Consider the following 72,089-nt stretch of genomic DNA (forward strand, 5'->3'; position numbering starts at 1 on the left):
TGCTGTACTTTGAACCTGAGGCTAGAGGGGGGTCCTCTGAGCTCTTTAAGTTTGATTACCCTGTAAAGTTATTTTCCATCCTGATTTTACAGAGATGATTTTTACCTTTTTCTTTAATTAAAAGCCTTCTTTTTAAGAACCTGATTGATTTTTCCTTGTTTTTAGATCCAAGGGGGTTGGATCTGTATTCACCAGGAGTTGGTGGGAGGAAGGAGGGGGGATGGTTAATTTCTCCTTGTTTTAAGATCCAAGGGGTTTGGATCTGTATTCACCAGGGAATTGGTGAAGGTCTCTCAAGGCTACCCAGGGACGGGAATTAGCTTTGGGATGGTGGCAGCGGACCAGATCTAAGCTGGTAGTTAAGCTTAGAAGTTTTCATGCAGGCCCCCACATTTGTACCCTAAAGTTCAAAGTGGGGAAGCAGCCTTGACAAACTGAAATACCTTTGAGGAGCCAGGCCTAAGTGCCATGCTGGATCAAGTCCTAAGGGAGGAGCAGAAATGCTAATGAGCTTTAACCTTCTGCATTTCCCCTTCTCAAATAAGATGTGGCCAAGCCACTTCTGTTCATCACACTCCAGAGGAGGAGATGAAATATCAGCCGCAGTTAGCTCAGGACAAGAACCCAGGGGCTGTTTGGATCTGTAGTTGTTTGCCATGGGTTACAGTTAGAGCTCACCATGTGCTGTGCTAGAGCCCAGGGGATTTCAATAGATTGGAGTTAAAAGTGAGCTGATGTTTATCTCAATCTTTCTCTATATTTATATTGTTCAGACTTCTTGTGCCCCCAAATCATTATCAGAATTATGGGTTAGATCCTCCCTCCCACTCCAGCCCCTTTACACTTGGTAAAAGGGCCAGAGCAGGATAAAGGGGCTTTAAAAGCACTGGATCCAGCCAGGGGAGGATGTTCCCAGCCAGTGGAGGAACTGTGGAACAGTTCTGGCATCAGAGGTGGGAGGGTGGGTCCACAGCATGTGGTGCTGCAGAGATGCTGGAAGTGCTAGGACCAGGCTGCCATAATTTAAGATGTCTCTTGGGGTCTCTCTATTCAGTGGCTGCAGAGCAGAGCAGAATCAGAAGGATGCAAAGGTCACTTGAAGCCACCTTAGCACTGCTCCAGGTGCTGCACCACCAAGATATGCCATGCAGAATCTCACCCAAAAGCATAGACTTCAAAACAAACTAGCTACCTCGCTGTAACACTGCACCTGGTCACCGGCAGGGGGGAATGAACTTAGCACCTCTGGTTTCAAACCTCTGCTGTCTGCGCTAAACACTCAACTCTGTGAGCCAACCTGCAGCAGGCTCATGAGTCTCTGTATGCAGCCCAGCCACCACTAGAGGGGAAGAGCCCATCACGCTGAGTAGATGTACGCGCGTGCTCTCTATCTGTGTACATCACTTCTAGCTCGCTCGTCTCGCTCTTGATTTTGCTTGCGTCCACTCATGTGCTCTTGTAATGCCGACAGACCCCGCTCGTCAGCGGGTGGGGTCAAACCTGGGACCTCTGGAGCTTAGTGAATGAGCTAAAACCAACTGGCTGTTAGCTAAGGCTGTAGAGCAAACTCATTAATCTCTCACTCTCTAAGTGGTCTTGGTGCCACTAGATGGGAGAGAACACCACACCCAGGAGTTGTGTGGGTTACTGTTACTAGATTTGCCAGTTACTTTGAGGTACACTTATTTATTAGGGTTACTCTTCTGTGGGAGGGTGTTCTATAATTCTATCAATGTACTGCTTGTGTCACTTGTGTTCTCATACGGAGCTCTACTTCTCCCTTCTGCAAATTCCCTCCCAATGGAGCTATCCTGCAGGACCTAGGTTCCCCAGGGCTGGGTTCTTCCAACCCAGAATCAGACGAACACACACACACCTGAGAGGACTGGGTTAATCAGCACTCCCAAGCTGACCACATATATGTCCCTGGACTCAGTAGGCTGGGTCAAGCAGCACCTCCAAACTGTCACCCTCATATGCCATGGGCACCGCACCGGAATAGAGTAAGCCTGAGCAGGCTGGGTCGAGCAACACTTTCAATCTGCCACCCTCATATGCCCCTGGACTCAGCAGACTGGGTCGAGGAGCACTTCCAAGATGCCACCTTCATATGTCCCAGGTTCAGCATGTCCCTATCCCCACTTTCAAGTTACAATTGTTCTGGTAGTAACCCACTGGATGAGCAAACCCCACAGGATTTTTGGGTGCTGCAGGGAGCTTTAGCCTAGGTACGAGGAGCGTTGCTGCAGAGCGGATGAGGAAGCCAAAAAACACCCACGATGGGGGGAGAGAGAGAACCAACCAGCTTAACCATGAAAGTTATTTATTGTCAGGTAATAACCATACAAGGGGAGCCAAACAAACAAAACAGTTATAATATTAAATCTAACTTAAATTTGATGATAAAAGTCAGGTTTAGAAAACTATAATTGATCACACAAGTCACGGTCAGAAGGCTATACCTAGAGAGAGAGAGAGAGATGAGTACTCACCACTCCATGAAGCTTGACTCGATCAGGAGTCCCAGGTGGTGGTGGTAGTAGCTAAGGGTATGTCTACACTACAGGATTAATTCGAATTTATATAATTCGAATTTAGGAAACCGATTTTGTAAATTCGAATGTATTCGGCCACACTAGGCACCATTAATTCGGTGGTTTGCGTCCAAGCTACCATAGTAGCATCGATTTCCAGAGCGTTGCATTGTGGGTAGCTTTTACATAGCTATCCCATAGTTCCCGCAGTCTCCACCCCCCTTGGAATTCTGGGTTGAGACCCCAGTGCATGATGGGGCAAAAAACATTGTCGCAGGTAGTTCTGGGTACAGCCTCCCCCTCCCTCCCTGAAAGCAACGGCAGACAACCATTTCGCGCCTTTTTTCCTGAGTGAACTCTGCAGACTCCATTCTGCATCAAGCATGGATCCCGTTGTGCTCCAGAACGCAGTCTTGAACATTATAAACACCTCGCGCTTTCTCGTGGAGTTTATGCTTACACAGGACCAGAAACAAGAGGCGAGGAGGAGGAGGAGGCGGCGATTGCAGCGCAGCGACCAGCGTGATGAGGACATGGACACGGACACAGAATTCTCTGAGACCGCGGGCCCCGGTGCTTTGGAGATTATGATGTTAATGGGCCAGGTTATAGGCTTTGAACGCCGATTCTGGGCCCGGGAAACAAGCACAGACTGGTGGGACCGCATAGTGTTGCAGGTGTGGGACGATTCCCAGTGGCTGAGAAACTTTCGCATGCGTAAGGGCACTTTCATGGAACTTTGTGACTTGCTTTCCCCTGCCCTGAAGCGCCAGAATACCAAGATGAGAGCAGCCCTCACAGTTGAGAAGCGAGTGGCGATAGCCCTGTGGAAGCTTGCAACGCCAGACAGCTACCGGTCAGTCGGGAATCAATTTGGAGTGGGCAAATCTACTGTGGGGGCTGCTGTGATGCAAGTAGCCAAAGCAATCACGGAGGTGCTGCTACGAAAGGTAGTGACTCTGGGAAATGTGCAGGTCATAGTGGATGGCTTTGCTGCAATGGGATTCCCTAACTGTGGTGGGGCAATAGATGGAACCCATATTCCTATCTTGGCACCGGAGCACCAGGGTACCCAGTACATAAACCGCAAGGGGTACTTCTCAATGGTGCTGCAAGCACTTGTGGATCACAAGGGACGTTTCACCAACATCCATGTGGGCTGGCCGGGAAGGGTTCATGACGCTCGCGTCTTCAGGAACACCAATCTGTTTAAACGGCTGCAGCAAGGGACTTACTTTCCGGACCAGAAAATAACCGTGGGGGATGTTGAAATGCCAATTGTTATTCTTGGGGACCCAGCCTACCCCTTAATGCCATGGCTCATGAAGCCATACACAGGCAGCCTGGACAGGAGTCAGGAGTTGTTCAACTACAGGCTGAGCAAGTGCAGAATGGTGGTAGAATGTGCATTTGGCCGTTTAAAAGGTCGCTGGCGATCCTTATTGACTCGCTCAGACCTCAGCCAAACCAATATCCCCATTGTTATTACTGCTTGCTGTGTGCTTCACAATCTCTGTGAGAGCAAGGGGGAGACCTTTATGGCAGGGTGGGAGGCTGAGGCAAATCGCCTGGCTGCTGATTACTCGCAGCCAGACACCAGGGCGATTAGAAGAGCACACGATGAAGCGCTGCGCATTAGGGAAGCTTTGAAAACCAGTTTCATGACTGGCCAGGCTACAGTGTGAAATTTATGTTTGTTTATCCTTCCTGAAAACCCGCCCCCTTTATTGACTCATTCTCTGTAAGGAACCCACCCTCCCCCTTCCCCCAGCTTGCTTTCAAAGGAAATAAAGTCACCATTGTTTAAAAATCATTTATTCTTTATGAATTGATTATAAAAAGAGGGAGAGAACCTGAGTGGGGTTTGGGAGGAGGATCAGCGGGAAGGAAAAGCCCAGTAAAAAAAGGTTAAGAAAATGGCAGCCTTTTGCTTGGGCTGTCCACTGGGGTGGAATGGGAGGGTGTACGGAGCCTCCCCCCCCCCGTGTTCTTACACATCTGGGTGTGGAGGCTATGGAAAATGGTGAGGAGGTAGGGGGGTTATACAGGGGCTGTAGCGGCACAGAACCTGAGTGGGGTTTGGGAGGAGGATCAGCGGGAAGGAAAAGCCCAGTAAAAAAAGGTTAAAAAAATGGCAGCCTTTTGCTTGGGCTGTCCACTGGGGTGGAATGGGAGGGTGTATGGAGCCTCCCCCCCCCCGTGTTCTTACACGTCTGGGTGTGGAGGCTATGGAACATGGTGAGGAGGTAGGGGGGTTATACAGGGGCTGTAGCGGCACTCGGTTCTCCAGCAGCCGTTCCTGAAGCTCCACCAGACGCCGGAGCATGTCTGTTTGCTCACGCAGCAGCCCCAGCGTTGCTTCCCGACTCCTCTGATCTTCCTGCCGCCACCTCTCATCTCGAGCGTCTCTCCTCTCCTCACGTTGGTCCCTCCTGTCCTCACGTTGGTCCCTCATGTCCTCACGTTGGTCCCTCCTGTCCTCACGGTCACTGGCTTCTTTCCTATACTTGCAAACCGTCTCCTTCCACTCATTCAGATGAGCTCTTTCATTCCTGGTGGATTGCATGATTTCGGAAAACATCTCTTCTCTCGTTTTTTTTTTACGACGCCTTATCTGGGATAGCCTTCGGGAAGGAGGAGGGAGGCTTGAAACATTTGCACCTGCTGGAGGGAGTGAAAAAAGGAGAGAATTTTTTTAAAAGATACATTTTTCAGAACAATGCTTATACTCTTTCACGGTGTATACTATTCACATTACATAGCACATGTGATTTCTGTGCAAGGTCGCATTTTGCCTCTTAATATTGAGTGCCTGTGGCTTTGCTGCTAGAGATCACAGACGCAGGTCGGGGAAACAGAATTCACCTTGCATGCTGCCATGGTAAGCCACTGTCTTTAGGCTTCTGCGCCCTGCTTTCCCACATACCAAGCAAAGCCCGTTGTGCTGCAGTTTTCCTGTTAGCTTGTTTTCTGCTGCTGAAGGTTAACACCCCCCCCCCATCCAATTCTCTGGGATGAGTGCTTTATCCCTCCCCCCACCGCGTGGCTGGTATCAGGGAAGATCCCTGCAGGAACCAAACTAACACCACCACCCCACCCGCCATGAATTCTCTGGGATGAGTGCTTTATCCCTCCCCCCACCGCGTGGCTGGTATCAGGGAAGATCCCTGCAGGAACCAAACTAACACCCCCCCCCCACCCGCCATGAATTCTCTGGGATGAGTGCTTTATCCCTCCCCCCACCGCGTGGCTGGTATCAGGGAAGATCCCTGCAGGAACCAAACTAACACCCCCCCCCCACCCGCCATGAATTCTCTGGGATGAGTGCTTTATCCCTCCCCCCACCGCGTGGCTGGTATCAGGGAAGATCCCTGCAGGAACCAAACTAACACCACCACCCCACCCGCCATGAATTCTCTGGGATGAGTGCTTTATCCCTCCCCCCACCGCGTGGCTGGTATCAGGGAAGATCCCTGCAGGAACCAAACTAACACCCCCCCCCCCACCCGCCATGAATTCTCTGGGATGAGTGCTTTATCCCTCCCCCCACCGCCTGGCTGGTATCAGGGAAGATCCCTGCTAGCAAAACGCGAAAAGCTCTGGGCCAATCCTCCCCCCCCCCTTGCACTTGGCTAAATGCAGGGAAGGATTTCTTTTCAGCCACAGGCAAACAGCCCAGTAGGAACGGCCACCTCAGTCCCCTTAATTAAATTCCCTTATTTCAACCAGGTTACCCTAAGCGATATCACTCTCCTGAGGATTACACAGCAAGATAAAGAACGGATGTTGCTTGAATGCCAGCAAACACCGGGACCATACGCTGCCAGGCTCTGTCAGGCAATGATACCAGATTACTTGCTACTAGCATGGCGTGGTCAAGTGTCCTACCATGGAGGACGGAATAAGGCTGCACTGCCCAGAAACCTTGTGGCAAGGCTTTTGGAGTACCTCCAGGAGAGCTTCATGGAGATGTCCCTGGAGGATTTCCGCTCCATCCCCAGACATGTTAACAGACTTTTCCAGTAGCTGTACTGGCTGCGAATGCATCCCAAGTGCTCAGGGCAAATTAATCATTAAAAATGCTTGCTTTTAAACCATGTTTTATATTTTAAAAGGTAAACTCACCTGAGGTCCCTTCCATGGGGTCATGGTCTTGGGTGCTGGCTTGGGAGGCTTGGGAGGGTACTTCAGTCAGGGTGAGAAACAGTTCCTGGCTGTTGGGGAGAACGGAGAGCTGGGTGCTCTCTGCCAGCTCGTCCTCCTCCTCCTCCTCCTCTTCCCCTTCCGCGGAATCATCAGGTGTCCCTGATGAGATTATCCCCAGCTCGGAATCCACAGTCAGAGGTGGGGTAGTGGTGGCGGCCCCCCCTAGAAATGCATTTAGCTCAGCGTAGAAGCGGCATGTCCGCGGCTCTGACCCGGAGCGACCGTTTGCCTCCTTTGCTTTTTGATAGGCTTGTCTGAGCTCCTTGACTTTCACGCGGCACTGATCTGTGTCCCTATTGTGGCCTCTCTCCATCATGCCCTTGGAAATTTTTTCATAAGTTTTGGCATTTCGTCTTTTCGAACGCAGTTCAGCTAGCACTGAATCCTCTCCCCATATAGAGATCAAATCCAGTACCTCCTGTACGGTCCATGCTGGTGCTCTTTTTCGATTATCAGCCTGCATGGTTACCTGTGCTGATGAGCTCTCTGTGGTCACCTGTGCTCTCCACGCTGTGCAAACAGGAAATGAAATTCAAATGTTCCCGGGGCTTTTCCTGTCCACCTGGCCAGTGCATGCGAGTTCAGATTGCTGGCCAGAGCGGTCACAATGGTGCACTGTGGGATAGCTCCTGGAGGCCAATAACATCGAATTGCGGCCACACTAACGCTAATTCGAATTGACAAATTCGATTTTGGCGCTACTCCGCTCGTCGGGGTGGAGTACAGAAATCGAATTAAAGGGCCCTTTAATTCGAATTAAATGGCTTCGTTGTGTGGACGGTTCCAGAGTTAATTCGAATTAAAGCCACTAAATCCGAATTAAAGGTGTAGTGTAGACCAGGGTTAAGGGTCTGGAGTGCTGCAGACTGGCAGAGCCCCCAGCACGATCAGTCAGGAGAAGATTAAGTCCCAATGGAAATGATGCAGATGTTGGATCCAGGTAGCAGAACACTTACTTGAGCATGGGTAGAGGTTTTTGTAGGGAAAGAACAATGGTTCAAGGGAGAACACTAGATTTGTTTTATGTGTAAACTGATGGCTCAAAGGAGTATACCAAAGTTGTTTTGTTCAGGCTAGACAAAAGGAACTGATCATTCCTGGTTATGGGCGGTGTTCCTTCAAGGGAGCTCACAATGCAATTAGGCAGCTGCAGTATTTTGGATACCAATAAAGGATTTATTACTAGAATTGGTCTGATAACTACTGAGCTGGGTGTGTGCAGGCGTGGGTTCATTAACATCTGAAGCAGAGATCCCCCATCATGCAGTGCTTCCCTGCTTTTCTGGTCCCAGAGTTCCGTGCAGTTCTTGCCTTGGAATCTCTGTTCTCCATTCTGTATGCTAATGGAGATGCCTTCCTGTCCCATCTTCTATGCAAATGAGGCTAGGGAAGTTTCCTGAATTCTGTCACCCTTGTCCAGAGGGGTTTAGGTGTGTCTCCCACAGCCTTTTCATTGCTTTTTGTAAGTCTTTTTTCTGAACGGCTTTGGTTCAAGAAGAGGCTTGGGGAGGAGTGTCCTTCATGAATCAGACAGGTTGGATACTGCACCCTGGTTCCCCAAGAACACAGAGCTGACTGGTAACAGTTACATACTTCTCCTAGCTGAGGAAGCACATCCCAAGCTTCAGAGACTTCCCAGTTGAAATCCCGGATGAGCCCCTACTTGTAACCCCGACAGACCCCGCTCATCAGCGGGCGGGATCGAACCTGGGACCTCTGGAGCTTAATGCATAAGCCAAAAGCCAACTGGCTGTTAGCTAAGCCTGTAGAGCAAACTCATTAATCTCTCTCTCTAAGTGGTTCCAGCGCCACTAGATGGGGCAGAACACCACACCCAGGTGTGTGGGTTACATACTTCCCCTAGTTGAGAAAGCACATCCTGAGCTTCAGAGACTTCCCAGTTGAAATCCCAGATGAGCCCCCACTTGTAACACCGACAGACCCTGGTCATCGTCGGGTGGGATCGAACCTGGGATCTCTGGAGCTTAGTGTATGAGCCTCTACCGCATGAGCTAAAAGCCAACTGGCTATTAGTTAAGGCTGTAGAGCAAACTCATTAATCTCTCTCACTCGCCAAGTGGTCTCTGTGCTACTAGATGGGACAGAACACCACACCCAAGAGTTGTGTGGGTTACACTCTCTCTCTATCTCTCTCTCAAGAGTTTAAGGGTCTGTCTAACACTGCAGTCCAAGGGGTGATTGAATCACAGGTAGATAGACCTATGCTAGCTTAACCCATGTTAGCATGGCCAAAACTAGCAGGGGGCATGGGTTTCAGCATGGGTTTCAGCATGGGCTAGCAAGATGAGTACATACCCAGTCTCCGTCATACTTGTACAGCCTGCACTGAAGCCTGTGCCACCCCGTCTACACGGCTATATTTTAGCAATGCTAGCACGGGTGGAGTTAGTGTGAGTATGTCTACCTGGGCTGCAATCACATCTCAGACATACCCACAGTGGGTTTAAATGAGTCTTTCTAGATGCCAGGCTTTGTGCTGTCCCTCTACACAAGTGATGACGTCATTAGGCCTATATATATGAACCAGAGTTCTTCCATGTTTAAACTCTGTCCTTCCATGTTTAATTCTAATCGACCTTAAGAGCCAAGGACAGGAATTGGAATGTGTAAATAACCAGTTACCTATTACAGCCTTGCTTATAACCAGGTCCTAAGCAATAATGATGAGGTTTGCATGTTTCTAGCTGGAGGAGAAGTGGTAAACTAGAGTAAATAGAACCAAATGATTGTTTAGAGGAATGTTACTAACAAGCTAGATTTATAGCCCTAGAATGACTTAACGGCTTAAATGTATAAACATGTCTTCGGTAGAGAAGGGAGGGGGAGTGGGGGTGGTGGTGCAGGGGGAAAGAGGTGGGGGCTTAATTGTGAAAAGTATAAGAAGAGAGAAACTGTTTTTGCTGGTGTGTTCGATTTGAGATTTGCCTGTCTCCTTGCACCACTTTGAGATCTCAAATAAACCTTTGATTGTTTCTCCACCCCGGTGTGTTTATTGGCGCGAAGCACGCCGGGCAACAAACCTTCGCTGTTGCTTTGCCTCGGGCACCTCTGTGCCAGCAACAGTCTTGGCGTCCCTGGGTGGGCTCGAGGCTGAAATTTAGCCTTGCCCGGACCCCTCTCGGAGGTCGACGGATTGCGGCGACGACCGACGCCCAGCGCGCACCGGTGATTTCATTGGGGGCCTCGGCGGAGACGTGGTTTGGTCGACCCCGGAGGGTACAATGGTGCAACGCGCTTGAGTAGTGGAGAAGCAGCTGCGGGCGACGGTGGGGAACCGGTCCTGTGGATAAGGTAGGAACAGTCCAGTGGGGACTTTATCTGTCTTGACCTGGGGACGCCCAGTGTCTACCTGTTTTGACTTGGGGATGCCCAGAGTCTCCCTAATATGGGGCAGGGGCAGAGTACTGCAGGCAGGGCAAGGTGTACGCCCTTAGAATGCATTCTGGTGAACTGGAAATTGTTTGGATCGGATCCGTTGATTAAAAGTAAACTGAAAAGATTCTGTACAGTAGACTGGCCTCAATATCAGCTAGAGGACCAGGAAAGGTGGCCACCGGAGGGATCACTTAATTATAATACGATCCTTCAATTGCTTCTGTTTTGTCAGCGATAGGGTAAATGGAATGAACATATGTATGTACAGTTGTTTATGTTGTTAAGAAATAGGTCAGATCTTTTGCAAAGGTGTAATTTGACTCCGACAGGTTCGGTAGTAACTACTGTTAGTCCCCAGAACCCTCCCCCGGTTGTGATGGCAGAGTCGGTGTCCCCTTCGGCTCCAACACCCCCACCATATAAAGACAGGGTGCCTCAGGTCCCAGAGATTGCCCCCTCGGTGGGATTCTATCCATTGATTACTGAGGCAATTATAAAGGGTATCTTTACCAGCCGTGCTGCCCCTGATATTAAAAGGAAACTGCAGAAAAAGGAGGATTTGATGGGCATGACAATGGCACAGATTCTGGAAACTGCAAACAGGGCTTACAGCCTTAGGGAGGGAGAAAAGGAAAAGAGGCAAGTGAAAATGATGGTTGCAGCAGTACAGGCTGGTGGCAGGGGAAGATTTCAGGAAGGTGGAAGGGGCCGGGGAATGAGAGGACGTAGGCGTGGGCGCCCTGGCTTACAGGAAAGGCGTCTGGGTCGCAATCAGTGTGCCATATGCCGAAAGGAGGGACATTGGAAAAATGAGTGCCCTGAAAGGGAAGGTACCCCTATGATGGCAGCAGAGGATCAAGAATAGGGGTGTCAGGGGAGACGGACTATCCTGCCCCCAGAACCCTGAGTAAAAATGCGGGTGGGAGATTCAGACATAGACTTTTTAATAGACTCTGGAGCTGCACGAACTGCTGTAAACCAACCCCTTCAGCTGCCTGTGGCAGATTCCCTCACTGTGGTGGGAGCCACAGGGAAAGGAACTAAGTGCCCAGTATATGCCCCAGTGGAATGTGCTTTGGGGAACAGAACTCTATCTCACAGACTGGTTTACCTCCCCGATTGTCCAACGCCACTATTAGGACGGGACCTGCTTTGTCGCTTAGGTGCCACCCTGCATTTCACTCAAGATGAAATAAGCCTCACCTTACCCCCAGAGAATGCCTGGATAATGACACTTGCAATTGAGCCCTCAGCTATGCAAGCCCCAGAGTGGAGTCAGTGGGAGAAGCGGGTTTTTCCTCTGGTATGGGCATCAGGGATCCCAGGAAAGGCAGCCCATCATACTCCTATTACTGTTCAGCTCTTGCCAGGAAAAGGTCCAGTGCGAATCAAGCAGTATCCGATCAAAAAGGAGGCCAGAGAGGGACTGCAGGAAACTATAGACCAGTTCTTAAAGTGCGGGGTACTTCGAGAATGCCAGTCAGCTTGGAACACTCCTATCTTGCCTGTACAAAAGCCCAATGGCACATACCGGCTGGTCCAGGATCTGAGAGCAGTTAATGAGCGGGTTAAGACTCTACACCCCCTTGTTCCAAATCCGTATACATTGTTGGCTTCTATAGGGGGGCAGTATACCCATTTTTCAGTCCTGGATTTAAAGGATGCTTTCTTCACGATTCCGGTTGACCCCCAGTCACAGGAGATTTTCTCCTTCGAGTGGGAGGACAGAAGGAGGGTTAGAAAGCAGTTTTGCTGGACAGTGCTGGCCCAGGGATTTAAAAATTCCCCCACCCTTTTCAGCCAGGCCCTGGCTAGAGACTTGGAGGAGTGGGACAACGAGGACAAAGTCCTCCTCCTGCAATATGTGGATGACTTGTTAATTGCTGCTGTGGGTCTAACCTCTTGCCTTAAAGCCACTGTGAGCCTCCTGAACTTTGTTGGACTCCGAGGATATCGAGTGGCACAGAGTAAGGCTCAGTTTGCTCCCCCCGTGGATGGAATCTGATAATGGAACACACTTCACATCCCAAGTCGTTCAGAAGATATCGGATGCCCTACAGATCCCCTGGAAGCTTCACACGCCATGGCGACCGCAGGCCAGTGGGGTAGTGGAGCGTACAAATCAGACTCTTAAGTGGCACCTCTCAAAGGTTTGCCAAGAGGCTTCCCTTAAGTGGCCTGATGCTTTGCCCCTTGTTTTGCTCCGCATTCGCGCTCTCCCTAAGGGCAGGTTAGGGCTCAGTCCCTTCGAGATTATGTTTGGAAGGGCATGGCCTATGAATGGTACACTGGTTCTGGCAGGGGAGTGGGAAATGGGGTGTGGCTTCTTATCTCAGTACATGTGCTCTCTGTCTGCTGTTCTTTGTTCTCTCCACAGGTATACCAAAGATTTGCAGCCTCTCCCGCTGGATGCCCCGATCCACTCCTTGCAGCCAGGTGACTCCGTACTCGTTCGGACCTGGAAGGACGAGCCTCTCCAAGAGAAGTGGAAGGGACCTCACACCGTCCTGCTGGTCTCCCATACAGCGGCAAAGGTTGAGGGACACAAGAACTGGATTCATCACTCTCGCCTGAAAGCAGTGCCTGCTCCTGAACGGTGGACCGTCCAGCCTGCAGAGAAGACTGCCAGCGACGATCTGGGACTTAAGCTGTTATTCAGGCGACAATAGTGTCTGCTGGGAATGCCCTGTGCTCTCTTTGGACAGTCACAGCGCACTCCCCACGAGACCTCTGAGCGTTGGTTGTGTTTATTTTCACAGGGCCGGCCTAACCTGGTGGCCTGGTCCCTGTTGTTTTTAATCTGCTTGCTATTGGTAATTGTTATTTTGTGGGTATTTGGGGAATTGTGATTGTTAGGCCCTAGGATCACCTGCCCAATATGAGTTCAGGTCTAGGGTCTGCCACAGTGGTGCTCTTTGCCATAGAGACACTCCTCTTGTTAACTCCCGTTTTCCCCCCAGGCACATGCGGGATGGAGAGGAATCCCTACTAACTTAGAGACAAACACATATGAGTCCCTGAAGGTTTGCTTTGCCCAAGAGTTTAACATCTCTAACTGCTGGGTATGCTCCCAAATCCCGCACCATGCTGCAGGGTTACCCTGGAGGGTAGTTCCCTAGAATTGGTCAGATATCTGTTGGGGATGGTTCAGTAGGGGGAAAAATGTCTCGGGTACCCCGTTGTCACAGAACTGTACCATTGAGTCCCAGTATGCGTTAAGGGACGACCCCTGGAAGCCGCAGGCCAACTCAACGTATATCCCTTCCCCTATTAGGTTGCGGCCAGTGGCCCCTGGTTTGGTGTGCTATCGACAGTTTAAGTCCAGCAATCACACCTGGTTTGCTGGGAATAGCACCTGTCAGTATTATTTATCCCCTGACAGTGACACTTCCATCCCTGTCTATGTTAAAGGCAAATCCAACTCTACCGCCTGGCTCGGATCGTTGAATGCCAGACAAGCAAATAAGTGGAGTAGCGGTTATAATGGCTTGGTAGGGAATGGCCACTCCTTTTATATTTGCAGTACCTCTGCCTATAAGTGGCTGCCGCATCGGTGGTATGGAAGCTGCTACCTAGGATATCTTGCCCCTCCCCTTCGTGTTTTCCCTAAACTGCCCCCTGGCCGCCCTAGGCAGCATAGATCTTTGTATGCCACCCCAGAGCCCATTACAGAAGGAGACAGATTGGGTATGATCTTTCTCCCATCCTATGGGGTGGGACGACTGGCTCAATTTTATCGTAGGCTCTCTGTGTTTCTCACCAAGTATGCCAATGAGACCTTGGCCATAGAGAAAAGCCTTAATTCAGAGCTTTACCAGCTCCGGTTGCTGTCCCTGCAAAACAGACAGGCCTTAGATTATGTTTTAGCCTCCCAGGACGGGGTGTGTGTCCTTATTGGGAGTGAATGTTGTACTTATGTCCCAGAAAACTCACAGGACATTAACAAGCACGTCCTGTCAGCTGAACAGGCTTTTGAGCAGTGGAAGGCTCAGGAAAGGGAACCCACAGTTTTTGATTCCCTTCGGGGTTGGTTGCCCAACCTAGGAGGACTGGGAAATAGCCTTGTGCGTCTCCTCCTCACAGGTGTGGTACTGTGCCTGGTCACCCTCCTCCTGATTGCTTGTTTTAAATTGCTCCTCTGTAAGCTTTGTGCCCCCCGTTCCCCAGAAATCCCAGCATACCCTCTCATTGAGAACCCTAGCTCTATGGCACTCAATCATATCTTGTCTACAGAATATGAGAAAACTCAGCCAAAAGTTTGTTGAGTATTCTCAAAGGAGGGAACTGATGACGTCATTAGGCCTATATATATGAACCAGAGTTCTTCCATGTTTAAACTCTGTCCTTCCATGTTTAATTCTAATCGACCTTAAGAGCCAAGGACAGGAATTGGAATGTGTAAATAACCAGTTACCTATTACAATCTTGCTTATAACCTGGTCCTAAGCAATAATGATGAGGTTTGCATGTTTCTAGCTGGAGGAGAAGTGGTAAACTAGAGTAAATAGAACCAAATGATTGTTTAGAGGAATGTTACTAACAAGCTAGATTTATAGCCCTAGAATGACTTAACGGCTTAAATGTATAAACATGTCTTCGGTAGAGAAGGGAGGGGGAGTGGGGGTGGTGGTGCAGGGGGAAAGAGGTGGGGGCTTAATTGTGAAAAGTATAAGAAGAGAGAAACTGTTTTTGCTGGTGTGCTCGATTTGAGATTTGCCTGTCTCCTTGCACCACTTTGAGATCTCAAATAAACCTTTGATTGTTTCTCCACCCCGGTGTGTTTATTGGCGCGAAGCACGCCGGGCAACGAACCTTCGCTGTTGCTTTGCCTCGGGCACCTCTGTGCTAGCAACACAAGGATGAATTTACTCTCAACCCAGATCTTCAGAAGACAATTGGCCAAGGACAGGGTACATGCTCTAAATGCTGTGGCTAAATGACCAGTGGCTTGTTTAGCTTTCATAGCAATTTGCTGCATATTTTTCCAGAAAGTGCGAATCCATTTTTGCTCAAAATTGATGCGCCCAGTTGAAAAATGTAAATCAGTTGAGAAAAAATGCAAATTGGCCTTTCATAGCTTGATGTCTGGTGCCTCCTCTGAAGGAATTGCTTGCTAGCTCTAATTGTTTTGCCCAAGAGTTTAATGATGCCATTAATAATTAATTGTTCCTCACTCTTGCTTATATATTACATTGCATTTTAGCTATTTTCAGCATCTCCTGTATTACCCTCCCTTTCCCCCGCTCCTTCAGCTTTTACCTGGCTGGAATTTGTAAGAAAAGCAAAATGCAGAAAGCTGTTAACTGCCCTGCCTTGCTAGACTTTTGGTCTCATTTTGTTGTCTTGAAAAATGTCACATCGCTTCCAAATGCAGATCAATGAGTGGCAGTTTTCACAGGGAAGAGGTGATCATGATGAGTTTAATAATGCATCAGCTTCCTCAGTTCTTTCCCAATGGTCTTATGCAACAGGACAAAAGATGCAAGGAAACTCCTGGATATAAGAAAAGGGAGGAAGCATTACACTATGAAGTTATGGGCTAAGCATTGATGCTGTTAATCGTTTATATGCCAATAAGCTTTTAAATATATAAAATATTTCCACGTCATTCGTGTATTCCACAATGTCATTGTTCAGAAAGGCCCTTATCCTGCAAAGCACTTTAGCATGTGCTTGAGTAGTCCCATACTTTCTCTTGTGTGTAATTCCATTGACTTCAATAGGGCTACTCACGTGATCAATGTTACCCACATACTTAAGTGCTTTGCAAGATCTGGAGCTAAAAGCAAGTTGTGTTTAACTATGTTCTGAATTATTGCTCAGCTGTCATGCTCCACTACAGTAGGATAAGGCAGATGGGTCTTGTCTTGCTGTTATGTGTGGGGAAACAGTCATTGATGGGGGGGCAAGGTCCCTAATAGTCTGCCCCACACACCTCTGCCCTGCTTGGCCTCCTGTTGGAAAGTTGCAATGAAAGAAGCTGCTTTTGACTTTTCAAAGGCGGCCTTGTAAAATCTCCCTTGCTGCAAATGCTACAGCCTGGTGCATTGGTAACTTGGGATCTCCTGCAGGGGGAAAGCAGCTCTGTGGTGTGGGAGCAGAAGTAATGCTTTTGGGGGGGACAGATTCCAAAGTGGTCATGGAAGCCCTCTGTTGCTTCTGGAGCATTTCAGGTTGGGGTTAAGCTCTCAGCATGGGAGGATGATGTGATTGGAGTCAGTGCATTGTAACAGGATGCCATGATCTCTGCTCCAGAGCCTCCACACCCAAAGAATATCATCTACGCTAACTGAAACACTTAGTGAAAAACAGATCTTGACAAATTAGAGAACTGGTCTGAAATCAATACAATGAAATTCAATAGAGACAAGTGCAAAATAATACATTTAAGAAGGAAAAATCAAATGCACCACTACAAAATAAGTGGCTAAGTGGTAATCTGCTGAAAAGGATCTTGGGGTTATAGCAGATCACAGACTGAACATGAGTCAACAGTGTGATGCAGCTGCAAAAAAGGTGAATATCACTCTGGGGAGTATTAACAGAAATGTCAAGTGTAAGACACGGGAGGTAAATGCCCTGCTCTACTCGGCACTAGCGAGGCCTCAGCTGGAGTACTGCAGCCAGGTCTGGATGCCGCACTTTAGGAAAGATGTGGACAAATTGAAGAGAGTCCAGAGGAGAACAACAAAAATGATCAAAAGTTTAGAAAACCTGACCTATGAGGAAAGGTTAAAAAAACTGGGCATGTTTAGTCTCAAGAAAAGAGACTCGGAGGGGGGGGGCAGGGGAAGGGGGGCTGATAATAGTTTTCAAACATGTTAAGGACTGTTGAGGATGGTAATCAATTGTTCTCCATGTCCACTGAAGGTAGGACAAGAAGCAATGGGTTTAATCTGCAGAAAGGGAGATTTACATATTAGGAAAAACTTTCTAGCCCTAAGGGCAGTTAAGCTCTGGAACAGGCTTCCAAGGGAGGTTGTGGAAACCCTATCACTGGAGCTTTTAAAGAACAGGTTGGACAAATACCTGTCAGGTCTGGTCTAGGTTTACTTGGTCCAGCCTCAGCACAGGGGGCTGGACTTGATGACCAGCCCTACATTGCCTTCATTCTGTGATTTTACCTAAATGAACAGAAATCATTCAAGATAAAGACCTGAGCATCACTGGGGAAAGTTTCACAAGAAGTTGTGCTCAGCCTGACATGTCTAGCCACCCTTATTCAGCATGCAAGAACAAGGGGCATTCAACAGCACTGAAAGGCAACACATTTCAAATTTGAGACAAGGGATTTTTTTTTACACATGCATAAGTGACCTGGAAACTCCCTGCCACTTGATATCATTGAATCAAAGTGCTAAGTAGGACTTTTAAAAGGCTTAGGCAGGTACACGGATAATGAGAACATCCCATTACAATAAATGGGATAGAAGTAAATTATAAGGTATTTAAACCCGCCTGCTTCAGGACATCACCCAACGGGGGTGAGGAAGCCACTTCACCCCATAGGAAGATTATACCATAATTATCTACTAGGGGGGTTTCTTGCAGCTTCTTCTGTAGCAGCTGGTGCTGTCCATTTTTGGAGACGGGGGCTGAACTAGATGCACTTGGTCTGATCCCCTCTGGCAATTCCTATGCTCTTGTGCCTGGGTCTGGCTCCTCCCTGCAGCTGAACAGCCTGCACTGGGATTCAGGGTGGCATGATTTCCCCTGCACTGAGGCTTTTGCTGTCTTCCAGCTCCACTACAACGAGCCCATAGCCACAGGCTCGTCCTGCATTTCTCTGGCCGCCTGGGTTCTTGTAAACACGCTCCTCCCACCCAAGGCGGCTGCTTATAAAAGGAAGAAGAATGCAGCTAAACACACACCCCCGCCACAGTTTCCTGACAAGCCAAGAAATTCCTCACTCCCAACAATGCCTCAGCAAAGCCAAGAGTTGGGTTGTCTTTTTAAAATTTAAAAAGGGAACCACTATTTCTCTGTGCATGTCAGCCAGGCCAGGGAGCAGCTCTGGGGTGGACATGCTTGATCCTTTAGACTGAAGAGTGCAGCCTGGGTAAATTGTTTGGAATGAGGCTGGAACTGCTGGCAAAATTTGGGGCAATTCCTTTCTGGCTTGCTGTGATCTCCCCACCCCCTGCTTCCCCACAAGGAGTTGCAAGCACAAGCTGTTGGGGGCGGGGGGGGGAGGGAGCAAAACTGTGCTTTCCATGTGGGAAGCATGCAAGCAGGGCCGGCTTTAGCAACAGCGGGGCCCGATTCCTGAGGGCGGACTTGCGGCAAGCCCTGCCTCCAGGAATCGAGCCGCGCTCCGGCCGGGGTCGCCGGGCTTGGGTCCGGCCGAGCCGACCGGTGGCCAGCGCCGCGCCGCGGGGGCCGGGCCGGACCCAAGCCGCGCCGCGGGGGCCGGGCCGCGGGGGCCGGGCCGGAGCCGAGCCGCACCGCGGGGGCCGGGCCGGGCCGGAGCCAAGCCGCGCCGCGCCACGGGGGCCAGGCCGGAGCCAAGCCGCGCCGCGCCACGGGGGCCAGGCCGGAGCCAAGCCGCGCCGCGCCACGGGGGCCAGGCCGGAGCCAAGCCGCGCCGCGCCACGGGGGCCAGGCCGGAGCTGAGCCGCGGGGGCTGGGCCGGGTCAGGCCCGAGCCACGCCACGCCGCTGGGGCCGGGCCGGAGCCGAGCCGCGCTGCGCCACGGGGGCCAGGCCAGAGCCAAGCCGCGCCCCGCTGCGGAGGCCGGGCCGGAGCCGCGCCGCGCCGCGGGGGCCGGGCCGGGCCCGAGCCGCGTCGCGGGGGCCGGGCCGGAGCCGAGCCGCGCCGCGGGGGCCGGGCCGGGCCCGAGCCGCGCCGCGGGGGCCGGGCCGGAGCCGAGCCGCGCCGCGGGGGCCGGGCCGGAGCCGAGCCGCGCCGCGCCGCGGGGGCTGGGCCGGGCCCGAGCCGCGGGGGCTAGGCCCGAGCCGAGCCGGACCCGAGCCGCGGGAGCCGGGCCGGACCCGAGCCATGCTGCGGGGGCTGGGCTGGAGCTGAGCTGGGCTGGAGCCGCTGGGGCCGGCGCGCTCAGCCGGAACCGGGGCCGGAGGGAGCTGCTCGGCCGGGGCTGGACTGGGCCATGCCTCCCCGGAGCCCTTCTCGCGCCCCCCGCCACCCCAGCTTACCTGGTGCTGCCTGCCCGCCCCTGCTTCTTTTCAGACTTCCCGCGACCCTCTGATTCGCGGGAAGCAGGGGAGGGGGAGGAGCGGGGGCGGAGCGTTCAGTGGAGGGGAGGAGGGGGAAGTGAGCTGGGGGCGGGGTGGAGAGCTGTGGCGCGGGGCCCTCTTAGCGCGGGGCCCAATTCAGCCAAATCAGCTCCATCGGCCTAAAGCCGGCCCTGCATGCAAGGCACAGCATGACTGCAAGGGGGCACAGATGAGATGTGTGTTATTTCAGAGACCTCTCCGATGGGGAGAAGTAGGTATTTATTTTCTACCTCCCCCACACTCTGCTTTATTTGTCAGATAACCCCCCTCCCCAAAAAAGTTTCAGACATGACACAGACCCTGCAAATACACCACCCTCCCTTATATATGCTATGACCCTCACTTGATCAAAAGGGATTTTAAATATGTAAGCAATAAAATTCATGGCAAGGTGTAAGGTCATCAGTATTGTCGGCCCCAAGAATTTGTAAATCCTGAATCAGGCCATGAAAAATCCTGAGATTGGCTTCAAAATCCTGAGATTTTTTTTTTAATGAAATTTTTTTCCCCTTTACCTTCTGGTTTCTGCACCTTTAGGCTGAACCTGAACCAGATTTCTAAGCTCTTCTCCATAACCATCAGGCCTAGAAACATACTTTGATAAAGTCAATGAAAACAGTCTCAACTAACTTGGTCCTGCCATGCGGGCAGGGGACTGGACTTGATGACCTCTCGAGGTCCCTTCCAGTCCTAGAATCTATGAATCTATGAATAATCATGTGACTTCATGAGCTGGGGCTTGAACAATAACTATTGCAAGAGCTGGCAGCACTGGGTTGTAGCTGTTCATCAAATAACTTTGCTGAGTTACAAGGCGAGAGGCAAAGCTGCCTCCAGCTGCATGGAGTTCCAGTGCAGCTGCTCCCATTATCACAATCCCCACTCCGATCCACTTCCTTTCTTTCAGTCTCTCATCAGCATTTTCCTTAGATTGCCCCTGGGTCACTATGCAATGCTTGGTGATAGTACCATTGAACTGCAGGGTATGACACGACAGGCGGACAATGCCAGCCTGTTGGTATACCAGACAGGAGATGCTACACAGGCCTTCTCTTGATCCTGTAAGAACTTAGATGTGCATCAGGGAAATTAGATGATAAAACTCTCCTAGATGGAATGCTGAAACTTCTACATTAAAATGAGAAACACTCTCAAGTCATTGCCAAGAGGCTGGAATGTGTTTGATAGTTTATACCTGGTGTTATTCTTGGCTCTTCTCAGATTATAACCAGAGACTGTCTAACACCCCAGTTCCCAACCCCAACCCACCCCTGTCTGAAATCCTGTGGAGAACACCATGTTTCCTCAGACACCTCATATTCTTGGAGGAAAATGGGGTCTCACTTTCATGATCTACTGAGGGTATATTTCTGACTATAAAAGTTCTTCAGCTGAAGTAGCATCTGTGATGCTGTGTACCCAGGTGCCAGCTCAGCATAGGGCTGCAGGCTAATTCACTCATATGCTAATAGAAATCAAAGGAGTGTCAAGAGATAGTATAGTGTCTGGCCAATTCAATCGTGTGTTAGTTTAGTTCAAAGGAAATGTTAAGAGTATTCTCTACAGTTATCTATAACCTGTTGATTGCGGTCACATTACATTATGTATACCCCTGTAACTAGTTAACCCTAGATCAAAAGTGTGTGCTAGTGTTACAATGAGAATGTGTGTGATGTGTAAACTTCATGAAAACTAATGAAGGATTGTTGTTTGCTATTACCTTTTACATTGTGTCTACCCCTGTAATTAACTTACCCATCAAATGTGATTAGAGCCTTGGAAACGTAAAGAAAGAAGAGTGCTAACTTCAAAGCAAGGGCCATTGTGTTTGACAATGGAAATTCACCGGCCCACATGTGTGAAGACTGTCAGATTGTTTTAGAATCATAGAATATCAGGGTTGGAAGGGACCTCAGCAGGTCATCTAGTCCAACCCCCTGCTCAAAGCAGGACCTAATCCCAACTAAATCATTCCAGCCAGAGCTTTGTCAAGCCTGACCTTAAAAACCTCTAAGGAAGGAGATTCCACCACCTCCCTAGGTAACCCATTCCAGTGCTTCACCACCCTCCTAGTGAAAAAGTTTTTCCTAATATCCAATCTAAACCTCCCCCACTGCAACTTGAGACCATTACTCCTTGTTCTGTCATCTGGTACCACTGAGAACAGTCTAGATCCATCCTCTTTGGAACCCCCTTTCAGGTAGTTGAAAGCAGCTATCAAATCCCCCCTCATTCTTCTCTTCTGCAGACTAAACAATCCCAGTTCCCTCAGCTTCTCCTCATAACTCGTGTGCTCCAGCCCCCTAATCATTTTTGTTGCCCTCTGCTGGACTCTTTCCAATTTTTCCACACACACAAAAAAAATTTTTCTTCTGTGAACAGAAACTATAAATACTGATCCAAAGGACTGTTTGGATTCTAACAGGGCGGAATAGCTGGACAAGAAGACGGAGATCCCCAGAGTTATTCTGGGTAACCCTGAAAGACTTTGGAGAAACTAGCAGATTACTACATCTCTGCTACCATTTTGGATTTACAAACTTTGACTCACCTGTTAATATATTTTACCTGCTTTAACCTCTCAATAACCCTCATTTATTTTCTTGGCTAATAAATCTTTAGTTTACTAAGAATTGGCTGCCAGCGTTGATTTGGTGTGAGACCCAGAGTACCAAATTGATCTGGGGTAAGTGACTGATCCTTTGAGATGGGGAGGAACCTGATGTGGTGTAATTTTTGGTTTATATGACCTTTTATCATCAAATGCAGTTTGTCTGGGTGGCAAGATAGGCTGGAAAGCCAAAGGAGATTGTCTGTGAATCCATGGTAAGACTGGTATAGTGATCCAGTTCATGTGTGTTGCTGGCTTGGTGAAATCTAATTATAGAACATACCACCAGCTTGGGTGCCTGTTTTCTGATAGTCTGACCGGAGATTGGCACTCACAGCTGTGAGCCACTCCAGACAGCGTGACAGCATCCCCAAGTCCCATGGTCCAGATGGGACCTTTACATAGCAACAGAGGGAAAACAGTTTTTAGAATGGAGAGAAGTAAATAGTGGTGTCCCCCAGGGGTCTGAACTGGGACCTGTGCTGTTCAACATATTCATAAATGATCTGGAAAAAGGGGTAAACAGTGAGGTGGCAAAATTTGCAGATGACACAAAACTATTCAAGATAGTTAAGTCCCAGGCAGACTGTGAAGAGGTACAAAGGGATCTCACAAAACTGGGTGACTGGGCAACAAAATGGCAGATGAAATTCAATGCTGATAAATGTAAAGTAATGCACATTGTAAAACATAATCCCAAGTATACATATAAAATGATGGGGTCTAAATTAGCTGTTACCACTCAAGAAAGAGATTTTGGAGTCAATGTGGATAGTTCTCTGAAAACATCCACTCAACGTACAACGGCAGTCAAAAAAGCGAACAGAATGTTGGGAATCATTATTGCCTCTATCTAAATCCATGGTACACCCACATCTTGAATACTGCGTGCAAATATGGTCGCCCCATCAAAAAAAAGGATATTTTGGAATTGGAAAAGGTTCAGAAAAGGGCAACAAAAATTATGAGGGGTATGGAACAGCTTCCATATGAGGAGAAATTAATAAGACTGGGACTTTTCAGCTTGGAAAAGAGACGACTAAGGGGGGATATGATCGAGGTCTATAAAATCATGACTGGTTTGAAGAAAGTAAATAAGGAAGTGTTATTTACTCCTTCTCATAACACAAGAACTAGGGGTCACCAAATGAAATAATAGGCAGCAGGTTTAAAACAAACCAAAGGAAGTATTTCTTCACACAATGCACAGTCAACCTGTGGAACTCTTTGCCAGAGGATGTTGTGAAAGCTAAGACTATAACAGGGTTCAAAAAGGAACTAGATAAATTCATGGAGGACAGGTCCATCCATGCCTATTAGCCAGGATGGGCAGGGATGGTGTCCCTAACCTCTGTTTGCCAGAAGCTGGGAATGGGTGACAGGGAATGGATCACTTGATGATTATCTGTTCTGATCATTCCCTCTGGGGCACCTGGCATTGGTCACTGTGAGAAGACAGGATACTGGGTTAGATGGATCTTTGGTCTGACCCAGTATGGCATTCTTATGATGAAATGGAATCAGTGCAGAATATAGCCTGCCCGCCTTCTCATCACTCAAGGGTGTATCTGGTACTGCACTTGATCGTTGCTGAAAGGCCATGTGGTTATACTGGATACCTGCATGTTAGTGGCATGCTGGGAAGTCACAGGGATGTAATCCACAGCTTCAACCACACAGGAAGTGATGATTTACCTGGGCAATGTCACAGCATTAAATGCTCCAATGCAACCCAATGAAAATACTCTGTAATATGATGAGCTCTTTGTGCGCTGTGGATTTATACCAGATACACATACCATTTGGGGGCCAATTTTAGTTTTCCATTCACTCTCGTCTTATTTATAGATCTGAGGTTCTCAAAGCCGAATCTAGAACTGGTCAGAACTTTGGGTTTTTTTAGGCATGGAAAATTTAAACTTATCAAAAAATTCAAAACCAAAATATTTAGGTCTAAATCTGAAATATTTCAGTTTGGATTGATGCTATGGTGTCTCATGGGAGTTGTAGTCCAGGTGCTTCATGCTCCTCTTCTCCTCTATAGGCTGGGGCCTTTGTTGGACTACACCTCCAATGATGCACCATGGTCTTCCCTCCTGGTGAAAGGAAGTGGTATATTGTGGGATTTCTATGGCCATGGTGTATCATGGGAGAAGTAGTCTGGCAAGGGAGCCCAGCCCATAGCAGGGAACAAGAACATGAGGCAACCCCAACTACAACTCCCATGAAGCACCAAGTGGAATTTCCAAATCAAAGAATTTCAGTTTTTAGCCAAAAAAGCAAAATCTTTTCAGTTTTTAAGCATTTAGTTCTTTGACCGAAAACATATAAATAAACTCCATGGAAAGCAGAGGCTTTTTGCAAAACCATTTGTTTAGTCAATAATGCAATTTTCTGTTGAAAATAATTTTAGATGGAAAATTTTTGAACAGTCCAGCTGAATCTAGGGGATTTAGATACACAGTTGCCATTCGCTTCAACAGGAACTATGTGTCTAAATCCCCTGTTGAGCTTTGAATAGCTCGGCTCTAATACCCAATCATTTTGAAAAAAAAGAGCTGGGAAGGGACTGGAATTAGGTTTCATCATTGTTTACATTTATTAACCCCGGGAGCTCCGATCACAGTCATGCTGTCATAAAGGCAGGAATGTCCATATTGCTTGGGTGTAGGTTTGTCCCTACAGACACAACCTGAACCAACATCAGTTTTCTCCTTCCCATCCTGACTCCTTCAAATATTTTCACTTCTAGGATTTGTACAGCTCCTTTCATGCACATTTCACCCTTACTCCCCTGGGAACAAGCAAGCTGTAGCCTTATAATCTCTGCCTGTGGAGCACCAATTCCTGGAATGATGCATTGACCAAGAAACCACTGCTCTTTGTTTTGAATACATGGACCAAACCCTGTTGTCGACTACCCCTGAGTGACCTAGGTAAAGTCAATGAGGTCAGACAGGATGCAAATCAGTTAGTCCCAGTGTCACCAAATAACTGGTTTAAAGTAAGAGGCTCTCACAAGTCCCTCTTCAAAGAGGGCTCAAGCCTACAAGATGCTGAGCTGCTCCTGGCCATCAATGGGGGCCAAGGACACCCAGCACCTGGCAGGCTGGCCCATCATGGACAGGATGCAGGGGAAAGTTCCTCTTGTGGCTGTGGAAGCCAGTCAGTCCTGGGTGGTGGGAGGCGTCAGTCCCAGCCCCTCCCCTCAGACGTGGTATTTTTTCAGTAGTTCGCTTTGCCACTGCCGCTTCTTGTTGGGGAAGGAGACGGGGATCTTGATCTTCCTGAAGTCTTCGATGCACTTCCCCAGCTCCGACTCCAGCGCCCTCCTCTCCTCGCTGATGGGAGGTGCCTCAGGGCAGCTCTCCACCCCATTCTCCTGGATGTTCAAGTGGTCACTGTTCCTCCTCTGCCCCGTCTGCTTCACCTGCTCCAGGAATTTGAGGGAGTTGGAGAAATCCAGGGTGTTAGGCCGAGGCGGACATTCATCCGGCAACTCCGGCCAGGGCAAGGAGGCTGTGGAGCCGGGGTCACCAGCCTCCGACTGGGGACCTTTGTCAGGGAGAGAGTCTCCAGTGGCCAGAGCCAGGTCAGGTTCACAACGGCTGTCCAAGCTGGAGGTCGAAAAGTCGTAGATGCTGTCCATGCCAGCCGAGTCCTTGTGTGCCTCCAGGGTTGGGTTTGGCTCTTCTGTCGCCGCTGGGGCACTGTCTGCTGCTGGCACTGAAGGGGAAAAATCAGAGACCGACGTTAGGGATAGGTGGCTCCCAAAAGGGCACATTCAACATTATGGGCCAAATTTGGTGCCCCGACATGCCACACAACCACACTGAGCTCAGTTGAAGCCCCAGAAGCCAGCGCAGAGTTTAGCTCTTTGCTGCCATTCCTTCAACTACTGCTCCGAGGGGAAGGGAGCACAAGGAAAGTGCTGACGTATGGCTAGCTGTTGTCAATGTACGGTGTTTTATCCTTTTTTTAACCATTTCCTTTGGCTTCTCAGTTCATCCCACCTCCGCCATTTCTCTCAACTGCACACAGAAAGAGACCAATCCACACGCCCCTCGTGCTCCGTGGATCACAGCTAGGGAACCCTGCTGTAGTCCAAACACAACCAAATAGGGGTCCTAGCATGAAATCCAGACCCAACTGACAAAACTCTCACTTACCTCAGTGGGGACAGGGTTTCACCCATAATCCTTGCTGGGAGAGGAGATTCAGTTGGTAATAGAGCCCCATGCAAGTGCTTGGCTGTTTTTCATTTTCTATACCCCCAGGTCAAACCCCACAAGATGGGACATATTAAGCATGTTGTGTAGAGCTGGGCTCAGTTCTTGCTTTGAAACAGGAATTTGGTTTCTTGTGTAGAAAGAATAGTAAATATGGCAGGCGACCAGCTCGGCTAAACAGTGAAATCCTTGCTGATCTTAAAAGCAAAAAAGAAGCTTACAACAGGGCCGGCTCCAGGCACCAGCCCACCAAGCATGTGCTTGGGGCAGCGCCTGGAGGGGGGTGGCGCGGCGGGGCGCTCCGGCCGCCGGGGAGAGCGGAGCCACAGCGGGCTCGCCGCCATCCCCGGCGCTCCGGCCGGTCGGGGAGAGCGGGGCCCCGGCCAGGCTCACCGCCCTCCCCCCGGCGCTCCAGCCGGTCGGGGAGAGCGGAGAGCCCCGGCCGGGCTCTCCGCCTTCCTCCCGGCGATCTGGCCGCCGGGGGCTCTCCGCCCTCCCCCCGGCGCTCTGGCTGCCGGAGGCTCTCCGCCCTCCCCCCGGCGCTCTGGCCGCCAGGGAGAGCAGAGAGCCCCGGCCGGGCTCTCCGCCCTGCTCCCAGCGCTCTGGGCCGCCGGGGAGAGCGGAGCCGCGGCGGGCTCGCCGCCCTCCCTTCGGCGCTCCGGCCGGTCGGGGATTGCGGGCCTGCGGCTGGGCTCGGCGCCCTACCCTGCCGCAATGGGGGGGGGGGGGGGGGGGGGGCGGCGGCCGGTGGCTTACAAGAAGTGGAAGATTGGACAAATGACCAGGGAGGAGTATAAAAATATTGCTCAGGCACGCAGGAGTGAAATCAGGAAGACCAAATCATACTTGGAGTTGCAGCTAGCAAGAGATGTTAAGAGTAACAAGAAGAGTTTCTTCCGGTATGTTAGCAACAAGAAGAAAGTCAAGTAAAGTGTGGGACCCTTACTGAATGAGGGAGGCAACCTAGTGACAGAGGATGTGGAAAAAGCTAATGTACTCAATGATTTTTTTGCCTCTGTCTTCACGAAGAAGGTCAGCTCCCAGACTGCTGCACTGGGCAGCACAGGTTTCAGAGTAGCAGCCGTGTTAGTCTGTATCCGCAAAAATAACAGGAGTACTTGTGGCACCTTAGAGACTAACAAATTTATTAGAGCATAAGCTTTCGTGGGCTACAACCCACTTCTTCGGATGCAGCCCACGAAAGCTTATGCTCTAATAAATTTGTTAGTCTCTAAGGTGCCACAAGTACTCCTGTTATTTTTGGGCAGCACAGTATGGGGAGGAGGTGACCAGCCCTCTATGGAGAAAGAAGTGGTTCGGGACTATTTAGAAAAACTGGACGAGCACAAGTCCATGTGGCCGGATGCGCTGCATCCGAGGGTACTAAAGGAGTTGGCGGAGGTGATTGCAGAGCCATTGGCCATTATCTTTGAAAACTCATGGCAATCGGGGGAGGTCCCGGATGACTGGAAAAAGGCTAATGTAGTGCTCATCTTTAAAAAAGGGAAGAAGGAGGATCCGGGGAACTACAGGCCAGTCAGCCTCACCTCAATCCCTGGAAAAATCATGGAGCAGGTCCTCAAGGAATCAATTTTGAAGCACTTAGAAGAGAGGAAAGTGATCAGGAACAGTCAGCATGGATTCACCCAGGGCAAGTCATGCCTGACTAACCTAATTGCCTTCTATGAGGAGATAACTGGGTCTGTGGATGAGGGGAAAGCAGTGGATGTGTTATTCCTTGACTTTAGCAAAGCTTTTGATACGGTCTCCCATAGTATTCTTGCCAGCAAGTTAAAGAAGTATGGGCTGGATGAATGGACTATAAGGTGGATAGAAAGCTGGCTAGATTGTCGGGCTCAACGGGTAGTGATCAACGGCTCCATGTCTAGTTGGCAGCCGGTTTCAAGCGGCATACCCCAAGGGTCGGTCCTGGGGCCGGTTTTGTTCAATATCTTCATTAATGATCTGGAGGATGGCGTGGACTGCACTCTCAGCAAGTTTGCAGATGACACTAAACTGGGAGGAGTGGTAGATATGCTGGAGGGTAGGGATAGGATACAGAGGGACCTAGACAAATTAGAGGATTGGGCCAAAAGAAACCTGATGAGGTTCAACAAGGACAAGTGCAGAGTCCTGCACTTAGGACGGAAGAATCCCATTCACTGTTACAGACTAGGGACCGAGTGGCTAGGCAGCAGTTCTGCAGAAAAGGACCTAGGGGTTACAGTGGACAAGAAGCTGGATATGAGTCAACAGTGTGCCCTTGTTGCCAAGAAGCTAACGGCATTTTGGGCTGTATAAGTAGGGGCATTGCCAGCAGATCGAGGGATGTGATCATTCCCCTCTATTCGACATTGGTGAGGCCTCACCTGGAGTACTGTGTCCAGTTTTGGGCCCCACACTACAAGAAGGATGTGGAAAAATTGGAAAGAGTCCAGCGGAGGGCAACAAAAATGATTAAGGGGCTGGAGCACATGAGTTATGAGGAGAGGCTGAGGGAACTGGGATTGTTTAGTCTGCAGAAGAGAAGAATGAGGGGGGATTTGATAGCTGCTTTCAACTACCTGAAAGGGGGTTCCAAAGAGGATGGATCTAGACTGTTCTCAGTGGTACCAGATGACAGAACAAGGAGTAATGGTCTCAAGTTGCAGTGGAGGAGGTTTAGGTTGGATAGTAGGAAAAACTTTTTCACTAGGAGGGTGGTGAAGCACTAGAATGGGTTACCTAGGGAGGTGGTGGAATCTCCTTCCTTAGAGGTTTTTAAGGTCAGGCTTGACAAAGCCCTGGCTGGGATGATTTAGTTGGGATTAGGTCCTGCTTTGAGTAGGGGGTTGGACTAGATGACCTCCTGAGGTCCCTTCCAACCCTGATATTCTATGAATCATTCAGCAAGCCTGGGGCTAAATATTGGGCAAACCTGGAGGCTGATCTATGGGTTAGGGTGGAAATTTTGTAAAGCTCACTGGTTTCAAAGGATTTGGGACACTGAACACTGCCGTTGTTAGGAGCTGAGTGAAACTTGTTATGGGTTGAGTTAAAACGCCATTGAGATTGATAGGGGAGTACTCACCCTTCAATTAACATAACTGTAAGCATAAACCCCCACTTAAGACAAAGATGTGGGTGAACCCACCCAGGAGCCTTTGGCTGAGTATTGTTTTGGGTAGGGGTGTGTGGAGGAAAAGAGATCACACAGAAACTGAGATCAGGCAAGAACAGAGAGAGAGGGACTGAGGCGAGTTAATAAAGCCAAGCAGGACCCTGTAAGCACAGTGTGACTCTGGAAAAAGCTAGAGCGAGAGCTTTGGGTTTGGTGTTGACTAACGAGGCTTGGGGGCTGTAAGCCAAGGAACTGCTCCTTTGTTCTTGGTTCCTTCTGCATTCAGAGACACAGGACTTTGTACACTCTTTGTAAATAAACAAGACTGCATCAAAGAAAATAGCAGCTGCCATCAACTTCTATTTCCAACTGGAATGTCCCCAGGGCCCCAAACTTCGACTAGCTGCTCGGGTTGAAAAGTGGTAACAATATTCAGCATGATGCGCAGAGCTCAGCTCTTGCTTTGAAACAGGCTTTTTGTTACACATTGGGCTGTGTTCGTGAATCTTTCAGCAAGCCTAGGGCTAAACTTTGGCCAAGCCTTGGGGGCTGATCTATGGGTTGGGATAGAAACTGTGCAAATCTCGCTGGTTTCAAAGGATTTCAGGAATTGAGCTTTGGGGTGATTCAATCATGAAACCAAGATGAATGGAAACTGGAAAATGAAAAATAAGTTGCACAGCTTCCTACATCTCTAGCTGCTGAGTTGGTCTGAAACAGTCACGGTGCATCTCTGTTTGCTAGCATTAGTGGAAAACAAGCAGTGACTCTGTATTAGAAACAGCCATTATGTTTCAATTTCTAGCCACAGGAACAAATCATGCAAAGGAACTTTAATGGAAACTGGTACTAAACCATTTAGCAAGGTCAGCCCTGTCCCCTTGCCCTCAGTTAGTGAAAAGCAGCATATGCAGCCACAGCAAAACCCAAGGGAGTGGGTCTTTTACTGATCCCTGTGCCCAGCAATGCAGAGAGATTACATGGCTAATTCCCTAAATGCATCTAACGGCTGCAGACTGCAGGTTATCATGGCAGTGCCATCCCTGAGGTTCTCTTATGGGTAGAAAAAACCCCATGGGTAATTCATTTTGCATAAGGAAACATTTTCCCAGCATGCATGTATCTAGTCCATGAGAAGCTGCTACCATGTGATCATCTCAAATGATAAAACAGGGGATTATTGAGACCTCTTACCAGTGAGCTGAACATTGTATGCAGGGCGATGTCTCTCTCTAGCCACATATTATTATAGTAGCAATATAGAGCTGGAAGGGACTTCAAGAGATCATCTAGCGCTAGCCCATCCCCTCACTCTACGGTGGGATTAAGTATTATCTAGACCATCCCCGACAGGTGTTTGTCTACCCCTGTTCTTAAAAACCTCCAATGATGGGGATTCCACAATCTCCCTGGGTCACCTGTTCCAATGCTTATGTTAGAAACTTTTTCCTAATATCTAACCTGTCTCCCCCTTGCTTCAAACTAAATCAATCACTTCCTGTCCTACCATCAGTAGACACGGAGAACAATTGATCACTGTCATCTTTATAACAGCCCTTAACATATTTGAAGACTGTGATCAGCTCCCCCCCCCCCAGTCTTCTCTTTTATTCTCTAGACTAAAGATGTCTTTCAATCTTTCCTCAGAGGTCACATTTTCTAACCATTGTCATTTTTACTATTTTATTGTGACTCTCTCCAATTTGTCCACATCTTTCTTAAAGTGCAGTGCCCAACACTGGACATAGTACTCCAGCTGAGGCCCCACCAGTGCCAAGTAGAGTGGGATAAATACCTCCCATGTCCTACATACGACATTCCTGTTAATACATTCCAGAATTACATGGCCTTTTTTGCAACAGCATCATGTTGTGGACTCATATTCAATTTGTGATCCACTATAACCCCCACATCTTTTTCTTCTGTACTACCACCTACCCAGCTATTCCCCATTTTGTAGTTGTGCATTGAGTTTCCCTTCTAAGTATAGTACTTCACACTTATCTTTACTGAATTTCATCTTGTTGATTTCAGACCAATTCTCCAGTCTGTCTAGGTTGTTGTCAATTCTAATCCTGTCCTCCAAAGCGCTTGCAACCGCTCCAAGCTTGGTATCATCCCCAAATTTTATAAGCGTACTTTCCACCCCATTATCTAAGTCATTAATGAAATTATTGACTAGTACTTGACCTAGGACTGATCCCTGGGGGACCCCACTAGATATGTCCTCCTATCAAACCATTGATAACTACTCTTTGAGTATGGTATTTTTCAATGAGTTATACACCCACATATAGTAATTTCATCTAGACCAGTGTTTTTCCACCTGGGGCCGCAGACTATGTCTAAGATTTCCAAAGGAGTCTGCATCTCCATTCAAAATTTTTGAGGGGTCCACAAATGAAAAAAGGTTGAAAACCACTGATCTATATCACAATTCCCTAATCTGATTCTGAGTTATAGCTGAAGTGCAAACAACCTCAGCTGGTTTATAACTTTCAAACAACCCCCCCCCCCCCTTTTTTTTTTTTGGTGGAAATTTGGCCATTTCTCAAAATGAGAATTTTTTGCAAAAACTTTTTTTTCTTTTTCAAATCCCTTATTCCAAATATTTTCAGTAGAAGTTTTTAAGGGGGAAAAAAAGAAGCCTGTTAAATATTTTTGTTTGTTTTTCCATTTCTGTTGTCGTTCTGCATTGCCAATTTTAGATCAGTTGAGTCACATGGAGGGAATTTTTGTTCCCCAAAGTGGAATTTTTTGAATAACACCGATGGATCTCAAAGCAATTTACAAAGGTCACTATCATTATCCCCATTTTAAATATGGGAAAACTGAGGCTCAGAGCAAGGCCATGACTTGCTCAAGGTGACCCAGCAGGGCCGTGGCTAAGCCAGGACTAGAACCCAGAGTCCCAGTTCCATGCTCTATCCACTAGGCAACACTGCCTGCGTGTTGTGGGATGGGTGAGCTGCAAATAAAGGCACATTAGATACCAGCCTTCAGGTTTGCAAACCCCATCCTGTCTGGAACCGCCTGCTCCTGTGCCGAGCTCCTCCTCACATCCATGCCCATCTGGGGGTATGTCACTGACTCCAGAGCCTGGGGAGAACAATCCACAACAAACAGAACATCAGCAATCAGAACAGGTGATTGTGCACGTAAAAGATGGGAGGGTCATTAAAGTGCAGGGTATCCCTGAGCAAAGCGAGGTATAATGCAGGCCAGCTCTGGGCCCACACACAGCTCTGCCAACGCACCTCAATCCTGAGTCAGAGGCATCAATACCAGGCAAACTGTGAACTCTCTGCAATACTGACCATTGCTCCTGTAGCTCTCTCTGTCTCCGGCTTTGCTTTGTCCTTTTGGATCGGACTGGATGCAGAATAACCCTACTTCTAGAAAGCCCAGAGGGAAATTAGGAGGTTAAGGAGCATGTCTCCACAGGGGATGCGTTTGGAATGAGATGAACATACACTGATCCTGGTGAATGCCGTTGCTCTGCTGTGCGGTGAGGGGAGATCTTCTAAAGCACCTAAAGGAGTTAGGAGAACAAGTCCCATTAACTTTCAATAGGACCTGTGTTCCTAAATCCCAGAGGTGCTTTTGAAAAGCCCTCACCAGAGCTATATTTCCTGATCAGAGGGTGCATCTCAGTGTTAAAATGACTGGGAAGGTGCTCTGCAACATACTGCAGCAAACGCCACAGTGCTGTAACCAGCCCTGCTGCACAAGCCTCCTCTACATAACTGTATATTCACATACACACGCGCATGCTCAGGGCTAGATCCTCAGCTGGTGTAAATCAACACCACTCCACTGACCTGGGTGATTTACGCTCCACAGAGGAGCTGCCTCTCGGCTTGCACAGCACAGGCTGCGCGTAAGGACGTCCTCAGCGTGAGGGGAATGACGCCATCTCTGGGTGCCTGAGTGGCTTTGCATTTAGAAGCAGGCAGATGCTAATCACTGGCCCTTGGAAATGCCTTAGCTCAGTAATAGCACATAGATATCAGCTTAGCCTGTTTTTATCCCTTTACTAAGGGCATGTCCTCGCTTAGCCCATCCAGCAGGGCCCTTATGCTAATGGCTGTAATTATCTGCACTCTGCTAGCAGTGCAGCTCTCAGCAGGTCTTTGCTGTCCCCAGCCACTGCTGTCCGCATGCCCGCCTCCCCTGCAAACACGGTCCACATGTGTTTCCTCTAACATCCAGTAAGGCCATGGGGCACAGAGGCTGTTCTGTCCAGAACTGATTCCAAAGGAAATGGACTTCTAGCTATGCAGACCAGGGGAGATCATTTGAGCCATCAAGGGTGGTGTCGCTGTGCTTTACAGACTCTTTCTATCACAGAACGTAGGAATTGCCAGACATGTCGAACCCGTGGCCCATCCAGCCCAGTATTCTGTCTCCATCAGTGGCCAGATGCTTCCATGAAAGGTGCTAAAAACCCAGAAGTGGGCAATTGTGGGATAATCAACTCATTAACCCCATCAGTTAGAGCTTGGTGCTTGCTGTGAAGGATGAGAGTTCAGATCCCTTCTGCATTTCAGTGAGTCCTGGAACACAGAGCTTAGCCTGGAGTAAACCCTGAGATCAACCCCCCGTCCTGATTTTGGGACAGGTTCCATCTCAGCTCTTATTCCTTCCACGACCTATCTGGGCCCCTGACCTGCTGGGTGATCTTGAGCAAGTCACATCCTCGCTCTGTGTCTGTCTTGGCTATGTAGACTGTAAGTTCTTTGGGGCAGAGGCCGTCTCTTACTATGTGTTTGTGCAGCACCCGGCACCACGGGGCCTTGATCTCAGCTGGGAGCTCAAGCCATTATTGCAGTACAAACAATAAATAATACTAGCTGACATGCTCCCTAGACACACCTCCTGGGCCAGCTGCTCCATCAGGAAAAAGTCCCAGGTGTTTGGCCTGAATTTTTCATCCCTCATTTTTCTTAAGCCTTTGCTTCTTGCCTTGCTCGTCTGTCCATTTCAGTGAGTAAGGTAGAGCGCAGAAGTGACATTTACCAAGTAGTTCTTCTGTGCCATTCTGTTTGTCAGAATCCTGCTCGGTGCTATTAATGTGCTCCCTGCTTCTGTTATGTTCAGAATTTGTAGCGGGAGCCATGCATGAGTATGCCCTTGGATCTCGTCAGTCAGCATTTACTCCCAAGATGAATTTAACATGGGCTGGGAGCCCCGGGCCTCCTTGGCATTGTTAGAATATTCAGCGCACTCCTTTGTCTGATGCCTCCAGCTCCAGGTCTTTCACAGCATCCAAGATCCAGGAAGGAACACAAAGTCTCTGACATGTCCTCGGGCTGTCAGTGCACTCCGCAAACATTTTGGAATAGAAGAGGAAGGCGGGGGAATGTTCCTATTGGGAGGAGGCCAGCAATGGCCTCGCTGCTCTCTCTGCAGGGTCCCAGCACCTAGGAATGAAGCTGAGCAATGCACAGCAATGAGTAGAGTGTAGCGAAGCCAGCTCCATGGCAGGCCGAGGCAGGTCCCCCAGGTGGATCTCTGGCTTTCCTCCACTCCAGAGTCCACGATCTCCCTCCCAAGCAAGGTAGCTGAGCCAACTCCGTTCCACCCCAGCTGGCTGAAATCAGCCCTGGGCTTTCCTGCAGATTCTGACTCCCTGATGCATCTGGATCCTCTCCAAGTCAAGGGCTGCCTAAAATGAAGCATCCTGCTTTAATTGCCCCCGAGTGGAGACCCAGCCCTGGTGGGCAGTGACCTCTGCTCATTGCCAAGGGGTGAGGAAACTGGTTTGACTCTCCCGTGTTTAGAGGGCATTGGCAGTGTCTGGAAACGCTAAGGGGGCTGCCACCATGTGGTGATGCCGTGTCATGACAGGCACATCTCTCGGGGTTGGTTATGCCAGAACAAGGCCTTCAGAGATGTCAGAAAAGCAAAGAGGACACTGAACCCAGCACTGTGTTAGCAGGAGCAATAATGCGGCTGCCCAAAAAACGACCATAAAGAGACCCAGGAGTCTTTGTGGGATGGGGAAGAAGCAGCTAATTCAGGTTCCATCTTCATAACCATCCTGGGGACTTTTACGCTGTTGTAGGCTCAGGGACTCTGCCAGCCTCCAAGCATGGTTTGTTTACATTGCTGCCCCCTTTCCCTCGCCTAGCTCAGAGAGAGCAAAGCTTCCCACAAATCGGGGGCCAAGGTGTCTTCTCCTTCATCTCAGCCAAAGGAGACCAGGCCAGGGCTCTCCATCTCAACCATGCTCTCCAAGGGTGTCCTCTCCTTCATCTCAACCAAAACCATTCTCTGAAGGCGGCCCAGGCCAGGGCTCTAGTCACAGGCTCATGGCTAGAGGGACTCCCATGCCCACAGTCAGGAGGGAGCCTGAATGGAGAGTGAGAGCAGCAGTAGGTGTGCTGTGATGGACGATGCTATGCGTTGACCTGGTGATGGTTACCACCACCGCGTGTCACTGGCAAAGCTTTCCACCAGGATCGCTCAGGCTACATCGACAGAGGGGTTTTACCTCATGTGAGCTGATTGCCAGTGAACTCAAGGTTGTTAATGTAATCTGAGGGTATGTCTACACCCAGCCGCTAGTTCGGCGGCTGGGAATCGAAGTTCCGGGTTCGATTTATCGCGTCTGGTCTGGACGCGATATATCGATCCCGGAAGCGCTCGCCATCGACTGCGGTACTCCAGCTCGGCGAGAGGAGTACCACGGAGTCGACGGGGAGCGTGCCTGCCGCGTGTGGACCGCGTCTGAACCGCGGTAAGTTCGAACTAAGGTATGTCGACTTCAGCTGCGTACCTTAGTTCGAATTTGGGGGTTAGTGTAGACCAGGCCTGAGAGGCTACTCTGGTCACACCCCGAATGTTTATTCCAGGTGACAAATGGGGCTGATGCAGAATGATTGTGTCACACGAATCTCAACTCCTGCACTTGTCCAGAGTGCATATGGGAAATTCAAGCTGTGCTGCTGCTTCTGCATGGCTTTGGTCCCTGATACACCATCAGAGACGAGCAAGACTTTGTGTAAATGTGCATCTCCGACCCACAGCCTCTGAGCAGCTCCCTGCTCACTAAGGCTGGCTGCGCCAGCAAAGGCTGTTTCTTAAATCTGCAATGTAGTCAACACTGCAGCTGGATTAACTGCCATGGCAACCCATCTGTGCCACCAGAGTGCCTGCACCAGGTTAATCAAACAACAGAGAGCCTGTAGTTTTGAACCAGTTTACAGCTAGCAATTACTACTCACGTTTGCAGCTGTGCCAATGCACCTCACTCCTGACTTGCAGCACCCAGTGCTGTTCCGATCCCAGGCACTCACACAGCTCTGTCAATGCGCCTCCCTCCTGACTTACAGTCCCCTTGCTATTCCAGTACCTGGTTCCTCCCCAACAGTTCTGCCAATGTCAATGAGTCCTGACCTGCAACAGCCCTTGCTAGTCCAGTCCCTGGGTCCCTCAGGTTGGGTCTACATTGCAAATGAAAGACCTGCGGCATGGCTGTGGCTGGCCCGGGTCAGCTGACTCAGGCTCATGGGGCTATAAAATTGCAGTGTACATGTTTGGATTAGGGCTGGAGCTGGGCTTTGAGACCCCGCAAGGGGAGAGGATCAGAGACCGGGCTCCAGACCTCCATACTGCAATTTTATAGCCCCGCAGCTCGAGCCCAAGTCAGCTGACCCAGGCTCTGAGACTCAGTGCAGCATGATTTTTATCACAGTGTAGACCTACCCTCACATGGAATGTCTTACACTGCATTGTAAACCCAAGTTTGTGGGACCTGGGCTTGTGGACTTGGTGTTTCCAACCCTATGCTTGAGAATCCATGCTGCATGGTAAATCCAGGCTTTCAATTGCTGGACCCAGGTCTCACAGCTGTGCTAATGCGTCCATGCTACGCTACCCAAACCTTCTGACTCACGACTGTGGCTTGAACTCCATCCACACTCCAAAACGACAGGGCTTGGACCCGAGTCCCAGCAGGACTTGGGCTCTAACCCACTCCTCTAGCAGGGTCCTGAGTGCTTGCTGACCTGAGTCAGACTGGTCAGGAGGGCTTGGGCTCAAACCTGTGTCAGAACCCAGGTTTTGCATGAAGTGTAGACATACCCTGAGGAGCAGAGGCTGCTAATCTTGAGATAAGATGCTACACCATGTGGGTGTTTGTGATGTACACAAACAGAGACCAGCTTCAGACAAAACTCGTTTCACCTGTGACCCAAGACAGGCTCCGAACAGGCCTCCAGAGCTGAAAGTCAGGAACTCGTGGACTGCTCTGAGTCCCCTTTTTCCTAATGCAGCTTTTCATGATCAATTCCTGCAGCTGCTGCACCAAAGTGGGGGGTGGGGGTGGAGAGAGAAGCCTGAGCCCTTGAAAGAACTAACCTTGCTGAGTTTAAATCATAGTTCTGACTTGCCTCTGCCACTCAGCTTGTCCTTCGCTGTCAGGGGGATGCAACGTGGACTCAGTGCTCGAGAATGGCAAAGTGAGAGGCTGGGGCCGCGCAGCGTCAGGTGAAATGAAAATCAAAGAGAAGCTGAGGGGGAAAGCAGGCGCATTTTAATTAGCTATCTGGGACCTGGGCTGCTGGCCTCCCCACTGGACTCACCCCTCAGGACTTTGAGCTCTAGAAGTGGAGGGAGGATACGTGGATCAATGGTTGCTTTCATGGCTAGGTCTGAGCGCCTTCAAAATACCTGGGATGGGGAAGGGGAGGAATTATACTGGGGGAAGAATTAGATGGAAACATCCTTGCTAATGAGGCCTCTCTGATCCTGGTTTAGTCTTTGCACCAAGGCTGTTCAGAACCTGCTCCAGACAGCACCTTAGATGGATGTTGTTGAGCAGTTTTGCTATGTTGACTCTAATGTTACCAGCAATAGAGATCTTGATACTGAGCTCACTAGCTGAATTGCAAGACAGAGCCTGGAAGAATAACAAATTGTCAATTAAAGTGAAAAGCCGTCTTTATGAGACATGTGTTTTGCCCACTCTTCTATATGGCTGAGAAACGTGGATGATTTATGCCAAATGTACCAAAAGACTAAAGATCTTTCATATCAGATGTTTGCATAAAGTTCTTCGAATAAGATGGCAAGACAGGGTGACAAATACGGATGTGTTAAATCATGCTGGCATGTCATTCATGGGAACCTTAGTAAGAAAAGACTCAGGCAGCTTGGACATGTCACGCGAATGCTGGATTACAGGATCCCAAAGAGTGTGCTGTACTCTGAAGCTTGCAAAGGGCCTAGAACGAAAGGCAGGCCACTGCGCAGAATTCAGGATGCTTGTAAAGAGGACTTAGTATCCTTTGGAATCTCTGGATGATTAAAGGAGTGCGGAATGCCACTGTGGCTGGCAGAGCCAGCTTGTAGATGGAGTGAGGTAGACTGGATCAAGCTTTGCGATGAACGGCATTAGAGGAGGAAAGAATCTGCTGCTTGGATTAATAGCATTGCTAGTGCATGGGTGTGCCCTACTGTGGATGGGACTGTCACTCACGCATGGGACTCAGCAGCCATCAATGAACTCATTGGTGTATACGCCATGCTATGTAAAGAGCGACGGTGCCGTTGATTGAGTCTGTTCATAATGCTTGTGTAATCCCCTGCTCAGTGTGTTATACAGTCCCTCTGTGCCCGATTGTGATGCATGGCCAGAAAGGGTTAAACAACCTGCAAAATAAATAACTCTCAAAAGACATGTGGGGAGATAATGTTTGTGTTTTTGTGTATTTACATTTGTATGAGTAGGGTGGACAATGTAATCGACAGCCCCTGTCTATGCTGTATTCTGATAATTCAGAGGTCAAAAGAACATCCTAGCATTTAAATGAGTTGTAAATGCGGGATATCTCAGTATTCTTCTCTCTTTGAAATGTATAGCAAATCTGTGAATGGTGGAGGAACAAGCAAATGGCCTTATGTTAATTCTACAGCTAAGTACCTGTGAGGGACCTCCTTCAAAGTCATGCTAATTATCTGTTGAACTCCAACTTATCAAAAGACACGAAATTGTATAAAAGATCCTTGGGTCCTGATTCTGTCATCTCAGATCTGCTTAGGCTTCATCAGGGGAAGTTTGAGTCGCAAGAGGTCCCAGTTATGCTGGTACACCCTGAATGTGATATTTGGACATTGGACTATAACCTATGAACTATTTCTAAAGGAACTCTTTGCAACTACAAAGCTCACCATCTCTGCTATGAATCTGCACCTCAATGAATTGAACTCATGTCTGTATGTATATTGATCTTTTAACCATACTCTCTCTTTTGTTTTTTAATAAAGTTTAGTTTAGTAAATAAGAATTGGCTGTAGCATGTATTTGGGTAAGATCTGGAATATTCAATAACCTGGGAGGTGATGTGTCCAATCCTTTGGGATTGATAGAACCTTTTCCTTTATATGATGAAATAAGATTTACAGAAATTTTCATCATATTTGACGTGGGTATCTGGATGGAGGCCTGAGGCTGGATCACTTTAAGGGAACTGTGTTGTTTGGATTTCTGAGTAACCAGTAAGGTAATAAAGAAGCTGTTTTATGCTGGTTTGGTAAATCTAAGTATTGGAATATCCACCAGCTTTTTGGGTTTGTCTTCCCTGTTCTTTGCAGTTCACCCTAATTGAGTGACCACAGCTGGCCCCCACTGGGACCCCGGTCACACCGATCCACAGAGGATATCAGTCCGGCACAGGTGTCCCAGCTATGGGCATGTCTCTGTAGTTCAACCTGTAGAGAGTTCAGCCTTTCAGCTCTAGAAGTCCCTGGTGTAGCCCCAATTATAAAGGAAGATTTAACCTCATCTATCATGCATTAGTCTGAGAGGATTCTGCCTCCAAATCGGCTGCAGTGGTGAGGTTGTCATTAGCATGAGGCCCTTGAGGAGCACACAAGAAGCAGTCCTCTGTGTGGTCTCTAATAGTAATGTTATCAACTGTATTAGTAGGGGCATTGCCAGCAGATTGAGGGAAGTGATTATTCCCCTCTATTCGGCACTGGTGAGGCCACATCTGGAGTATTGTATCCAGTTTTGGTTCCCCCACTACAGAAGGGTTGTGGACAAATTAGAGAGAGTCCAGCGGAGGGCAACAAAAATTATTAGGGGGCTGGGGCACATGACTTACGAGGAGAGGCTGAGGGAACTGGGGTTATTTAGTCTGCAGAAGAGAAGAGTGAGGGGGGATTTGATAGCAGTCTTCAACTACCTGAAGGGGGGTTCCAAAGAGGATGGAGCTCGGCTGTTGTCAGTGGGGGCAGATGACAGAACAAGAAGCAATGGTCTCAAGTTGCAGTGGGGGAGGTCTAGACTGGATATTAGGAAACACAATTTCACTAGGAGGGTGGTGAAGCACTGGAATGGGTTACCTAGGGAGGTGGTGGAATCTCCATCCTTAGAGGTTTTTAAGGCCTGGCTTGACAAAGCCCTGGCTGGGATGGTTTAGTTGGTGTTGGTCCTGCTTTGAGCAGGAGATTGGACTAGATGACCTCCTGAGGTCTCTTCCAACCCTAATATTCTATGATTCTATGATTAGCAAAATAGAATTGCAAACACCGTAATACAGCAAAGGAGACTGCCAATACAGCATGTCCAATACTTGCGCTGTGTTACTCACATCATCCCTTGTGGGAACCCTGAAGTAGATGCAGTGATCCCAATGTGATCACCAGGCCAATGTGTTCCGATGGGTCCCACTGCCCACAGGCTAGGTACCACCTTTCACACGGGGTTAGGCTGACACCCACCAGGCCTTATACATATTTAATGATGGGTTCAACCTCCTTTCCTGAAACGTAATTCCACCCCTCAGTAACATTGGGGTCCCTAGCTTCAATAGGTCACTTGGTCATTTATGACATACTCATTAGCATTTATGTCAATTAGTTGCCATGGTATATCTAGTATGAAACGTGAGACTAGTACATGTAAGTTTTGAATAAGCTCAACATCCTTTAAATTTGCCCTACATTTCCAAAAGTATATTCTCGTGGTTCCATATGTCACCTTTTCCCAACTTGTAATACTTTTGGTTACTATCATACTAAGGTTGTGACTTAGGGTCTTTTTATCAGTTAGCTCCTTATTACAAACTATTCATGTCAAGCTCGGCCTTAGTTATGCTAAGCTAATTGTCACACAGGCTTGAGGCCTGTAGGTTCTTGGGTTACAGCCAGTGGCGGCTTGTCTGGGTTCAAATTCCTGCAGGCCTCAGATGCTTGGGACAAGCTTCTTCAATACGTAACCCATGGTCTGTGTGTTTGATCCAAAGAGGGTGTGATTCTGTTACAGAGCCTGGATCAAGCTATGGACACTCACGCTCTTAGCTCTAGAGGTCCGCAGTGCCATCCCTAGCTTTGCGCAAGATGGTGGCCCTTATACTTGCAATGTTCTATGTCGGAGCCCAATCTGGCACATATGAAAATCAGCCAAAGGGACTCCCAATTGACTTTAGTGGGAACTGGAGCTGTCCCTACGTGTTTAGAATTATTAAGGTATATCTATAAAAAAATCCCTGCACTTCTCACATGTGATCATGCATGCAACTGTCATAACTGCATATGCAAACGACCCATACTCCATAGGTCAGATCTCAACAATGGCCCAAAGGATTACACAACATTGTGAGACCTGGTATATCAACTATGCATGGGGCTCAGTGCTGCGGAGATTGGTAGAGTCAAGCCAATGATAACTTCAGCAACTAGTGTTTAGCCACAACAACTCTGTAAAAGTGAGCAGCAGCACCGAAGAGGTGTTTGAGGAGGAAACACAAAAGACCCTTTTCCTGATGAATCTACAAAGGAAGCATAGGTAGGAACACCATAAGCATCCAATCTATGATTTGTCCAGGCCATCAAATCTAACACCTCTACTTCTACTGAGTTCCAAGTGGTTATGACATTTGTTGTAAGTGTCATCTGAAAGACCTCTCCAGACACCCATTGCCACTCAACACCATGTTAGTGGCTCAGTGAAGAATGCCACCGACTGAGACAGAAACCTAAAAAGACCTACCAAGAGAGGAAGGATGGGCCAGTGGTTAGAATACATCATGGGACTCTGGGGATTAGGCTTCGGGCTCCTCCTCTGCTACAAACTTCTAATAAAGTCACTGGATCTCTCTGTTCCTCGGTTCTCCAGGTGTAAAATGCGGATAGTGGTACTTCCTTACCGCCCAGAGATGTCATGAGGGTAAAGAGATTGTGAGGTGTTCAGCCAATTGGTAAAGACAGAAACGGATTCACACACCACACCTTGAACCACACACTGATTAGTGTTCTTCAAAGATTCACCTAGCCAAACCCTGCTTAGCTTGCAGGCTCCCAGAACAAGGGTATGTGATTAGAGGTAGTGAAATTCTGTTGAGAACTTCCAGGAGAATAAAAACAAGAGTTAGCTGGAATTTGTGCCTGTGATTTCCCCCCGCCCCCCTCCCCAATGCCTCACAGCATCTTTCTTGAGCAAGAGAATAATGTATGACCCAAATTGCCATTCGAGATAGTTAGGATTATGTTCTCCCCTGAGCCATCTGTATCTGACAACTCAGAAGTTCAGGGGAGATGATGAGAAGTGTTTAACTCTCTGAAGGGCCTCTGGCACATTTATACATGGATGTAATGGCACCTAGCTCATGGATGGGATGGATGCCTTCGAAATGCATATATTGCAGTCTAATAATGTCAATAACTTCACAGCTGTTGTTGTCCTTAAAGCATTGCCAGTTCTTCCTTAGATAAAGGTTACATCAATATTTGCACTATTTCCTAATCTCGCTCTGGGAATAGGTAAGGAATGATGCAAATACTGAGGAAATGCTGTTTAGCTAGCTGAAGCCACTGGCAGATTTTAAGGGGTGATTATTGTAGGTCTCTCTGCCTTTCTCCTCATCAATAATCCCCTCATCCTGCCATTCAGGCAGAATTTGGCCCAGCGCATCTAGAGGTGTGTGTGTCTGAGAGAGAGAGAGAGAGAGAGAGAGAGAGAGAGAGAGAGAGAGAGAGAGAGAAAGGACAGCCCAATCCCATGGTAGTCTCACTAATCAGGAAATGGTTTGGAATTTTGGAAAAGGGGGATTCACAGTCTCTCTTGAGTGCTGGATGCAATACGGTGTAAGGACATCATGCCTTCTAGGGTTACAAGCACTGGGGACAAATTCTTACCAACTGGATTTCTGTTTCCCCTCAAAGGAGCTGAGAAGAGCTGGGTGAATCCTGCTAAACACTGTGCACAAATATTCATTCAGATTTCTAGCAGGTTTGCATGGGCTCCATGTTCATCCCCCTTTCTGAAGCTTCCAACAAATGGATTTTGTTCACACAAAAGTTAGGTGAACAGCTGTTAATTCTTCAGGAGGTAAAGGTTGTTGGTGTATGACCAAGAGGATTTTTTATCATTTTCTATTTTCCTTTCTAAGAGGATTGCCATCCAATCAGAGAGAAGAAACCCAACCATGTCTACATGCACCATTTCATCTTAGTCTGCTCGGGTCGTTGCCAATGACGTGCATCCTGGCAAATTGATTTCTTGATATACCTGAGCGCAGCCAATTTGTTGTGCATGTGGAGAGCCTGCAGTGGCAACATCCAATGTATTGTGTGTATCAATGACATACATAAATATACAGTGTGTATACAACAGATTAGTTATGTATGGGTATTATTTAGCTGTATTTTCTAAGTCATGTCAAAGACACCTACAGTGTAATAAGCGTTCTTTTTTAGTGGGTCTATAAATCTGAATATATATAAGAGTGAAAGAGAGAGATTAATGCACTGAGAGTGTGTACGCGTGTGGGTATAGACAGAAGTTACCTAAACCATTTTGTGTGTGTGCAGGTACAGGCTGAGATGGCCTAACCCATTGTGTGTGCATATGCATGCATAGTCAGATATTGCCTAACAAATAGGATGTGTGAATTGGCAGCCAGAAATTGTCTACAATGCAATGTAGGTGTGTGTACATGCATCCACAACTGTAGAGAATAGAGAATTCTTCATTTAGCTCCATTTTATTGCTCACTCCCCAAAAGAAACAGGTGAGACATAAGCTAGACCCCTCTGTCTCCAGTTTTTCCATATGTCTCTTGTGAGTTCATATCTCACCTCTGCCAATTATATTTGGGTTGTGTCTCTGTTTCTCCCTCACATCCCCATTATAACAGGCCCAGAATCCTTCCATGAAACAAAACAATACACCAAAAATTCGATAGTGGTAGCGAGTCATCAGGACGGGGGAATCGCCTCACCCTGAGCAGTGATGGACACAGGAGTTCTGGAAAGAGGACCACAGGTTTAAGTGGGATTGTTGTTTCTGTCCAGATGGTATCAGATGTGTTCATAAGTGTGAAAAGAGAAGATCACACGTCATCACACTCAGAGGAAACTGAATAGGGCCTGAACCACAATCATAAAGAAAAGATTCAGCTTCTAATAGAGAAAATTATACTGGAGGCTGCCAGGCATGGAACTACTTAATAGAAATACGTGTTGGTTTGGTGTGGTTTCTATATAAATACTGTCTATTTTAATTGACAGGTTAAAAATCACACATTTTTCTAAAAAATCCTTCTCTCTGTTACAAATAATGCCTTAGATTACTTAAAAAGATTTTTTTAAACTCATTTACCTTTATCCAGTTTTGCTGCCTGCCTCTTTCCCCCTCCCTCTTCTCTCTCAGTCTGAATACTGAAAATAAGACTGGTCAGTTTCATGTTTTATTATAGCCAGTTTCAAGTCAATTTCACTTTCAAGTGCTCATGTGCTAGCACAATGCTGCAAAATGGAGAGTGCAAACAGTAGAAGGCAATGTTTGTTTTTTAAAAAGATAAACTGCTTACATTGGAATGAGCTAAAATACAAGTATTTGGGTTGTTCTTATAGTTTTTAAATGCTTGGTTTTTACAAAAATCTAAATTTGGTTTCAGATTTGCCATTTTAAATCAGGAATAGTATGATTAAATTTAAACATATAGAGGGTTATTGATATATTTTAAATATCTACGAATAGATATAGATATATTTCAATAGATAGAGAGAAGGAGATTAGAGAGAGAGAATCTAGATAGAGATCTAGATATATTCTAGAGAGAGCTATATTACAACAATTATATACATACAGATATTAGATATAGAATTAGATATTTAGAGTGAAATCCTGGTCCATATGTAGTACATAGAAGTTCTTCCATTGACTTCAATGGAGTCAGGCTTTCACCCTTAGAATCCAGATGTTATTCTCCATCTACAGTTATCAATTTTAAAATACAGTGGTTGCCATTACAAGATCAGTATTTAGCATTAGTTAATATGTAATGACCATGTGAGAGACCTCATAGCTCCCCTACACATAGAACAGGAAATAAGTGTGGTCACTGTATGATATCTGTGGGCAATCAAACTAGGTCACGTAACTGACCTGACCTACTGGGCACAGGGGTAGGACATCAAGTGGTATAAATCAGGGTAGCTCCATTGAAGTCAACAGCTTTTATGCCAATTTACATCAGCTGAGAATCTGGATCAGGGTTCTTTCAGGGTTTGTCTACATGGGGAAGTAGCCCGGAGTAGCTAGGATGCATTAGCTACTCTTCATTACCTCCCCAGGTGGACACTTACTGTGCACTTCAGAAGTGCATTAAGCTAAACCACCAGAGGGTGCTTTTAGTGAGCAGCAGGAGTGTCCACATAGGGAGGTAGTGCAGAGTAGCTAGTGTGTTTAAATTCACAGCCTAGCTTATTCCTCACTAACTCCCCTGTGTAGACAACTCCTCAGCTATTGATGTGTCCAGAGCCTCCCTAAAAAGTTTTTTTTATGCTGTTTGGAAAACTCTGGAGCCAAGGGACTTCGAAGATGTTCTATTAATCACTTGAGTGCTGTACAACACATGTCAGACATGGACTGGAAAACTACAACTCCCGGGCTGAACCTTGGTCAGTTACATCTTCCCTGAAGTGCAACATAAGTGCTTCATATACCACAGCTAAAATCCACCATCACTCAAAGGGTGCATCAGCCAGCACTAGTGAAAGGCTTAACAGAGTGTATTGTACATGAATCCATGCTGTCGGCAGTGGGAAAGGGAACCTTTTATGGTAAAAGTTTTCCTCTCATTGGAGTGCTGGAGCCAGAGGAGCTGAGCTTTGTGGCTTTCTCGCTGTTACCGCCTGTGGGGTGATAGAGGAAAAAGACCACAGAGTCTGACTGACTCACCTCTTAGTCATCCTTTATTCGAGCAAAGCTCTCACTTGAAGGTCCATGGGAGTTTTGCTGAGTAACGATGTTGGGATTTGGACCTGATGAAGTGACACTCATAGCCCAGTAAGAGTCCTCTGGAATCTTAGACCATCATGGGGCAGAAGGATGATCTCTTGGTTAAGAGTTTGGACTAGAACTTACAACAGCTGGGTTCAATTCCCAGCGCACCAGACCCCCTGTGACTTACAGCTGGGAATTTAGGCACCTAAATCCCTTTAAAAACTTGGCCTTTAATCGCTCCGTGCTGCAGCTCCTCACCTATAAAATGGGAACAGTTCTACTTCCTCTCTCCGCCTCAGCTCAATAGGCTTTGAGCTAGGAGGCAAGAGCTATGGGTTTGTACAGCATCTAGCACAGCAGAGCCCTGACTCTGGTTAAGGCTTTTAAGTACCGTCACAACAGGAATAATCATATTCCTACCTGCTAATTGCATGATGTATAAAACCCAGGTCTGTGTCAGAGGTGCTGCTAAGCAAGGCTGCCAATGTGATGCCAAGTGAATTAATTGTTCTGCTTGTGGCAACGAGACCCTGAGATGCTGCAAAGAGCCTGCATTTGACCCCATGTGCCCACCCCGCATGGCATGTGGGACCCAACTGGCAAATGTTCTCACCTGGAAATAATGTAGCTTCGTCTGCCTTGAGGTCCAGCGTGGGCTCAAAAGCAGAGGAGAGATGGTCGTTAAGGCTCTGCTCGAGTTCTGCAGGTGGGGGAGCAGCCATGCTGAGGCAGGAGCTACCTAAAAAGCCCCAACCCAAAGACAGTGATTAAGGTGAGATTCCTGACCAGAAAACTTGAAGAGACGGCAAGGGCCATATGTAGCAGGAGTGCAGGGACCGTTTTATGAAACCTCTCTCATTCTAAGGGTCATGCTGCCCACCTGGATACAGACAACATCAGATGCTGCTTCTCCTCCAATACATTCCAAGCCTGTTAATCTGCATCTTCCCCACATGAAGGTACCTTCCGCTGGGCAGTACATAAAGATCACACCACAGGATTTCCCAGCATACACTCTACAGTCAGGGAGAGCATTACAATTTTCTTTCAGTTTAAAGAGATCTGTCTCTTTCTTTCTGTTTCCCGCTCTTCCTTTGTCCATAGAGCTGGTCCGGAAACAGACTCTCCCATCCTGTGAAAAATGTCAAGATTTCAAAATCCTTTTATCCCGATTTGGGACAAAGAGCCAAAATTTTGAAATTTTTCATAAAATGAAAGAATGAAAAAAAAAGTCACTTTGAGTCAATCCAAACATTGCATTTCAATGAATTCAAAACACTTTTTGATTCCAACCCTCTAAAACACATCAAATAAAGTAAATGTCCAAATAAAAAGTAATTTCAAAATGAAAAATCTAAATTTTTCATCAGAAAATTTCAAAATGGGACATGTTCAAACTATTTTCTGGTTTTTTTTTAATGAAATTTCATCAGAATTGATGCAATTTCACAAAACATTTCAGTTTTGTTGAAATGGGCATTTTCTGACAGAAAATTCTTTCTACAAAAATTTTCCAACCAGTCCTATTTGTCTGCTCTCTCTCCCTTCTATCTCCAGCTCTCAAGACTTGGTCTGGCCCCAAAATATACTGGCACAAGCAGAGAAGCTCTGTGCAATTGTGTATCATAGAATACAAGTAGCAAATCAGTCTTTCTCCACTCCACCCACTTCCCTCCCTTCTAGAAACCACCTTGCATACTGTAAAGAGGTAGCTAAATAGATACTTCCTTTTTAACAGGATTGATATAACATAATGGCCAAACTCTAACCACTCCCCTACCCATACAGGGCCAGTAAAACCATTCAGACAGTTCATTTTCCACACTGTGGTATTTGTAACAAGATACTTAAACCAACAGTAACAGTAAATGCCCCCTCTGGATCTTAGGGCTGAACCAAGTCCAGGCTGTTTTATTTCCATTGATCGCTTTGTGCTTTATGTGAGATTGTTTCACCCTTTGAGTGCTGCTCCCCAGCAGCATGCGCTCCCAGGGGTGTGACACTGACACAGAGAATGGACTACTGAGTTCCACCTCTGGGCTACTCTGGTATAGAGGCGGGGTATGTGGTGTGGAGGGTGCAGCTTGGTATCAGTTAAGAGGGGTGATGGACAGACAGACAGACAGACATATGCACACATTTTCTCTCCTACATTCTCGTCTCTGCATATTCTCTCTCTCTCTCTCTCTCTCACACACACACACACACACACATGCAAATTACTCAGCAATTGTTATTTTTTTCTGCACTGGTTTTGGGCAACTCATTTTCTAAGCTATTTAGCCTGTCTTTGCTAGCCTAATTTTCCTCCCTCTTGCTGGCTGCATCTCTCCTGACAATCTCCTAGTATTCCCTTAGTTTCTTGCACACTGTAGGCAAGAGGGCTATTCCAGTTGCTCACTTGCTGTTTTAATTTCCCATTTTGATCTTGTTTTAGGTTTAAGCTCTTTGTCAGCTCTCTTACATTATTGCTCAGCAGGCTAAACAAGTGAGGCAATGCACTGCAAATACCATTTTGCTCCTTATCTTTCCCTTTTCTTCTTCCCCTTCCATTTCTAGGTTAAACAAGTTACACACACGACCCCAAGGGTCAAGCTTTACAATATCGGGCGCGAACAACAGACCAACATGACTATTTACAAATTATACAACAAAGGGTGCTAATGTCTCCGGTCTCTCACTTTCAACACCGTGGCGTTAAGTTTGTTGGCCAAGAGAGAATTCTTTTCCTCTCTGGCTAACATCTAGCCAAGAAAAGCACCTTAATCTTTATATATACTTAAAATGTGGCTTTTTACTTTTCCAGCCACGTGAGACCAACGCCCAATGCCAGGCCCTTTGTGCTAGGAGAGAGTGTAAAATGTTCCCACAAATGCACTCACTTTGCTAGGGTTACCATATTTCAGCAAGCAAAAAAGAGGACAGGAGGAGCCCCGCCCTAGCCCCGCCCCTGTCCTGCCCTAGCCCCGCCCTGTCCTGCCCTAGCCTCGCCCCTGCCCCTCCCACTTCCCCCCCTCAGAACTCCCAACCCTCCCCCCGCTCCTTGTCCCCTGACTGCCCCCTCCTGGGACCCCTGCCCCTAACTGCCCCCCAGGACTCCACCCCCTACCTAAACCTCCCTGCCTCGTCCCCTGACTGCCCCCTCCTGAGACCCTCCCCCCATCCTAACTGGCCCCCTAGGACTCTACCCCCTACCTGTACCCTGACTGCCCCAACCCTTATCCACACCCCCACCCCCAGACAGACCCCTGGGACTCCCACGCCCCATCCAACCACTCTCCACCCCCTGACAGCCCCCCCCCGAACTCCTGACCCATCTAAACCCCTCTGCTCCCTGTCCCCTGACTGCTCCGATCCCTCTCCCCACCCCTGCCACCTGACAGCCCCCCCCAGAACTCCCAAACACCCCCCCCCGCTCCTTGTCCCCTGACTGCCCCCTCCTGGGACCCCTGCTCCTAACTGCCCTCCAGAACCCCACCCCCTACCTAAGCCTCTCTGTTCCTTGTCCCCTAACTGCCCCCTCCTAAGACCCCCACAAATACCCCCCAGCACCCTACCCCCTACCTGTACCCTGACTGCCCAAAACCTTATCCACACCCCCACCCCCAGAAAGCCCCCCCTGAACTCCCGACCCCCCCCCGTCTCTTGACTGCCCCCTCCAGAACCTCCCTGTCCCTTCTCCGACCCCCTGGCTCCCTTGTTGTTGGCCTTCGCCTAATGTCTCTGTGAGCTTGCTCAGGAACGGCCTGAGCCGTTCGTCCCGGCATGCTGGGGAGCGGGGGAGGAGCTCCAGACTGCCGGAGGCGATCTGCGAATGCAGGGAGGGAGGGAGGGAGTGATCTCTGCTGCAGGGGAGAGGAGGAGGGGCTCTCTCTGGCTGTCAGAGCCCCATGTAAGTGGCACCATCCGGCCGGCTGCCCTGTTAGCCGCGCGCGCTCTGCATGGCGGGGGGAAGTCCGGACATTTACAAATTCCCCCCGGACGCTATTTTTAGCTCAAAAAGCCGGACATGTCCGGGGGAATCCGGACGAATGGTAACCCTAACTTTGCACAGCGCATCACAAAGGGCAAGGTAGTGGGGAACTGGGTCCTATAGCCTTTTCCTTTGGGGCCAGCGAGCGGCACCCTTATTTGTCTTGAGCAGCGTGTCACACCTGGGTAACCCGTTGACATCTGTAGCCCTGATTATCTTCTCACATGGAGGTAAATCATGAATAAATCTACTGGAATCATTGGCATGATGCCAGTGTAAAAACAGAGGAGAATCAGGCCCAATATGACTACTTGAGCAATAAGGTACTACTCCACGGCCCAGATCCTGACCAGTTACACTGGGGACAATCAAGAACAACTGCAGTGAAGTCGCTCTTGATTTACACCAGTTTAACTGAGGTCAGATCTGGTCCCATGTGAGTTAAGGTGGCACAAGCTGGGCCTTTGTGACTAGAGCAGTGGTTCTCAAACGATGGGGCAGGCCTCCCAAGGGAGGCACGGGCAGGGCCGGCTCTTGGCACCAGCAAAGCAAGCAGGTGCTTGGGGCAGCAAATTTGCAGGGGCGCAAGAATCCAGCATGGGAGCTGAGAACCAACAGGGAGCCCTGGGAGCTGTAGTTCCTTGGTTAGCTCCCTGCCTATAGAGCCAGCCCTGGAGCAGGGAAAGAACTACATTTCCCAGCATTCCCTCGGCTGCAATTAACAGGAAAGGGAGGGGAAAGGAGTGTGGAACTGAAACCTCATGCTGCAGCTTGCTGTAAATGGTAGGAACAGAGCCACCTCTAGGTTTTTTGCCTCCCCCCACCCCAGCCCTGGGCTCCCCCCGCACCTCTGTGTTGCCCCAGCCCTGGACTCTCCCCCGCCCACACCCCCTGCTGCCCCAGCTCTGGCCCCCACCTGCACCCCCCTGCTGTCCCAGCCCTGGGCTCTCCCCCCACCTGCATCTCCTGCCCCCCAGCCCTGGCCCCCACCCGCACCCCCTGCCGCCCCAGCTCTGGCCCCCACCCGCACCTCCTGCCGCCCCAGCCCTGGGCTCTCCCCCCACCCACACCTCCTGCCGTCCCAGCCCTGGGCTCTCCCCCAAAGAAAGAATTGGGTGGACTAAATGGACATTGCACCTCTCTATCTGAAGCCTAGCAAGGCAGGTACGTGGATCCCACTAGAATTTAAAATGAAAAGTAAGGGAGGGGAGGCTCTACTAGACTGGGCAGTTTTAGATACAGTACCAGGCATGTAGGAGGATTTACACTTCTGAGCCATGGAAGCAGAAATTGACTTTTCTTTTCCAGATTTAGCTAATATTCAGAAAGGGAATCCAGCACCTGCCTTCCAGATTTGAACACCCTCAAAATTCAGGAGTGCTCAAGCTCAATTTGGGCAGCTGTTACTTCATTTCTCCCAAATCAAATATACTGATCCACTGTAACTTGCTGTAGAAAAAGTAGAATAAATTGAGCAAGAAATGCTTCCCAGTGGTTATTAGGAGTGGAATTGCTATTTTCAACAGCCATTGCTTTTTATTATTATTATTATTTTTATAAATGGAGATATCCCATCTCCTAGAACTGGAAGGGACCTTGAAAGGTCATCGAGTCCAGCCCCCTGCCTTCACTAGCAGGACCAAGTACTGATTTTGCCCCAGATCCCCAAGTGGTCCCCTCAAGGATTGAACTCACAACCCTGGGTTTAGCAGGCTAATGCTCAAACCACTGAGCTATCCCTCCCCCCAAAATAAAATTATTTATTTTAATTTTTGTTTTATTTGTTTAAAAGGAAGACAGTGATATTGCATTGGCAAATTCCCCATAGAAACAAAGAATGGAACAAAAGAATAATAAAGGTACCTCAACTTTTCCTCATTTATGTAGGACAGTCTTATAATATGCATCCAGATAGCCTTCAATCACACAAGCTGAAAATTGTTCCACTTTACTGCAGTTCTGTAACCATATGGGAACCAATCCTGTCTGTGTTCTGTGCACATACAAAATTCCTGCTGAATGACCCGCCCTGGGAGCGAGTTACCAGTGACCCAGGGCTGGGGCGGCAGGAGGGTGCAGTGGGGGAGGGGGGGGCAGCCAAATTTTTTTTTGCTTGGGGCAGCAAAAAACCTAGAGCCGGCCCTGGGCACGGGAATCTGTCAAGGGAGGCGTGAGCTGTTTGCTTTTTTCTTTTTTTTTGAAGACCTCTGGCTGTCAGCCCAGGGTGGCTGGGGCTCGTACAGAAGGGCCATGCACACCCGGGAGGCAGGGCTGAAGGGGACAGCCGGAGCCCCGCCACCTGGGCTTTCCTTCCTCCCACACCCTCATTCCCTTGCTGGGAGGCTGCCCAGGCTCAGGCTCTCCTCCCTCCCCCAGCAGCAGCAGTGCAGAAGTAAGAGTGGCAATGGGGCGCTAAGTCTGCTGTGAAAAGTGGTATTGATGAATATCACTTTTCACATTGCCACCTTTACTTCTGTGCTGCTGCTGGTAGCGGCGCTGCCTTCAGAGCTGGGCACCTGGCTAGCAGCTGCTGCTCTCTGCTCTGCCTTCAGAGCTGGGCACCCGGCTAGCAGCTGCTGCTCTCTGCTCTGCCTTCAGAGCTGGGTGGCGGTATATATACTTGGGGGGGGGAGCGTAAATGACTACAGACACAAAGAAGGGGGGCCCTATCAAATAAGGTTGAGAGCCACTGGATTACAGCACAGCCAGAGATTATTCTGTTTAGGAAATCACTGACCACAGCCATAGCCCACAGACAGCATAAAGGGTGTCATTCTTGGCCCTATCAGAACTATGTCATGGGCAGAAGAGAATATTATTTCCTCTGGAAAAGTTACATTTTAGAGAGGCTTCTTTCCCCACATCAAAGTAGAGCCCATGAATGTCCCATTGCCCCGTCCGGCTGGTTCACGGGGAGGTCAGGGGAACCTTAACAGAGAGTGATAAATACCAAATACCGCTATCTAGAACTTCAAAGCTGGCAGAGGGATTAACCAGAATGCACTGGGGAGGATGAGAGAGGATGCTCTAGGGAGGGCTGCCCTGCAGCAGAAAAGAGCCCTCCAGAAAAACAAGGGGATGTGAATATGATAAAGCTGACATCTGAGGGAAAAGTGTTGGGAGCACAAAGACATGCTGGAGTGGATTGGGCACAGGGACAGGGCCGGTGTACCCACTAGGCAAACTAGGTGGCCGCCTAGGGCGCCAAGATTTGGGGGCGCCAAAAAGCAGTGCCCCAAATTTTTTTTTACACTATTGCTCCTGGCGGGGGGACGGGCCTCTCACAGCCGCTTTAGCACCTACCTCTGTGGGCATCCTCTGCAACCGCAGGCCCCGCTGCCAGGCCCCACATCACTGCCCGCCCGCAACCCCCTGCCAGCCCGGAGCCGCCTCCACCCCCAGCCCCCAGGCTGCCGCATCGCTCCCTAGCCTGCTCCCTCCGGCTCTGACAGTCCCGGACCCCCTGCCACAGCAGCGGCTGCTGCCCAAGGGCTGCTGGCTGCAGATCAGAGCAGGTGACATCAGCCCACCTGCAGCTGGCCCTACTGACAGCAATGCAGCGGCGGAAGGAGGGGCGGGGATGGGGGAAAGGAAGAGGAGACCGTGGCCACCGGTCCACCTGCAGGGGTGGATCATGGCCGTGCCAGAGAATACAGGGCTAAAGAGCTGCAAAAGTGTAACCAGCCTCAGCACATGCCACCTTCCAAGGCTTCATCTCCACCCATCCCTGCAGCCCTGTGGAGCAGGTAAATAGAGCACCATTTTTTGGAAAACTGAGGCAGAGAACAGGGATGTGACTTGCCCAAGGTCACCCAGGGAGTCATTGTCGGAGTCCTGCTTTGAACACAGGAGATCAAGGCTCCTAGTTCTGCGCTGGCTCAGACCATTAGACCAGAGGCCTTCAAGCCCTGAGCTCTGCACCTGCCCACAAAAAGCATTAATCTGGGATTCAGGGGCAGCACACTGCAAGTTTTCAGTGAAGAAACACGGCTGTCTCAAGCCCTTATGACTACAAGGAAAATCTTCCAAAGGTGATGGGCGTCTAGCCGACACAGTTCTGTCTGCCTGAGTCTGCAGCCAGCCTGGGACAACAGCTCTAGGAAATGCGACAGTAACTGTTAAGTCTAATTACGACACCGTCAGAGCCAGATTTTCATGTAACATGGGTGACCAGTTGTGTGGTGCACAACCACTGCAAGTGTGCCAGCAACTCAGGTTAAGTGCAGCTGAACCCTGGGCAGGCTGCAGCACCCAAGAGATTTTTGTTCTCCTACTGAATGACACCAGATGCACCAGTAACATTACTAGGTAGAAGTTTAGTGACCACATTAGGGCCATATCCTCCCCACTTCCAGAATTGGGCCAACTGCCCCTCATCATTCTCCTGATTGTTTGTATTGTTATTGATGGAAAGCCCAAAACGGGGAAGTAACTTGCCTGAAGTCATCCAGTGAGTTGGTGCCAGGGTGGAGAATAGAAGCCAGATCCCAACTCCCAGCTCTGTGCTCTGATCCCCAAAACAGCCCTTTCCAGATCCATGGGGAGCGGGGGGCAGGAGGGGCTCTAGCCATGTGCAGGAGACCCAAGGCCATTTATTTTCATTAAATATGTAGACTAAATAATGAAATTAATAATTTTTCAAGCCGAACATGTATTAATTCTAATGAACAATGCCACATTATGCAGAATTCATTTTTGAAAGTTTATAATAAGCGAAGCTCCGGGGGGAGGGGAGAGAGGGGGGGGCGCAAGGTGGAAGTTTCACCTAGGGCGCAAAATATCCTTGCACCAGCCCTGCAGAGGGACATCCCCCTTCACTGCCGATGCCCCCCCCCATCAAGGTCTAAAGGGGACACATTCCCTGGGGGCACTGCTGCAGCTGTCTGTTGGCAAAGTCATTGCAGGTGTGATATGTCACTGTCAGGCTCTAGGCAGCCTGTCGTCAAGGGGGCTGACAGAACTGGAGAGACAATTGATGCCGTTGTCAGCTGTGGAGCACTCAGAAGATTACTAGCGGCCTGAACAACGCTAAGCAGCACCTTCTTATAACTCCACAAACAAACTCCCCTCGGGAAAGGAGACTCTCTCTGGGCCATTGGTGCCCGCTGCCTGCAGAGTGGGAGATGTGAGGTCTATGGGAGCCGTTGGACCTTTCCACCCCTTTGATCTCTCCTGGCTGGAGTTCCTCCCCCTTCCTGCCTAAGCTTCCCTGGGGAATCCACTCCCCTCCCATGATGCTACTGATCTGCTGATGGAGCATGAGTCAGGTCTGTCACACTTTTCCTGAATTTTGGGGGCAACGCTCTATAGTCCTGTTCTCCACCTTTCCCTTGCCTGTAGAACGTGACCTCTTTACAAGGGGGAGCTACCTCCCGGCTACCCCAATTCCGAAATCACTCTTCCCCCATGAGATACATTTTGATGGCATTGGTTTGCTATCATACCCAACATTAGACAGCTTGCCAACCCTTCTTTGTCCATAGTCTCTGGATACCTATTCAAACCTGTGAGACTGAGCCAGGCAGGAACCGGAATTTCCATTTTGTGGGAAATTCCGGGCTCACTGACCTTTATTTTTGTTCCAAATCAAAATGAAAACCCCAAATTCCATAATTTCCCACAAAAAAAAAAGTATTTTGTGTCTACCAAAACTTTTTGTTTTGATAAAATGGAAACGATCCATTCTGGATTTGGTTTTGTTGATTTTATCTTGTATTAAATATATTTATAATATGAAATAAACTTTGAACCCCAAAGCAGTTTTGAAACAAACAAACAAAATAATAAAAGCATTCCCCTCCTGATGAGGTTGAAATGACCTCACTGACATGCTTGGTTTTGATTTGTTTTCCTAAATGATGTTTTACCAAAATCAACATGTTCCCGCAGAAAGTTTTGATTTCCACAAAATGGCATTTTCTGATAGAAAAACGTTTAATTGGAAAATTTCCAACCAGCTCCACTCAATACACCATCAACAGCTGAACTATCTCCCCACCACTATCAAATAAGAATATTGAAACCTTTCAGAGGCCTACACAGTACCGGCTCAAGTGATGTAATTAAGGGAATGCTGCTTAAAAATATCAACCCAGCTTTCTGAAAAGAACCCCTATGGGGAGCCCTCCTTATGCCTGTTTCTTTGTAACACAGAGGGTAATTTTAATAGCCCTTTTTTGGTGTGGGGCATTGTTATAACTATAAAGGGAAGGGTAACAGCTCTCCTGTGTACAGTACTAAAATCCCTCCTGGCCAGAGACTCCAAAATCCTTTTACCTGTAAAGGGTTAAGAAGCTCGGGTAACCTGGCTGACACCTGACCCAAAGGACCAATAAGGGGACAAGATGCTTTCAAATCTTGGGGGGGGGGGGAAGGCTTTTGTGTGTGCTCTTTGTTTTAAGGGGTTGTTCGCTCTTGGGACTGAGAGGGACCAGACATCAATCCAGGTTCTCCCCATCTTTCTAAACAAGTCTCTCTTATTTCAAAATTGTAAGTAAAAGCCAGGCAAGGCGTCTTAGATTTACTTTGTTTTCTCAACTTGTAAATGTACCTTTTACTAGAGTGTTTATCTTTGTTTGCTATACTTTAAACCTAAGACAGAGGGGGGTCCTCTGAGCTCTTTAAGTTTGATTACCCTGTAAAGTTATTTTCCATACTGATTTTACAGAAATGATTTTTACCTTTTTTTCTTTAATTAAAAGCCTTCTTTTTAAGAACCTGATTGATTTCTCCTTGTCTTAAGATCCAAGGGGGTTTGGATCTGTATTCACCAGGAGTTGGTGAAAGGAAGGAGGGGGGAAGGGTCAATTTCTCCTTGTTTTTAAGATCCAAGGGGGTTTGAATCTGTATTCACCAGAAGTTGGTGAAAAGGAAGGAGGGGGGAAGGGTCAATTTCTCCTTGTTTAAGATCCAAGGAGTTTGAATCTGTATTCACCAGGGAATTGGTGAGAGGTTTTCTAAAAGCTTCCCAGGGTAGGGAATGGTGGCAGCGGACCAGAACTAAGCTGGTAGTTAAGCTTAAAAGTCCTCATGCAGGCCCCTACATTTGTACCCTAAAGTTCAAAGTGGGGATACAGCCTTGACAGGCATATTCACAAGACCTGGGCTATGAGGGTAGCAAAGGAAATGATATGCTTGGAATATAAGCCATCAGGTGTGAAACAGATCACTTCGCTGCTCAATGTACACAGCTTGGGCTCTGAATGACACCTCCCCACCCCATCGTCTGCAGCAGAAATGTCCTGTGAGTGCCAACACCATTCATCAGGTCTCTTCGGAGCTCCCTTCACTTCCCCTTTCCAGATAATTGGCCAAAAAAAAAAAAGACTTCTGTCAACAGCAAATTAAGACTCAATTACTGAAGAAATCTGGAGTCTCAGGCTCTGGCTGTTTGCTGATGAGGTGAAGTGGTGTTGAAGAGAGCATTCTGCGCAGCCAGTACTCAATAAGTTGCCATGGGGAGAAGTGATCCGTGCTGCGTACGCGCTGTAGGACAGAATGGGATCTAGTTTTCCATAACATCTCTCTTTCTCCCAAAGTGCTCCCCACTTCCCCACCCAGAGTCAGCAGCCTAGTGAGTTAGTGGGCAGACAGATGGAAAAATGATCTGATGGTTAAGAAGTCAGACTGTAACTCAGGAGATCGGAGTTGTTGGCTTTGCCAGAGAAGACCTTGGACAGGTCATTAAGGGCTGGTCTACATGGTGCGGCAACGCACATTGGAGGGGTGTGAATTCTAACGTGTACCAATGTGCTGCACACTAGAAGCTCCCTAGTGCATGTTTCACAGATTTTAAGGCCAGAAGGAGCATTGTGATCATCTAGTGTGACCTCCTGTATAACACAGGCCAGAGAACTGCCCCACAGTAATTCCTAGGGCAGAGCTTTTAGAAAAACATCCCATCTTGATGTAAAAATTGTCGCTGATGGAGAATCCACCACGACTCTTGGTGAATTGTTCCAATGATTAACTACTCTCACTGTTAAAAATATATGCCTTATTTCCAGCCTGAATTTGTCTAGCTTCAACTTCCAGCCTTTGGATCATGTTATACCTTTCTCTGCAATACTGAAGAGCCCATTATTAAATATTTGCTCCCCATGTTGGTACCTATAGAGTCTAGACTATGATCAAGTCCCCCCTTAACCTTCTCTTTGTTAAGCTAAATAGATGGAGCTCCTTGTGTCTATCACTATAAGACAGGTTTTCTAATCCTTTAATCATACTTGTGGCTCTTCTCTGACACTTCTCTAATTTATCAACTTCCCCCTTGACTTGTGGGCATCAGAACTGGACACGGGATTCCAGCAGCGGTCACACAAGTGCCAAATACAGAGGTAAAATAACCTTTCTACTCCGACGCAAGTTAATGTAGTACACAGTGGAACACAGTACTGAAAATCAAGGGTGAAAAATGACAAATTTTACACCAAAATGAAAATTTAGAACTAAACATTTCCCAGTTTTGGTTTCCATTTTTTAAAATGAAAAATAGAAAATTCTGACCAAAGTGAAAATTTCCACTGAAAAAATTTCCTTTTGAACAAAAATCCATCATAAGAAAGGTCTTGACAACAAACCTTTGATCTGCTCTAAACAGAAGATTTGCCCAAGCAAGGGCTAAGGGGAAGGAATAAGGGCTGCATAGATACAGACATCCTGGGTGTCGGCAGGGATGGAACCTGGGCTATTCAGCACCAAAAGCATTACATTGCTCTTCGGACTAAAGGAGTGACTTGAGCTGTGATTAGAGATGGTTGAAAAATTCTGATTTCCAATCCACTCTAGTGTTAACCCGTGTGCCCAGTGACGACAGCGCAGATGTCAGCACTGTTAACTGTGTCACTGCTCATGAGATGGAGGTCACCGATCAGCACAATGAATGCAAGTGACGGCTCATTTTGGTGATGACTGGAGGATGCTGCCACTAATTTCCCCCCCCCAAGCACCTAGCCAAGCCCATGGGCATATTCAAACCCTACTGGGGGGAGCCAAGCTCAAGAACTTATTGGAGCTCAGGGAGCAGCACAATCATGTTTCGAACATCTGCACAATCTACTGTGAGTGGTGTTTCACTCTGGTGATGCGCACTTTGGGCAGAGCTAATTTTGTGGGTGGAGCTTGGAACCGAACCACCACTTCCCCCCCACATCTGACCTGTTTCCTCCCCAGAGATGCATGCTGTGTAAGCAATCCATGGCTGCCTATATACAGATTCCAAAAGCCATCAGTTGACCCGTACACATGCAGCCTCAGTGGGAGGACAATGATCATGATCTTTGGCTCCAAAACATCTTGAAGGAAGTAAGTGGTCCCTTTAACTCAGCCAACAGAGGGAACTCTTGACCACATGAGTGATCCTGAAATATTCCAGCCATCTGAGGGCTCTAGCGCATACACCCCCTCCTCCCCCCCCCCCCACACGCATACTGCTCATCTTCAGTACAGATACCTGGGGTCCACAAGAGTTCAATCCAGCTGCTGACACTCACCCTGTAATGACCTATGGCCACATCCACACATAGACTTCACTGTCACTCAATGCCACCTGTATATGGTCCATCGAGAATAGGACTCATGATGATCTTGAGTTCCAATCCAACAGACTTCCACTTGGTGAGCTAACGTAGCAGCTAATTAGCAGCTATGAGCAGTCCTGAGCACTTTCCCTCTCTAATGGAAGTCAATGGGAGTTGCATGTTCTCGGGAAATGGCCCTATATTAGAATCTTGCCCCTTTTATGGAAAAGCGCTTTAAGAACGTGCCTTGAACTGCAGCCAGCCCTGCTCTAGGAGAGGAAGGGATGGGTTTGGTCAAGAACGTCAGAAATCTCTTAGGAGACACATCAAGGAATCCTCCACACTCATCTGCACCAGCTAAACACAAATGCAAACAGAACGGATGGGATGGGACTGAATGCTCTGTCTCCAAAAGGCAAAGGACTGAGTCAGTTAGGACTTCTAGATGTAAGAAGCATGGATATCACGAGTATGATGTGCAGACGACTAAGCCGTGCCCACAACCAGCTCAACCTGTAGGAGCCAGTATAGACATGGGCAGGAATAAAATAATCCATCCATTAGAGGGCAGCAGAGTACAAGTTTGCTCAGCACCTATTGCCAGTGACACTGGGTGCAAAGAGCAACGCTTTTAGAGTCTATTTTAATTAATCTAATTTGCTCTGTCTACGAACTCCTCCCTAAGCCATAAACATAGCTCTTATGCCTCCCACGTCACTGATCACCCATGCAGGCTGGTAATGTTTGCATAGCCACCATCTGTTCCTCAATCTCCGTTTCAAATGAAAAGGGTCATTATAAATTTCAAGCATGCAAACTAAACTGTTTGAGGTCCCAAATCCAGAATAGAATGAAACATTAAATGGCTAGGTAATATCACTGCACCCCAGCTAACTCTTACGGGAATTGAATGGGGTGGTTACCCCCTAGAAAATTAATCTCCAAACAACAGCTTTGCAAATCGGTTCCTCTTTTTATTGCCCTGAGGTCATGTCATTGTGTTTCCTGGGTGGATGGCAATGATCTCAGAAGGCGTGCAAGGGGCGCAGCGGAAAGCAACTGCAGTGATGTCAGCTCTGGAAGGGAAACGCGGCCCCTGAATTCAGATCATGGCTGATACGTGAAGGGAAGGGTTTAAATGGAATTGTAGCTGCCGGCCATGCAGAAATACTGTGCTCAGCCCCCCTAAACACCTGTGAGAGTAACTGAGCTTTCCCATCTACTGTTCACACATCCAGCTACCTGGCCCCGACCCATACTCAGAAGCTAAACAGCGAGGCACACAAGTTAGGCTTCCACTCCTATGCCATTCCTCAGCATATCGGAGCTGCTGCTAAAGCTAATGCTTATTAAAGATTTAAAAGGCAAGCCGTCAGCCGTGCTGCTCCGAGATAGGCTTTTTTCCTGTTATAGCTCTATCCACTCTCTAATACTAATAGGATTGGAGAGGGAAGGAAAGGAGAGGTCCCTGCCGAGGCTGTACTGACCTACTGAGTGCTAGGCAGGGGCCTTGCTATTACTGAATCTGTAATAGAGGCTTTGCACACTTTGGGGAAGAGGGAGGAGACACGGCTTTACAGGAGATCTTTACTACAGCTCCCTCTCTCTCCCTCCCTCCCCCCAATTTCAGCAGAGATGTCAGGTTAATAATTCAGTGTCTGCTGCAGGTAACCAGGATTGAGAGGCAGCCCTGTCTGAGAGCCACAGCAGAATTTAGTCGATAAGGTCAGTTGACTGCGTCCTGCCATCTCAGCCGTGCCAGGGGATGTTTAGATGATCCTGCCAAATGACTGAAGCTGGGACATGCCGTCCTAACGTGACAATGACCGTGAAGGAACATTGCGATAGTACAAGTCCACTGTGATGCCGGTGTCACATTGTGATACTGGATCTTGACCAACGTGGAAGAGGACGAAACGCAGTGACCCTCCTCCCAAATCCAGCTGGCTGAACTTGCTTCCCTGACCAAATGCATTCATGGGAGAGGCTACCACGGTTGTGACATGGGTGGTCTTGTAGCTAAGACACCGGAATGGGAGGCAGGAAATCTGAGTTCAGTTTCTTGCTCTGCTCCAGATTCCCTGTGTGACTTCAGGGAATTCTCTTCATATCAGAGCTGAGTGGAGGGTGGAAGTTCCGGTTGTCAAAGGATTCTGAGTTTTGGATATGAATTGGAAGAAAAACCAAACACTTCCTAATTCTCTGAAAATTCCCCCCAAATTTCCTTTTTGGGTGGTGTCTTTTATTTTGTAGTACATGATATATAATAATCTTAATGAGCTATTTCAGCATTGTCAGAATTCCCACAGAATACTGCTTTGCTGAACTTTCTTTGATCAGCTCTACTTAATAGATCCCGGCCTCAGTTTCCTATCTGTAAAATGAGGCTCATGCTTGCCCACTTCCCTGAGGGGACTGTATGGGTAAAGTCGCTAATGGCTGGGAGGCGATCAGATATCTGGACGACAAAGGGCCATATAAACGGAGAGAGAGAGAGAAACTTGGGCTTAATTGCCATTAGAAATCAACCTGGAGGAAATGGCTTGATGAGCAACTACAAACCGGCTCCTCATACAGGTTTCACCTCTGGAAAATGTTCCTCCCTTTGCAAGGCCAGGTTCAGAGGAGACGCTGGTGCTGGAACAATTTTTATAGTGGGGGTGCTGAAAGCCAGTGGACCCCAAACTTTTTACCTCACACCCCCTTTACCCCTGTCTGTGCCCCCTCTCCCCAGAGCTGGATCTGGGAGCGGGGGGGATGCAGACAGCGGTAAGGGGGCTGAGGCTGAGACCACAGCTGAGGGCGGGAGCAGAGCCCCAGGTGCGGGTCTTGAAGCTGGGACCCGCGTGCGGGGCCAGGAACAGAGCCCTGAACACGGTTCCGGTGGCAGCCAGGTCCCCGCATGCAGGTCCAGGACTGAGCTGCCACTTCAGCTTTTGAGAGGAAAAGTCCTCTTTCCAAAATCACGAGACAACTTGCATGTTACGGGGAGCAGGTTTATAGCTGTAAGACACTTCCACTTTCCATATATGTTGAAAAGAAAGCTCTTAAAGCACAACAAATAGAGAATAATCGGGGTCCCTCGTCTAAACCCTGTATAAGTCATCTTGTAGGTTCCACTATCTCTGAATTTAACAGGAAACCTTTATGCACTAGTGCCCACCCCCCAAGTTCCCTACCACCACATTGCACAGGGCAGTTCTTGGCACATTCTTTGTGCCATTCAATTAGTCAGCCTGAATGCCCCAGCCTGCATTGCAGGGCGGTAGGAGAAAGTTTGGAAGTGGGGAGCTCACTGGCCAGGTTTGTTCAGATTTGTTCAGATTTGCCTTGCAAGAGAAGCTACTATTCTCATAGTATTTCTTACCTGACCAGAATAGCATATCTTGCTAACTCTGAGGGGAAACAAAATATGCAAGAGACTGAACTGTGACACATGTTGTAACTTTCACGGGTTCCTTGCTAGTATGGTGGTAGGAAACGGCACTCTGACAGCTCAGATCCCGGGAGCGGAGCCCTGGGCGTGGGTCCGGCGGCAGCCAGGGACTCCATATGTGGGGCCGTAGTGGACCCCAGGGTGCAGGGCTGGGACCCTGCACAAAAACTGGGGGTGCTGCAGCACCCCCCACACCCCTAGTTCCCACATCTATGGAGGAGGCTGGCATACCATTTGCCTTGCTTTGTTGGAACTGCCCTCCCTTTGCTCCACTGAAGTCCCAGTGCTCTCCGCGTGTTTCTCTTGCCACCCAGGGTATGCTGCACTTTCTGTGTTACTCCCTACACCTTAGCTTGCTCAGAGTTACCATGTCTGTGTGCGCAAATCTGCAGTCACTGTAATTTACACCTGAGCACAATTCTAACATATACAGTGGAGCGAAACTCACTGGTGCACAGAGGACACCTCTGTTAATGCAGCTGTGCTGATTTACTCATTGTTCTAAAGGGGACTTTCTGGGTATGGAGATCTTCTGGAAAATCCAGCTCCTAGGCTCAGGTCCTCAATGGTATTCAGGCACCTAACTCCCAGTGGTTTCAGGATCTGGGCCACTGCAGCTTGCCCATGTCACAGAGCGAGTCATGGTAGAGTCAGGAATTCAAGCCACATCTCCTGTGTCCCAGGCAAGGGACCTCAACCACAAGACCACCCCTGCTCGCTCGTGTCTTGGGATGAAAGGTGCTATAGACACGTAAGCGATTTTGTGCATTAATGACAGCGATTTCAGCTCCATTAGGGAGCCTCGCAGAGGCTCTGCAGCCCAGCTTTCCCTCTTTAATCAATGCCTTGTGTGCAACCTACATGTGGGCTGTAGATCAAATCCAATTTACTACTTGATTGGGAGTGATGGCCTTGGAACTGTAAAATGCTAGTTAGTGTCTTCATAATTCATGGGCTGCCCTTTCGCCTCCTGTGCTCAGGATGTTAAGAGCTGTTGGGTCACTCCTGCTGCTAGCTGTGGGAATTAGACCTCCCTGACAGCATTTTCAGTGGAGGGCCCATCAAATGCCAGTGGGTTTGATGAGATTCAGGGCTCAGTGTGTGGGTTTGGCCAGGGATCTGTAATGGGGAACAAGGATGCTAACAATCTGTAAGCAATCTGTTTGTGTTTAGGTAGGACTCCCAGATGCTGTGTCCCTGGGTACCAAACAATCGTGCTTACTTAAAATTTCAATGGACCCAATTCTGGTCTGACCGGTACCAGTGTAAATGAGGAGCAAGTCCGGTAAAGCAGTGTAAGCAAGATAATTATACTTAGCTCTCATAACGGCCCTTTCCTACATATATCTTATAGCACTCAACAAAGGCAGGTCAGTAATATGATCCCCACTTTGCAGAAGGGGTAACTGAAGCAAGGAGGGGCCATTTATCATACAGCAGGCCGGAGTCAGGGACAGAACCCAGCTTTTCTTATTTGTAATATCATTCCCCGTCCACTGGACTGTGCTTCTCTAGTTGTCTCCTCTGCACCCCCTCTGAGTTGACTGGTGCTTCTTGTCTCGTTTTCAAAGAGGTGGTTAGAAAAATGTACCTTTTGCTGCAGGGCCTGGATGGTGCATGGGTGACACTTTATAGCTAGTTCTCCCTTGTGCTCGGGTATTGTTTAGTACAGGCCATCCCCCTCTTCAGATGTTCTATTACAATGAGCCACGTTTTCAGCTGGCCACTTCTTCATTAAAGATTCAAGGTCCAGATTCTCCACTGGTGTAAATTGGCAGCACTCTGTTGAAATCACTGGAGTCACCAGAGCTCTGTCAGTTTACACCAGCTGAGGATCTGGCTCTTAAATATTTGCTCCGTCCGGACAAATAGAACACTTCATTTTTATTTCAGCAGTGCCTCGAGGCCCCAAATCGAGATCAGGGCCCCATTGTGCTAACACCGTACAGAGGAGGAGACAGACCCTAGCTCAATCGAAACACATAAAGGAAGCATTATTATCCCATTTGGGCACTGGGTTCTGAGAGATGAAAGGACTTGCCCAAGGTCACATGGAACAGCTGTAGCATAGCCAAGAATTGAACGCAGACATCCTGAGTCCTAGGGCATGGCCTTCACCATCAGACCATCCTCCCGCTCATTTTCTCTGTCTTTCTCCCCATTCTTATTCAGAGTCTGAGACCTGGACTGCAGATTGACAGTAGATTTTGGACCAGGTAAAGCCTGACCACATCAGGTCCAGTGCCGGACAGCCTCCCTTCCAGACAATGGATGTATCTTTTTTCCATCTCCTCTTTGCATTGTTTCAGTTCTTGGAACCCAGCATCAGCTGTGAGTGCCTGGGAACTTGGGGTTAGACACTCCTGAAGTGGTAGAGATCTTGCAGTGAAGGGCTTGACAGAGACTGCTTTTTGTAACGGGAGCCAAGCACTGCCTGAGCCCAGCCCTGGGGGGCAAGTCATGCCAGCGCGCTGGGATGCTGCCAAGTGGGAGACAAGCTAATTCAAAACAGATTCCAGGCCATTAGCCAGTGCTTCCAGTCATAGATATAATCATGCATATGCTCTTTGTGTTCCCCTCTCATCTTTTAAAGACCAAGCAAGAATGCTGATCTTCAGCTGTCTCTAATTCTCTAGCCGGCCTGGCTAGCAGCCAGCAAGCCCCACCTAAGTTTTGGAGTCATGGAATTTTTTCAAGACATCTGCAGCACAGTAACTGGTCTGACCGAGACCCCTGGTGGCATGACACAGTCGTCATCCTCATGGCTCCAGGATGCTGTGTTCACCACAAACCCAGACCCAGAGAGGACAAATCTGCATTGCATTCTCTTCCAGGCTCAAATGCAGGTAAAATCACTGCAATCAAAATCCTTTGGCTGTGTTCACTTCACCTGGGAGTGCTGAAATGAGACTAATCTGGGCACCCCCATGTGACTGAGATCCCCACCCTTCCTGGAGATCACAGAGCACCTGGGACCCTCCTTAGCAGAGATGTTGGCAATTCCGACTGGGGAAATGTACCACCTATCCATAACATACAGTACTCTGAGCATCACTAGAGTACCCATCTGAGAGGCAAGAGCTCTTGCATGCTACCATACGGTAGCTAACCTTCCTTTCCTAACTATGCTAATCAAGAAGCAATCAAAACAGTCTCCAGTGTACCATGTCAGCCTGTCACCCCAGTGCCACCTGCCTGTACCCTGAGTCCCTCTCAGACAAGCTTCAGGGCTGAGACAAAACCCAACTTCCAAACTTTAGTGGGGAAGTGAGTTCAAAGGCTGGAGCCAAATGGCAGTTTTGCAGCTCTGACCCATCTCTGGTTAAATCTTTCAACTTTCCTATCTGGAGAGTGGAGCTCACACCCAGTCTGTTTTACAGGTTGAACAATGAGTTGGTCTCAGTCTAGCCCAGGGGTGGGCAAACTTTTTGGCCTGAGGGCTACATCGGGAAATAGAAATTGTATGGCGGGCCATGAATGTTCACAAAATTGGGGTTGGGGTTGGGGTGCGGGAGGGGTGTGGGCTCTGGGGTAGGGCTGGGGATGAGGAGTTTGGGGTGTAAGAAGGTGCTCTGGGCTGGGACCGAGGGGTTTGGAGGGCGGGAGGGGGATCAGGGTTGGGGAAGGGGTGGGGGAAGGAGTGCAGGTTCTGGCTGGGGGTGCGGGCTCTGGGGTGGGGCTAGGGATGAGAGGTTTCGAGTGCAGGAGGGTGCTCTGGGCTGGGATCAAGGGGTTTGGAGAGCAGGAGGGGGATCAGGGCTGGAGCAGGGGTGTGGGGAGGGGCTCAGGGGTGCAAGGTGCCAAGCGGCACTTACCTCAAGTGTGGTGCGGCCCCGACCCTGTGCCCCAGCTGGAGCGCCGGAGCGGGGCCGAGCTGCATGGTGCAGTCCTGATCCAGTGCCCCGGCCGGAGCGGGGCCGAGCTGCATGGTGGAGTGCCAGAGCAGGGCTGAGCCGCGTGGTGCAGTCCTGACCCAGTGCCCCAGCCGGAGCGGGGCCGAGCTGCTGGTGCGGCCCCCAACCCAGAACCCCAGCCGGAGCAACGGAGTGGGGCCGAGCCGCTGGTGTGGCACCCAACCTAGCACCCCGGTGGGAGCGCCGAAGCAGGGCCGAGCTACATCGTGTGGCTCGCGGGCTGGCTTAAATCGGCTTGCGGGCCCAATTCGGCCCGTCGGCCATAGTTTGCCCATCCCTGGCGTAGCCCATGGCTTATGTTTCTACACATCAAAACTACCAACCCCACTTGTCCCGACTGGAGGAGACACCTCAGACTGTCTAGCAGGTGACAGAAGCATCAGGAATCCCTGCCCTCACGTCCACACCCCCCTGCATGCGCACAAACTCTCTGGGTGAAATTCTGGCCTCTCTGGAGTCCATGGTAAGACTCCCCTTGACTTCAATGGAGCCAGGATTACACTCTCACACCCAGGCCACAGAGGACAGCTGAACAAACATCACCAGCACAACTGCAACCAAGTTACTCTCTTGTTGACAGTCTAAGCAAAGAGACCAAAGAATGAATGATCCTCAGTGAGTGAGACGGAGAAACCCTCTCATACTCCCAGAGAAGGTCTTGCCAAGTGCAGTCCAGGTTTGCTTAGGTAGCAATAAGGGATGTGGCAGGTAGGGTTGCAGGAGAGAGATCTTTATTCCACATACTGAGAGGCCAGGGTTCCATGCTCAGAGGCCTATGTTTGTCCAGGAGCTTGCATTCCTGAGCTCCAGGTCCAGGTGTCACACCAAACTAGGTCCTGCTTGGAACCTGACCCTCTTTTTCCAGCCCCCTCATCAGAATATGACAATGAGGAACACGGCTAGGGAAGCTTACACTGCTGCGACTCACACTGTACCTGCCATGTAGAGACCCAGAGGAACTTGGTCTCCAGCCATAGCCTTTCACCTACATGAAATTAACAACAAAAACCCAAACCTACATCCCAAGCCCTCTCCATACCATAGCTAACCCTTCACCCCCCTCCAATATCTTCCCCCCAGAACAATACCAGTCCTTTATGTTGCACCTTACCTGGGAAGCTGAAGTGTCCAGAAACCTGCCTTGAGCCTTGCCCTCGGGCTCCAGGACCTAGAGGAAGAAGCAAAAAGAATGTGTTGCTCTGAGTTGCCACCAGCATCACTCTACAGCTCTGGTTGTAACATCTCTTTGTACAGGCTCCCAAATTTGGCTCAGATTAGGTAAAACCCCAACAACTCCACAATGATCCCATCCCATTAAAAATCATTTTCAGGGACAATATTCTCCCGGAACTTGCAGCAGAGTCAGCCATGTTTTATGTTTCAAGAGCCATGGCCTTCTTTTGAAACATCTCTGATAATCTCTCTGGAATATGCTCACCTCCGGGAGTATTCAGGCCGTTTCAGTAGGGAAGCACAAACCAAGGACCCACATGGATCCAGATTGGAATTCTGCAGCTCAGACCCATCTCAGCACTGTAGTTAAAGTGATGTCCATGGACCCCTTCCAAACACTGATTTTCAAGGCTTGAGTTAATGGACTTTTAGTTGGTGTCTTTAGATAATGGCTTTGCTTGACTGTGTGCCACAGATCTAACTTAATTTGTAGCTGACTTACTTGTAACCAATAGGATTGCAGTATGCAAATGAACTGAGAAGGAGGACGGTAATGAGGAAGGTTATAGCTCATATCAACTAAAAGTGTTATTGCCCTACAGGGAAATGGCTTTATGCATGAGCCAAAGGTAAGTTCTTTTGCAAGGCTCAATTCTCCTGGGAAAGCAGTGTCACATGGGTGCCCTTGACTGTCCCCTTGTGCCACAGCTTCACCAGCCCTGTTATGTTCTTCCCATACACCCAGAGAAACCCTTCACTTCCCATCTGAAATGGCTTTCATTATAGGTTAAGGAAGAGGACAACAAGAAAGAACAAAAGCAAAGTCTCCATGAGAGAGAGAGAGAGAGACAGTGCATGCACATACTGTCTGTGTCTCCTCTCTAACCGTCTGCAGCCACTCCCAAGATAAAATGGCTACAGCCATGCACACAAGCAAAGGTCTTAGAAATGTAACGGTGCAGTAGAGAGAAAACAAAAGCAACGGTTCCATAGCTTAAATACATCACCAGGACCAACTAGACTCAGTGACACCTTGAGGCCCAGTAAGCCCATTGAGTACATATCTGTGAGTAGCTCAGGTATCTAAATTACAAAGCCTACCACGTGATTCATGGCACAATACCATTTTCTTCTGACTCATCTCCTCCTGCAGTTACCTCCTTCACAAGCAGCACTTCTAACAGGGAGAGCCCAGAGAAGGTGCCACTGTTTCAGTGTATCCACATGAATGGCCCTTTGCACAGCAGTCTTAGTCTCCTGTAGTTCTAAGAGCATTAGGAGAGGATTTTTTTCCCACGGTTAGGGATGGAGAAACATTGCAAGCTCCTGCTACCTGCTGTTACTGTAAACATGTTATCTGTGAGGCAGAGCTGGCGGAATTGTTTATAACAAATACATTTGGCTGTATGATCAGCCAATTAGAGTTTGTTCCCATGATGTCATGTCTGTAACTTCATAACTGAGACACATTGGTATGGTTCAGGAGGGGGTGGAATTTGTCTAGCCGTGGAGATAGAACCAGACCACCCTGTTTGAGTCCAGCTTTGAATGTTTGTCTGTAGGGTTTTGCTTGGGCTCATCTCACTCAAGAACCAGACAGAGCCAGAATGACCTATGACCTCCTCTGCAGACCCCGGTTCTCTCTCATTCCAAGTTTAACACTCACAAGTGGTAATGAGACCTGACAGGTGACTCCAGTCCATGATGGGTGGGGGACTCACTGAAAAAAACCCAACCAATTATATCTGTCATGATATAATGACAGTTGAAGAGTAACTTCACCTGCAGCAGCACTATGTATCACCAGGAGAATTCATCCACAAAGTGCCCTTGGTGAACAGGGGGACTAGATACCTTTGAAGACTGGTGAGGAAAGTGGGGGCCTTTCACCTGTTCAGATCTGGCTTGGGTTGGTGGTGTCTGAAGTCACCATCTGACATAGGGGCTGGAGCTAGGGGTGCTCCAGTGGTTTCCATTATATACAGGATTTACTGTTTGGTTCAATGGCTCACAGCACCCCCACTATACAAATTGTTCCAGTACCCCTGCCATATAATGGCCCACAGAAAGGGCTGTGGGAGCTCAGAACATTTCTATTCTATAGAAGCTCTTATCCTGCCACCGTCACTGCTGTATCTCAGTGCCTTCTGGTCACACATTAAGTGACGTTGCTAACCCCACTCATGAGTGGTTCATTCTCTCACATCCTCGCCCCAGGGGGAAGAATTGTGTGTTCAGTGGAATGGTTTGTTTTGAAAGGTGTTTTTCTCAATTTGTGTTTTAAATATCCACTCTGTTCCGTGTTTGTTAGCCTAGGCAGGTCAAAGATGCATACCTTGCCCTTGGAACTGAAGGTGGTAAGGTTTGTGGTAGCCCTTAGTTCCTGGAGGAGTTCATTCCAAGGTGTCAGACGGGCCTTGGGAAAGCTCCATCTCCTGCATAGGTGAACTTTACCCTTGTGGTAGAGTTCTATTGCACCTGAGGTGGGGAGCCATCGACCGCAATCCTCATCCCAGAGCTGCAAGCAATCTTCTAGGTACCCTAGGCCAGGGGTTCCCAAACTTGGTTCGTGGCTTGTTCAGGGTAAGCCCCTGGTGGGCCGCAAGACACTTTGTTTACCTGCGCGTCCGCAGGTAGAGCTGCTCGCAGCTCCCAGTGGCTGCAGTTCGCCGTTCCCAGCCAATGGGGGCTACATGAAGCAGTGCAGGCTAATCTGCAAGCGGCCGTACCTGCGGACACTAGGGTAAACAAAGAGTCTCGCGGCCTGCCAGGGGCTTACCCTGAAGAAGCCGCGAACCAAGTTTGGTTCAGGCCACAAAGTGCCTTAAAGATAAAGATTGAGGCCTTGACCCAGCATTCTCTGGGAAGCCAGTGTAGAGCACTGAGGACACGGCTGATGGGCCTGCATTAGCCAGCGTGGCTGAGGTGCGCTGCAGCATTCTCAACTAGATGAAGGTCCCTAAAGGCTGGTAGCTTCATGCCCAGGTAGAGAGCGTTGCTGTAATCCACTCAAGAGATGTGTGTAACCAAGGCCAGACCATCATTCACCAGGAGAAGAGTCTCCTAGCCAACTGGAGGTGGTAGATAGCCACCTCTGTGTGTAAGGCTATGAGAGCGCTCAGCATCAACAACGAATTTAGGAGCACTCCTGAACTCCAGATTGAATTGACCAATTGCAGGTGTGCCCCTCTACCAAATGAGACCGCACCGAAGCTGCAGCATGTTTCCTGCACCTTGTCTAGTGGACTAGTATCAGTGCCACAAAAGCTGTTGGCACAGCTGGGCCCCTTGTGCCGGTGTCAGCAGAGAGGCTGAGAGGTGACTAGGCCCCAGGAGTTGACCTCCTCTCAGAGCCTCCAGGGCAGGGCTGAGGACATTGGCAAGGACACTCTGAGGGAAGCCTGGCCTGCTACTGGCACTATCCTTTTGTTGGATGAACTCTGTCTCCAGGGCTGTTAATTTAGTGCCTTGCACTAGCAATAATTTCCTTCAAATATAATGTTGGACAAACTTCCCTACATAGATAT

General features: G+C 48.6%; 1 long non-coding RNA gene across 1 annotated transcript; it reads right to left on the bottom strand.

Annotated features, from left to right (window-relative positions):
• Positions 1 to 15,537: 15,537 nt before the first annotated feature.
• On the bottom strand, positions 15,538 to 19,337 carry LOC135883375 (uncharacterized). Its single transcript, XR_010561655.1, has 2 exons — positions 19,289 to 19,337; positions 15,538 to 15,629 (listed from the first exon to the last, which is right to left on the bottom strand). It is a non-coding gene; the product is annotated as an uncharacterized LOC135883375 (long non-coding RNA).
• Positions 19,338 to 72,089: the final 52,752 nt, after the last annotated feature.

The sequence above is a fragment of the Emys orbicularis genome, chromosome 9 (assembly GCF_028017835.1).
Source record: "Emys orbicularis isolate rEmyOrb1 chromosome 9, rEmyOrb1.hap1, whole genome shotgun sequence".
Classification (NCBI taxonomy): domain Eukaryota; kingdom Metazoa; phylum Chordata; order Testudines; family Emydidae; genus Emys; species Emys orbicularis.